A 72,089-nucleotide genomic window follows, 5' to 3' on the forward strand; every position below is an offset into this window, starting at 1 on the left:
CCCTCACCCTTTCTTACCCATACAAAAATGCACGGGTTATTATACGAAGTAATATTTAAAATATGTTAAATAATACGAATATAGTTAGACGTAGTATTTTCAAGTGATAATAATACGATGTATAATAATTTTAGCCCGCGGGGATAAGATTACAAGGGATTTAATATTTGAATAAAATAACAATATACATACTAATAAATGGACCGTTTATAATAATTTAGTTTGTTAGTTACCATTAGACAATTTATTTTTTCTTTTTAGTTTGTTACCATTAGACTTATATAAAGAGTAAAGAGAATTTTTAATATTTAAGATGAACGGAAATGAAAATAACGCAATATTATCATCGACCATATTAACAAACTGCAAAAATTCCCAACAAAAAAAGATGGACATTAAGCCCAAAGCCTCACCCGAACATAATCAGGCTAAATTGAAAGTGGACCAACATCTACCGTAAAAACTTTATAGCATGATGCATGTAAACCGTAAACTATACCCATATGTAATCCCAAATTTCCAATTCTCAACTCACTTTTTTACTAAACCTTATTATAATTAACTTATTTCACCTCACTCATTTTCACTCTTACGCCTCCCACGCTCACCTCTCATCCTCTCGTTTAATTTATAAATTCACTCACCCCCTTCCTCATTTACTATAAATTTTCCCTCATATCCAGAAATTAATTGGCATCTTATAAATTGTTGTTACATTCCCTCATCTACAATATATACTGCATGCAATATTAAAGTTATTTAAAGAGAATAAATAATTATAAGAACTTCATGTAAGTATGAATGTATGATTCAAAATTTATATTTGGGATCTTTTTATATTTTCTTGGGCTTAATTTAAAGTTGATATTTTTTCGAATTTAAATTATCTCATAGCAATTTTTTTGATACTTTTTCGATTTAAATCATCCCGTATCAATTTATTTTTTCTGAAAAATTTTAATCGATTTAACTCTCATCAAATTGATTTTTTTATAAACTATAAAAATTTAAAAACAATACTCGTTTTTTGATTTTATATCTCATATCAAATTTTTTCCGAAAATTTTCAGATCTGCTATATTTTTTATGTTAACTCTCATCAAACTGATCTACATAGTATGAAAACTGAGTTTTTGTAAGCCTTCTAATTGGCCGAGGGATTTTAGGAAAACATGCATTTGTTTTGTTAGTGATGGGCCCCATTTGAAAACACAATCTACATAGCGTAAATGCTGAGTTTTTTTTAACCTTTCTGATTGGCCGAGAGATTTTAGGAAAACATGCTTTTATTTTGTTAGTTGTGGGCCCATTGAAAAAATAAATAAATTAATTTCAATTCTTTTCTTTTGTATGATTAGTTTTACAAATTTATATGTCTATTCACTAAGTTTTACAAAGCAATATACCAAGGTTGCATTATTATATTAATAAAATTGTCATTTCAAATTTACTTTATGCGCCCCCGCACTTTAAATTTTAAGAAATTACTTTACAATACCCAACAAAAAAATCTACTTTTAATTTTGTACAAATTTAAGCCAACAAATAAAATTAACTTGCAAAAGAAAAATCAATTTTTGAAATAGAAATAACATAATGTGATTTCAGATTATGTATAATATATATTTTACAATTTTTCAAGTAATTTTATTCTTCAATCTTTCCAGAGTAATGTATTTTTTTATATCTAGCTTAGTGTATTTATGAACGTGATGTTTACTCTTTTCACGTTTCTTAATAAAATTCATTATTAAAAATTCCCGTGCATTTTTTGCACGGGATTAAAACTAGTTTCTTTGTAAAGTACAGAACTTAACGATTATACTCGTAGAAATCTGTTTTTGTATACATTGATTTTTTTTCCCGAAATGAAATGGGGTAGAAGTAGGATGATGGTTTTTTTGAAGTTTTTATTAATATTTTGTAGTTATAATTTTTATTTTGTAATTTATTAATTTGTAACTGTATAATATATAGTTTTTAATTGTATAGTGTATTGTTTGGTGTGAATATTTAAACGTTAATTAAATAAGAGTAAAATAGGAATGTGAGTGTAATTAAATCCACTAATGATAGTGAAGGACCCTACATCAGGAAAAAAAAATATGACTTTTTTCCATTCTTGAAAACTCAACAACTAATAGGAATACAGCAAATAACTGCTTTTATACTATGTAGATTGTTCAAAGTTGCAAGACCATTAAGTCTATTTTAGACAATTTCTGCACGATTTTAGGACAGTTTGTTAATTTTGACAAATCTACCTTTCAATGCACTAGAAATATCGATCGTACTCTTCGTGAATCATTTAGGGGTATTCTCCGGATGAACGAGGAAGCTCATTTAGGTAAGTACTTAGGATGTCCTATAATTGACAGCAGAGTGACTAAAAATACGTTTGAAAGCATTGTTCAATCTTCTTGCACTCAATTATCTAAATGGAAAGCGAACTCATTATCTCAAGCAGGTAGACTAGTCTTGGTTAATGCTAATCTAGCCTCGAAGGGAATTTTCAAATACAAAGCTTTCTTCTTCCCTCATCAACCCATAAGAAGTTAGATAAGATTAATAGAGACTTCCTCTTGAATAAGAATTCTAACCAGCACTCCCCTAATTTGATTGGATGGCATAATGTTTGTTTACCAAAAACAGTTGGTGGACTGGGCATAAAGCCTTCCCAAGCAGCCAATAAAGCTCTTCAAATGAAACTATTATGGAAAATTCTTATTGATAAGGAAAGTGTTTGGGTTAAAGTGATATCTAAGAAATTCTTGAGAAATTGCTCACTTTTTGACCATAAGCCAAGTTCAGCATCTTCTTGGCAATGGCGTAAAGTTATGAGTCTTCGGACTCTGTTTAGAAAAGGATTGAGATGGCAGGTAGGTGATGGTAGCAACATTAAATTTTGGTCTGATAATTGAGTCTTTTCCCACCCACTTACTAGCAGTTTGGGTGATGATGATAGTAACCGTGATCTTAATTTTTTGGTTAAAGATTTTATAATATCTAATAAACAATGGGATGTTTATAAATTATCCAATTTGGTGAATAATGAGATTGTAAATCAGATTACTAACATTCCACTGCCACAAAATGATATTCGAGATAGCCTCCTTTGGGGGCTGTCTGTGGATGGAAAGTTCTCTACCAAAACAGCAACATGGTTAGCGCAAGGTTTGTTCGATCAAACTCGTGAAAAATGTGAATTTTAGTGGATTTGGAAAATGAATATTCCTCCAAAATTAATTTTTTTCTTTGGAAAGTCTGTGTTAACGGCCTCCCAACGAAAGGTAGACTACTTAAGAGTCATATTAATGTCTCACCTGATTGTGTTTTATGCAACCATCCTATTGAAAACAAAGACCATTTCTTTTTCAAATGTCCCTTGATTGGTTCTGTTATCCAAGACATGAGAATTATTAGCTTTAACAATTTTTTGTCAAACTTTGATAATATTGCAAACCAAAGTTTTATATTGAAACTCAATTATCTCAAAGACTCAGTTTCAAAAGATTTCATTAAGATTATATTTATCTGGTGGAATGCATGGTTTCATAGAAATGATGTTATTTTTAATAATGTTCATTTTAATATCAGCAAACTTAATTTATTATATAATCATAGCATTAAGATGTAGAATGACACTGGACACAAGGATCTAAACAATCCTGATCAAGACATATCAGTTAGAAACACTATTAATAAAGAAGAAATTTCGTGGGAGAAACCTAGAGAGGGGTTTCTAAAGCTAAATTTTGACGGATCGAAGATTGATGGGAATAAAGCTGCTTTAGGATACTCCATAAGAAATCATAATGGCAAAGTCGTGTTGTTAGGAGCAAAAAAGTGTGGATCTAATAGTATTATTGTTGTGGAAGCCTCGCCTTAAAAGAAGGTATTTTAGCAGCTAAATACTTAGGAATCTCAAAAATAATGGTGGAAGGTGATAACTTATATGTTATCAACTCTATTCGCAGTACTTGACAAGTCCCTTGGGAAATTTCGAATATAATAAAGGATGTGAAATTAGATCTTCATTTTTTTGATTAAATAATAATTAAACATTGCTTCCGTGAAGCCAATAAGGTTGCTGATTTTATGGCTTCTATTGGACATGAATGTCCAACTCTTTCGAGGTGGTTTGAAAGTCGGTGGCTTCAACTTACCTCACTCATTCAAAAGGATGAGATAGATTGATCATATCCATGAGGATCAATCTAGTTTTCTTACCTTATAAAAAAGAAAAGAAAAAATGATGTAAAAGAGTAAAGTATGTGAAAAAGTAACACCGTTTATTGGGGTAGAACTAATCTTATTGTAAAATTATCATTATTTGTTATCATGGAGCATTTGTATTAGGCTAATGGGTTTGCATTTCAAATTGGATAATATGGGCCATGTCCATAGAAATGGATATTTGATTCTCCATGTACTAATTTGAACTACGGTGGCCACCGGCCGGTGGGAGTTATACCGGTTAAAACTTGATCCGATCCGGTTTTTTAGGGGCAAGGACTTGTAAATCTTGATCTATGACTTCTTATTTTAGGGCCAAAAGTCGACCCGATCCGTTGGATCAAAGATAAAACAAGAATATTATTAAAATATTAATATTTTTATATTTTAGTTGAAATAATAAATAGAACAATAATTATTTTGAAATAAAAAGTTAATATAAAAATCAATTTTATATTATTTAATAATAAATTTATTAAAATAATTTTTATTTTTATAAATCTCATAATATAAGTGCAATTACAATACATAATGAATATAATTATATTATTATATGTTTTTTTGACTGAAAAATGGTAAATAAAAGATGTTATGAACTTTATTTTAACCCATATTTAACCTGGACCCGGATCTGTATTCAGACCTAACCCGTCCAACCCTTTTGAAATGTATATCCACGATTTCGTTTTATACTATTCTGTATTGGGCTTCGACATCCATCATTCTACAGAGAAGTTGGGCTGTAAAATACCAACAATTCAATAAACGTTGCATGCATGATCTTTGTTTTTCCAAGACTAGCTGGAAGGGTGCGTGCTACGCACGCGGTTAACTCTTCTCGCTCGCAACATCTATGGTACAGAACAAAAGAAACCGACCTATATTTGTACATTACGCATGTGGATACATATGTTTCGCGTTGTTTCCTACATTGTTATAATACGAAAACCAGTGGTATGAAAATGATAATCTAATGTTAATGTGCTGATTGTATCTACAATAAGCGAGCTTTAAAAGATACACGTTTATTAAGACTCAGTAGTAAAAAATGTAATTTAAAATTTCCGTTTTCACCGTATAAAATAGATAGACAATAAAGTAAACCCGACATCACGCCCGAGATGAACACCCTAACAACACAAAAACAATAACCAGTTGTCTACAAAAAGGCATAGCTACTTTATAATTACATATTATGAACATAAATTTGAAATGAGATAAAATTAATGAATAGTAAATCAAATGCAAATACAATTTTTTTTTTTCTAAAAAATAAAACAAGACCATATTGGGGATATAAGAGTTGAGCTTTCACCTTAATAAGGTTATTCTTCAATCAAATACAATTGTTTTTCTTAATAGGAAAATAAACACTACCGGAGTATAATTTATACGGAGTACATGATCTTCAAGTAAGATAGCTGAGCTTGAATCGAAAAAGAATACCTACTATATTTCTCCTTTTTTTTCTCAAAAATATACTAATGAGATGAAATTATAAGATATTAATGAATGAAATAATTTGGTAACAATAACATTATAGGCGCCGGGTCTAACAATCTATTACAAATTTACAATAAGAGATTAAGCCAGCACTTTTATCGTACTTTATCAAATTTTACAACCCCATCTACATTCTCTACCCTTATACATATTTATCTTTCTTGAAAAAAAAAACTAAGTGATAAAATTATAATTCTATACGACATTTCTAACTAAATATCACATCGTAAAACTGCATTGTAAATATCAAAATGGACACAAAATGACAAAAGAGTTGTCTTGTAAGAAAGCAATCGATTATATAATAATGTTATTGTGAAACAACTCATAAGTAATTGACGTCCCAAATAAGCTCCGCTAACAGAAAAACAATTGTGTTTAACTACAGAGGAAGTAGCGCCTCTTTATTTAGAGTAAAATGACAAAAACTACTAACCATTTATGTGTCAAAAATTCAAAATCTCTCTTATAACTTTTGTATTTTGTAAAATTACTACCTTATATCACTTGTTTGCATCAAATTGTTACCAATTTATAATTCGGGCAAAAAAAAGATTTCTCATTGGAATAACGAAAGATTCTCCTTAAATATGACATGAAGTACCTATTAAAACCCTTCACCTAAATAACTTAAACTAATGTAGTTAGTATAACCTTATTTCTTCCATATGTTCAATCATTCATAAACCAATCTCCTTCATTAGCTCCGGTCATCTCAAATTTCTTCCACTATTTTGGGCATTTATACCACGATAAAAAGGTCATTACAATATGAGCAAATTCGAAATTAGGAAGATTAATTACCATGAACAAATATAGGCTATATAAAACCAGAAGCACGAAGTGGCAGCTATAGCAATTGGGGGAGATCAAAACCTGAAATGCGGAGGTGCAAAATCGTTGGTGTGGTTCATGTAAGCACGCGATGTCGATTCAATTTTTTTTCCTACTCGACTAATCAAATAGGTAGGCTCTACAACATATACAATACCCAACTCACTTGAGATCAAATAATATGATTCGGTGTGGATGGTTCTATTTAATCTAACATGTAGAAAAGTAGGAGGTAAAAGCTATAACAAAATCAGTAAATGTGGTATGTAAAATGACGGTGGAGAAAGAAAAAAGAAGAGAATCAAACAGCAAAAATAAACACTACAGGGACACGGTAGGATGGAAGTTACCAACCAAAACAATATGAAGGATTGAAGGCGTCAACTATGGCTATTATGGCTGAGAACAACGGCGGCCAAAAGTTAGTAAAAATAATACCCAAGGCAAACTTTCATTAGACTATTGTATGTATACAAGTGTCCGATTTTGTATGATATAGATGTCAATTAGAATAGTTAGTTCAACACGAATAGGTGGGGCAATTCATCAAACACCTGGTGACCCTATTCGTAACAATAACTTTTCTTACTAAGTATAACTATGTCTATCAAAATAGAGAACCCATCAATAATTTGTCGGATTGAAACACGAGATGTCATCAAAATATGATCATTCCCACCAGTTATGTTATCTAAGCAAGCAAACAAAACCAAATCGTAACAGCGAAAAACTCAAACCTTCTTAAAAAGAAATAGTTAAGACTTAAATTAATCAATAACCAGTGACACTCTGTATATATAGTGAGCAATTTTCAATGAACTTCAATGAATATAACAAAACAACAAAGATACCAGAAAATAGTGTACTTATAGTGGTTTGCAGCCATGAAAAGTATTAACGCGGGGACGAAACGTTCTAATAATGAAGACAAATAGTACCGCTGAGCTTCAAATATAAAGATGCTAATGACTTAGAAAGATGTTAATAGAGGAAACGGAGTACGAAGAAAATAGAAAAATGTGAAGATGACTTTTCAGCCCGAGGTATGATTGTATGAAGTGTGAACAAGAAAAAGCTAACAAGTAGAGACGTAAGAACAACGTAAGGGAGGAGAGAAAGGAAGTGGTTTGGTAATTAAGGCGGTTTACATTTGTGATTTACTACGGATTGAGTTGATAACACATAAATTATCACCTTCTACAATTAACTTCGAGATTCCTAAGTATTTAGCTGCTAAAATGCCTGGAGAATTCAAAGTTGTCTATTATATGAACCGGAGCTCAAACGAAAGTAACTTGAAGTTCATCATGCACTTCGTCAAAAAAACACTGATTTACACGGGTAAAATATTACGCCATTGAATAGATCAAGGATCAATCAACTATGCGGAACGTAATCCGCCGACATATATGATCTCCTTATTATCGGGCGTAATGCTCATAATCTGATTTCAAAACCGTAACAAAAACAAAAAAAGCAAAAAGAAACGGCAGAAAAAAAAAGACAACATACCTTAAGGCTTAAACAGATCAGTTACAAGTACAGTGTACACATCTATTCAGCTGAAATTCTATTAGCAACATCAGACGATCAAACCATAAATGAACTAGGCATCCGAAACTGTTTCTGAATTCTGTAGATTGTGGATGGTTTGATATACCAATTGTTCATGTTTATGTACATGTAGTGAGAGTTTTTCCACACCTATAACGGACGATAGTCGAAAGACTGGCAGGTCACACAGTACAGGAAAAGAAGATGGAGTGGAAATGAAAAGAAGATTAATGTTAGGTGAGTGTTAGATTTGAGTTCAGGAAATTAGGAATCATCAAACTGAACACAAACAACACATTACATAGTCGGTTGGACACTTCCATCTCGGGAGAGAGGTTAACAAACCTGCTCCTAAACAGTCACTCAAACTGTTTTCAGCACATGTCAATCTTAATGGTTCTTACAATCAATTAATTGGACCGAGAGGGCGGAAACAGATTCAAACTCCTCTTCAGCTCCTTTTGTAAAGCATCTATCCAGTCAGTCGACTAAAGATATTGTTCATGGCTAAGTGAGATTGAAATCATTGAATCACACAAGTTTCATATGCATACATACTGATGTACTCTTCCAAGAAGTGATGCTTAAATTGGCCGCCACACGTTCTCATGTCCCAACAACTATAAATCAAGCAACTCTAATGGTTTTATACATGGCACACTAACCCTTTGATGTTTAATGCCCTATAGACAATCATCTCACCCTAGCCGAAGAATTCTACACTACAAGGGGGTCAGGGGGCAAACTCTCCTTATGTTTACTAGTTAGGTAAAATCGAAATGTGCCACAGTCATGATGAAAAACATCGGTTTTGGGATCAGTGGTCACATTATAATCGTAGTTCACAGAACCTCAAATTGAGGTATCATTAACCTTCAGAACCTCTATAAAGCACTTGTGACGCAGTGTCACAGTTCATGTTTAATTCTATGGCCGTAACAGCTGTGTTCAGGCAGGGTTGTGCCCTTACCCGACATAGATTCAGTTACAAGTCGTCATTCCTACCTAGGAAAAACAGTATTGAAATGTACTAGATGACATCAACATCAACAGGTGCTCATTGTTTTCAGTCTTGACCACGACTGTCCCCAACCCACAATCGGGCCACTGGGCGAGTCTTCTCCTGAGGTACCAAGTCAAATAGTAAATGGGTAGACCCCTCCCAACTTTTGTTTCATTCCAAGAGTCAAAAAATCGAACAAATAAACCACTTGTCTAACAAATGAACGTCGTTATCAGTTATCACTCATACTCATCACGACGGTTTCATTATGAGACCAACCCACATAATCACCACTATAAGATTTTACTCATTTAACTATAATGGAAAGCACAAATGATAGAATAAGACCGTCTTACAACGTAAGACACTCTTTGATTACGTAAGACGACTCTTTGACTAGTTAAACACTCATTTATTACTATCAATAAATGACGTATTTCATCCAAGAATTTGAAAGCATCAAATTAACACCAACTTCACACAAGTCAAAGTCAGAAAACAAAGGTGAAAAGAATTTAAAAAAAAGGGGGGGGGGGGGCTGAAATAAATGTCAAAGCACAAAGATCAAGGGTACCATTGAATAGGTAGCTGCAGGCCATGCAATCAAGCAACCTTGAAAGTCTCCCCAACTAAATTTTTCAGAAAAGATTAAGGCAAAATGAGGAGCTCATCATAGACTGCTGTGCAGTACAGCACCATCTACTTAATGTGCAGCTGATCAGTAGGCTTGTCCACACCATCTGTTGCTTGCTACTTGGAACTATCATTTATATTTGAAACTATCCTCAAACACTTGTCTCATGCAAAAACATTGAGCTCTATTTTTACTTGCCTCTTCCTGAAACCAAAGGGTTAAACAGTAAAAACCTTAGAAATACAGATTTCATACACACAGCAAAACAAGTCCTCTTCCTCGAGTTACGTGTCAAGCGAGCACATATAGTTCATGCTCCTGACAGCGTAACCATGGATGAGGACTTTTTTACCCCCAGTTGATATACTGGAGCATGTAACAAATATTGTACTGTATAGTAGTTAGTTTTATCTGTAGTAAAATGCAGAGAAATACTAAGATTACTACTAACATTTTTAACTTTGTCTTTCCTCAGACATTCTATAACACTACAAACCAATAAGTAATACGACAGGAATTGAAGGACAGATAAGTTAAAGCCATGTTACAGATATACAGCGTGAAAATAGAACTAGTCGGGTTATGGCTCTGCTTAGTGCTTACAGACTTGCCTTCTACATTATATTTATAAGATGAAAACGGCGACAACAACGTAGTACTAAAAGTCGACTCAGTATAATTCCTAAAACAGAAAATTAACCCCTTTCAAACGATACATCAAGTAGTGTAGTTTATTTCTAGTTTATGCACACTTCTGCAGGTGTAGCTTGCAGAATGGACATTTGTCATCAAGAGCAGATTTTAACTAATGAATTGAAAGCCTGAACATCCAATAAATAGACATGCATAACTAAGAACACAAATCAACAGTCATGCAAGCAACAAAAAACAACCATTGATTTCTCAGTAGAGATGAAATCAAGCATATTGTTAGCTATTATAGTAACACTGCTTTTGATTACCCAAGCAATAACAGAAGATAACACTTTCGAAACGCAAAGATCATCCAACCAAGATAGAGAAAACAATAATGATGATGATAAAAGGTCACGAAACCTGCATAGAAGGGGAAGAAGAAGCAGAAGAGGAAGAGGAAAAGGAAGAGGAAAAATCAGAGGAAGGTCAAGAAGAGGTCCAAATAATTGTGACCCATTGTATAGCTTCTTGTTTGGGCTATGTGGACAGTGGCCTTTTCTGACTGCTCCTTCCCCTGACAACCCCTTTCTCCCGACACGACCACCTTCACCACCGCCTCTATCACCAGAACTACCACCCCCTTTGCCTCCTACTAACTTGCCTCCACCAACCCCAGCTTCACTTCTTCCCCCACCACCACCTACGGAGATACCTCCATTGCTGCCACCACCGTCACTTCCACCACCGCTACTGCCACCACCGTCACTTCTACCGCCGCTACTGCCACCACCACAGGTAATACCACCACTACTGCCACCACCGTCATTTCTACCGCCACTACTGCCACCACCACAGGTAATACCGCCACCATTGCTACCACCACCACTAATACTGCCGCCTCCGTCGTTACCACCACCACAGATAATACCGGCTCCACCACTTGTTCCCTCACCGCCACCTCTGGTGCTGCCACCGCCATCCCCGACGGTCCCTTCACCACCATTTGAATGGCCACCGATGATATTACCACCAATTTTATGGCCATGGCCATCTCCACCAGTCCTTCCACTTCCACCATCTGCACCTCCAGCAGTCACATTTTTACCACCACCAGTGTCGCCGCCGCTGACTTTCTTACCACCCCCATCCTCCATAGTCTCATCTCCACCACCAATTGTAGAGCTTCCACCATCAACACCAATCATCACTTCACCACCATCACCAGGGATCTCATCTTCACCTTCACCAGTGGTTTTTCAGCCACCGCCCCCAGCTCTTGGAATTCCACAACCAACAGCGCCTCCACCACCAGTTCTTGGATTACCATTACCAACACCATCCACAGTTGTGCCACCACCGCCATTATCGATAGTTCCATCTCCACCACCGCCCATTGGAATTCCATTGCCAACACCAACCATAGGTTTCTCACCACCACCATTGTCTGCTATCCCATCTTCACCACCACCACCACCAGTCTTTGGATTACCAATACCAACACCCTCCATAGTTTTGCCACCACCGCCATTATCGATAGTTCCCTCTCCACCACCACCAATAGGCCTTGAATTACCACTGCCGACGCCAACAGTTACACCACCACCCCCGTCATTGCCTACAACACCATCTTCACCAATAGGAACCTTGCCATTACCAGCTCCACCAGTCCAATCTCCACCACTCATCCCTGGAATTCCCCCAACTACTTCATCGCCACCACCTGTTTTTGAATTGCCACCTTCACCACCACCACCTATGCCATTTGTAACTCTACCACCACCACCTTCTCCGCCAATATTTCAATTGCCACCCCTGTTTCCCCCAGCAACTTCTTCACCGCTGCCAGTGTCATCTCCACCACCAGTTTTTGGAATTCCACCATCAGCACCATTATTAACTCCATCACCACCACCACCTTCACCTCCATTGTTTCAGTTTCCACCCTTACTGCCGCCAATAACTTTCCCACCACAACTGCCACCCTTAGTGGTTCCACCTGTGTTCCAACTACCACCAGTGACTCTGCCACCCTGGACTCCTCTTGTTCAAGTTTCGCCTCCACCAGAGTCTGGTGATAGTGAACAGCCACCAGAAACATGGCTGCCATGGTCACCATTACCATGGGAAGCACCAAGTGGCGGTAACAGCGGAGATGTTTTCAGTACACCACCAGTTGGAGGTATTGATCAGCCACCAACAACATGGCCATGGGAGGCACCTCCAATAGGCAGTGATGATTATCCACCGTTTTGGGAAAGTCCTCCATCAATATCAGATAACACAAAATCTTAAAGATATGAAACGAGTCTCAAATTTTAGTATTTTTGTAGATAATATCAGTCTAAGCCTTTTAGTTTTGATGGTGTTTCTTCCAAAATAAAAATGTATGTAGACAGCCATCATCACATGTTTCCGTTTTATCACTATTGTTTTTCAAAGAAATATTTTCAGGCTTTTCAATCAAATTAGAATTGTAACACATTGTTACATGCTAACAGTGCCAAGGAAATCTTCTAGATATAGTTGTATTAGCCTTAACTTCATCTTCTCAGACACATATAAAGCCAATAACAGCTTGAGAAGCATAATCAAGCACACTATGTGGAGATATGAGGTAGATTAGGGATCCAATGGTAAACCCCAAAATTTGGATAAGACTATCCTACGACTCTCAAAGGTTACCTAAGTGCGCTCTAAAAATCTTCGGAGTGGTTGATAGAGAGACTATGTTTTACACGACATCTTATGACTTCAACCTAAAACACCGCAACCTCCCAGTAAACACTATAACATGGACTTCGCAGCTTATTTACACATATAAGTACACTTTTTACTCATCCTAATCTTCCATAACAAAAGTTCTTTAAAATCCAGGAAGATCATTTTGGTACAAATTGCCTATAAATTTAGCTCTCATCCGATAATTTTGTTTCCCTCAAAAAATCTCTCTTGTGAGTTGTAACAACAACAAATAGGTCATACACCTAACTTCAATGTTTCTGGTCTTTTCTCCAGGGTTTTGTCATGCAGCCGACTTATGAAGACCATTCCCGTTGAGTCGAAAGTGCTTGCACAAGGTAGACAAGCAACAATTATAGAAATATAAATCAACTTAAAAAAAGGTATAGCTGCAAGGTGCACTTCAAATCAGATAAATAACAGGGATTAACAAATATGATACAACAACAACAACAACATCAGAGCCTTAGTCCCAAAATGATACAACAACAACAACAACAAATATGATAGCACAGACTAAAAAGCCGTATCAGACACTCGACAAGTGTTAGAGACAACACTCGTGTCGGAGAGTCGGGGTAACACCCTTACTACAGCTTATAGCATTGAATAACTTTCATATCACCAGTCACCTCTATGATAGCTCAACGTCGTAGCTTAAACTGAACATTTTAAATGTCAGACTGCCCTTCTACAACAACAACAACAACATCAGAGCCTTAGTCCCAAAATGATTTGGGGTCGGCTGACATGAATCATCCTTTCGAACCGTCCATGGGTGAACGCACGCCTCAAAATGCGGATAAAAAAAGGGAAGATGAAAAACAAAAAGGAAGAACGAAAATGTAATGGAAAGTCAAGGTAAACTTAGGGGTCAGACTGCCCTTCTCTATCCATAAAATATACTCCCTCCATTCCACTTTTTTGTCCTCTTTTCTCCAAAATTTACTGCAAATTAATTGTACCCTTAATCTTTAACTACCACCCCCTCTATCAAAATGACATTATCCCATTCTTCATAATTAAAGGGGTAAATTAGTAATTTTACTCCTATTTCTACATCCTTCCCAAAATGGAAAGCAGGCCAATAAAAATGGAATGGAGGGAGTACATTATTTTGTTTATAGGTAACCTAGGATATCAAATAAATGACACCAATGGGGTGTTGCCATGTAAAAAGAGACACCAAAGGGAATGACACACTGACACCAATATATAAAATGAGAGCAAGATGCTTCAGCTCTTAGCCCTCATAGTCTCATGACTTCATGAGTGATCTTATATACATCTACAGAGACAAGTGAATTCAAATTCCATTGAAAGTGAAGCACTTGACTTTAATAATAGTGAAAGAAACATGCCTATGAAAAATGTCTCTGGAAATTCTCAGTGTAGAACCGGTGGAACATAACAGGATGACAAAGCAGATCAGTACAGATGAATATCCAAATGAGAAAATAATTATCCTTGCTCATTAGCAGCACCATTCTGGAGCTAATGACGGAAAACCATGGTTCGAGAATAGTTCCGTTCCATTATTAGTTGGAGTATACTTGTTGGGGGAAGTTATTGTCCTAAGAGAAGATCTAGAAGACACAATGCAAGCCAGTGTTTCAGGGTTCACACTGGAACATCTGGACAGATTAAGTTCCCGTAAGTTTGGGCAGTTTTCTACTAGCTCTTTCACGCTCTTTGATGTTAGAGCCCTACAACCTGCCAAGTTAACATTTAGCAACTTAGGACATGCTTTAGCAATTACTGATACGGAGTCGTCACCAAATTTCCCCTCTTCGAGTTGTAGCAACTCTAATGCAAATCTTGTATTTTCAATACCCCTTCCAAATAACAATGATTGCTTCCAAAATGCTATTTTCAAATGCTTTAGTTCACGAGAACAGTTCACTAATTTCCTTATCCCTTCGCTAGTGAGATTCCGACAATCACTTACATCAAGATGTATTAAATTCGGGCACATGAGCCCAATTTTTTCAAGCATATCATCCGTCAAACGTGCATTTGAATCAAGTTTTAAGCACTTAATACTGTTCCCCTTGACAAATCCTTCGCCTAGTTCTCCCTCTCCAAGTAGTGTGCACTGGAATTTTATCTCTTCAAGTGCAGGACAATTCTTCACAAGCATTTGAAATGTAGAATTAGTTAATTCATAACAATAGCTTACACTAATCGCAACCAAATTGCCCAAGTAACAAACCAATCCTTTCATTGCCTCATCTGTCAAAAACACTTCCCCTTGAAGATTCAACCTCTCTAACTTCGAATAAGCACGCAAAAACGTCGAAAGCCCATCCAAAAAAACCTTATAACAGTAAGAAGCAGTAAACTTGGTCAAGGGTAAGTTAGCTTTTGCAATGGAACACAGCAATGTATCCTCTACATTCATAATATGGAATTCAAGGTTTGACAAATTCCTACAAAACCCAATAGAACTCTCAATACTGAACATAGAATTTGACATCTCCAGCCTCGATTGAAGCACTGTATTCATAGAAATCCTCTTCAACTTCGCACAATGGCGCATTACATACCCAATTCCATATTGGGTGACAACACTACAACCATAAACCTCAACATCCCGAAGATCCGAACAACAATCAGACAACGCAATCAATGATTTATCAGTGATCAACACGTTACCAGACAAATTAACCCTCCTCAAAAAAGTCAACTTTTTAGCAATACCCGAAATACCCCTATCAGTCAAATCATTACGACTAACATCAATCTCCTCAATTAACGGAAAAACATCACAAACTTGAACAAGAATCTCATCCCACAAACCCTTAATATTACACAAAGTAAGCAATTTAACACTATTCGGGTTCGAACTTAGTTGCTGGAGACCCTTAATAGGGGCTGCATCAAGGTCGCTGAGGTTGAGACAATGGAGGTGGGTGGCGGCGGAGGAGGAGGTGATAAGAGAGAGGGCGGTGTCGACAGCGGCAGCAGAGGTGGCGGTGATGGAGAGGGAGTGCAAGGAGGCGGAGAAGCGGCGAAGGAGGGAGGGGAAGAGGGGGAGAAGGGATGGGAATAAGTAGAGGGAGAAAGGGAGGAAGTTAGTAAGGGAAAGAAGGTGTTTACAGGTTAAGGAGAGGCTGTGGATGTGGGTGCGGTGGTGGTGTGTGTGGAGTTTGGAGAGGATTAGTTTCCAGCAGTCAATTGGGAGGTCTAGTATGGTGGTGGTTGATGAGGTGGTGGGTGGGGGTAAAGGGAGGAATGAGGTAATGTCAAGATTGATATGCAGCTTGCAATGTTCTTAATTTGGCCAAGATTTAGATCAAGTCTTAAACATCGTGTTGACACAAATTGAAAAGGTCAACCAAAAGTAAGACAGTAGCAGAATAAAATAGTGGTATGTCATCTTTAAACCTACAATGTGCAACCATCCATGAGACCATTTATTAATATTATGTTATCTTCAAAATCATTCACCCTAAGCAATGAGTATGTATAACCAAATCTATAACATGCAGCCACATTGATGATCCATAACCACACCACTGCCCATCCTGACTCCTACGCCTGAGTCCCGTTGCCACCACCGCTACTGCCACTATCACATATAAACCGCCACCATTGCCACCAACACAAATAATACCGCATCCACCGCTTGTTCCATCACCGTCACCTCTGGCGCTGTCTCCACAACCAGTGCTGGAACTTACTCCACTACCACATATGGTCTTTTCACCACCGTTTGAATGGCTACCAATGTTGTGGTCATGGCAGTCACCACCGGTCCTTCAACTTCCACCATCTGCACCTCCAGCAGTCACATATAAAGCCAATAACAGCCTTGAGAAGTATGATCACACACATTATGTGGAGACATTAGGTCTAGTAAGGGATCCAATGGCAAGCCCCAAAACTTAGAGAAGACTTCCTACGATTCTCAAAGGTTACCCAAGTGAAGCAGTCAGTGAGCTCTAAAAAGTTTGAGTAGGTCTCCTGAGAGACGGCCTCTTAATAATCTTTATTGAGAGACCATTATACAATTTTAAGAAACAGTGGTACTAAAGGTAATAAAATAGGTATAAATCATGATTAATAATAAAATGGGTACATTTATTATGTAATTAGGTACGAAATTACTATGTTACGATCAATAACAAAAGGGGTACGAAATACAAATAAAAGAGTACAAATATTGGTATCTCAATAACTTAGTGAGAGACCGTCTCTCTCAAGTTTTAGTGAAAAAGTTTTTGGTGTAGTTGATTAAGGGAGTATGTTTTAGTAAAAATCTTACAAGTTCAATCTGAAATATCAAAAAACCTCACTACAACTAACATTGTCAGCCAATTCAATGACAAGACGGTCTTATCAAAGTCTTGATGTTATGCTAAATACAGGAAATTGAACTTTATAAACAAGTATAAGTACACTTTTTACTCATTCTCATCTGATATTTATTTCCTCCAAAAATCTATCTTGTGATTTTCAAACACACCAAGATAATATACAGACTATACACTCAACTCCAATGTGTCTAGACTTTTCTACTGGGTTTCGTTATGGACCCGCCAACTTATGAAGACCATACTTATTGAATTTGAAATGGCTTGTATAAGGTATATACACAACAATATAGAGATAAAAATCAACTTAAAACTAGGCGTAAGAAAAAGCTGCAGACTGCACTTCAGATCAAATAAATAGCAGGGATAAACAAAAAAGACAGCACAAAAACCAAAGCACACTGACATTACATGTTATCACTTTGACATTCACAGAAACTAAAACACTAGCAAAAACAAGAACATCAAAATACACATTAAGAAATGGACTAGTAAAATTAACAGAAGTGGCAAGGATAGAGTCATAAACCTCCACGAATTTGAAGTGAAAAAGCGGATGCAGGTTCTGACTTCTAACTGCGATTCACGGTATATTAATCCATTTACTAGCCATGGACAATGGCCAGTGATAATGCATTCCAGCACAAATGCACAGACCAAGGCCTCCACCACCTCTCCTATCACCACTGTTGCCACTTATTACCCCCTTTCTCGATCTATAGTAAGTCTGCTTTTGTGACCATCTCCACCACTGGGGAATCATCACCTCCGTGGTCCCGCCATCCAAAAATATTAAGTTCAAAATTTTTTATGTTGCAAGTTAATTTCCCTTGTGAGTAAAATGGAGGGATTCATTTCCCTGTGAATCATTTTTTTGACGACAACACCAATGGTTTTCACTTACTTTTCCCTCAAAATCGTTTCATCCAAATAAAGGGTTTGTGTCTTCCCCGCCTCCATTGGTGTCACCACAACCACCAATCCCAATATCACCACCATCAATCGCTACTTGCATCCCCAAAAGTTGAACACTTTTACCACTATTGCAATAGGTGAGACAAAAACACAACACTTGGGATAAAAATCATAATAGCTGACAGCATTGAGATTATTTTGATTCGTTGACATAGTGTAAAGCATTGGCCAAGGTTGGTATGGAAACTCACTACAATACGTTATCTCCAATGTGAGATTGGGGGTTGCCATAAAGGGTCTTGTAATTGCTGATAGCTTTTATCATCAGAGAAGGTGCATATATTAACATATAGAGACTTCATATGAACTTCTGAAGGCCATTCTCTTACCAATCGTATAAGAAAACCCGCCTTTATACATTAAAGAAGCCTGCAGGTCTATGCAAACACCCTTATGTCCCTAAATAGAAGACATGCATTTCATGGACATTAAGCTCCATTACTATACTACAGCTTCTACAATTGAGCAAATTTCATCTCACCAGTCACCTCTATGATAGCTCAACATTGTAGCTTAAACTCTACACTTTAAAGTTCAGACTTCCCTTCTCGATTCTTAAAATATACATTATTTAAATATAGGTATCATAGGATATCAATTAAAGGACACCAAGGAGGTGTTGCCCATGTACAAAAAAACGAAGAGAAATGACACGCTGACACCAATATGCACTAGGAGAGCAAAATGCTTAAGTTCCTAACCTCTCAAAAAAGGCTCACGAGAGATCTTACCTACAGAGATAAGTAAATTCAAATCTCATCGAAAGTGAAGCACTTGACCTTAACAGTACAACAACTTGAAAAGGCAGAACTTGAACTCTTGACGCAAACAAGGCAATATACTCAAAACAACTGTCACACACCATTTTTTTTTCTTCTCTCTTTGAAAGACAAGTAAAGCAGTTCACATAGTTCATATAAAATTCAATATTCGACCAATTCTTACAACACCCTACAGAAGTCTCAATACTAAACAAAGAATTCGACATCTCGACCCTCTAATGAATCAACGTATTCATAGAAACCCTCCTCAACTTCGAGCTACGATGCATAACATACCCAATCCCATATTGAGTCACAACACTACAACCTAACACCTCAAGATCCAAACAACAATCAGACAGCGCCATCAACGACTTATCCGTAACCAACACATTTCCAGACAAATTAACCCTCTTCAAAAATTTCAAATTATTGGCAATACCCAAAATACCCTTGTCAGACAAATCATTAAAACTAACATCAATATCTTCAACTAATGGGAAAGCAACACAAATATCAACAACAAGGTCATCGGACAATCCTTTGATATTACAGAGAGTAAGGAGTTTTACCGCATTGGGGTTTGAACCCAGGTGGCGGATAGCGTCAATAGGGAGGACGTCGAGGTCGGTGAGTGGTGGCGGCGGAGGAGACGATGAGGGAGAGTGCGGAGGAGACGGTGGCGGAATTGGTGGCGGTGGCGGAGAGAGAATGTAGGGAGGCGGAGAAGCGGCGTAAGAGAGCGGGGAGGTGAGGGAGGAGAGGTGGGGAGAGGGTGAAAGTGAAAGGGAGAGTGTTTGTGAGGGTGAGGAGTTGTTTGCAGGTTAAGGAGAGAGTGTGCGTGTGTTGAGTGTTGAGTTTGGAGATGATTAGTTTCCACCAGTCTGCTGGGAGGTCTAGTATGGTGGTTGGCATGGTGGTGGTGACGGTGGTGGTTGGTGCCATAGGTTACGTACTCGGGTTGGGTTATTGGAATTTTTTTGGATAACAGAGGTTATTTAGGAAACTAATTGGGGAATTAGAGCACTTCCCCCCTTTCCAATACTACTAGCTTATATTTGTCACCTCATAACTTTGTGTAATTGTGAAATTAATACCAACTTTCAATTCGAGTGATTATGCCCCGTAACTTACATAATAGGTGAAATTAAACCCCTTTGTCAAAAACTCACGAGAAATTCAATTTATCATATAACAAAAGTAAAAATGGTTACGTTTTTATGAAAAATACAAAATAAAAGTTTAAAAATTTAATAAAAAAATTAAAATATATATTAGATCAATGTGTTGCCTGAAAAATACAAAATAAAAGTTCAAATTAGTGCCTGAACATAATATGAATTGGACAATTTAAAATTAGTAGTATTGCTCGCAGCTAAAAATGCATAAATTACCATTTATTTTTATAGTAGGATCAATGTGTTGCTTGGTCAGAACTGGTAAACTCTCGGCACATGAGCCATATGGTGTGTTCGGTGTACCCTGATATAATGACCCTCGCAAAACCTCTAGCCGGAGAAATATCAATTGAAGTCGTGCTAGTTACACAGAGAGTTTTAGCAGCAATAAACCTTCTGCAATTACCGTCTTCGACGTACAAGCGGGTCCCTCGGTAGATGCCTGCTGCAATTCTTGATTGCTTACATAAACTGCTGGTAAAGCTTTAAAGGAAAAGTTGTAAGACTGGTTCCGTCATTGATTATATCTGTGCACAAGTCAGAAGATGGTGCTGAGATTATTATCAAGTAGTCAAGTGCATGTTACCCTTGGATGCAAGTAATTGACTAGTGGTAAGATACATTGTATTAGAGTAAATTATTTACATTAAACTGTGGGTTCAGCTGAATCTGCAACTGTCGGAAATGTTCAAACTGCCAAAACGTTCCTAATCTGATTTAGTTTTTCCATCCTTCTTTTGTACAAGGATCATTTAGAGAGAGTCTTTCAGAGGACCCATTTAATCATACACTGTCAATGTTCTTATCAATCTATCCATAAAAAAATTCTAGATCCCCATCGTATGGGGGGGAAATAATTGTAAAGCAAAATTAAATGTATAAAGAACAGCATTGAACCCTCTGCAATTAAAGTTAACATATACAGTAGACTAAGATGAAGGATTTGTAATAATGAATTAAAGCCTACAACACCAAAACTGAGAGGCAATAAGAAATATTACCTGGAAACATGAGAATTTGGATTAAATCAGAGAGGGTTAGCAATCGTAGAGCTAAAGGTCTATCCTGATACTCAAAATGGGGATAAGGCTTATTTTCGGCCAGTCTAGACCATCTGGTTGTCTGCATCTATCAGTCAATCCTTTACAGTACCAGACTCGAAGTTCTCGGAGGGAAGGCATGTGACGAATTGCTTCTGGCAATGATTTAAGTTCTGTGCAGGACTGTAAGCACAACAAACTCAGAAAAGGAAGGGAGGAAAGCCATTCCGGCAAAGATTCCAACTTGCAATCACAAATTCGGAGAGTTCGAAGAGTAGTCAGGTGTCGGATCCCCTCTGGCAAATGTATCAACTTGGAGTGGGACGATAGAATTAAGTGACTGAGGTTTGTAAGGAGTTTTAACTCTTCTCCCTTTCCCAAGTCTAGTTCATCACAAGCACTAATTAAAAGGTATCTTAGATTGGTGAGATGCTCTATTCCTCCTCCGCACAAACTTTTTAACCCATGACAATATCTAAGCTTTAGGCTTCTAATTGAAGAAGCGTGTTTTCGGAATAAATCTGCAGCTGATGATAAACTCTCCTGGTTAAAGCCGTTTATCATGAGTGAATCTATACCTTTCAAAGACTCGCCAAATATCAAGTTAGCAAGTCTCACATTATCTATAACGAGCGTTTCCAAATAGAAGGTTGAATCACAGGAAGAATCATCATTAGAATGAGGTAACAAGTCAAGGGGAGCCAAGCTGGATGAGATGGGGTCAACTTTGTCGTTACTTGTAAACCTAAAATCCTCGTTTAATCCAACTAACTGCAAATCATTAAGACTGGGGCATCGAGGAACAGCAGTCATGCTTGGGCAGTCCTCTATTACCAATCTATGAAGGCGGGGAAATGATTGGACAGAAGTTATCCCGTTTAACTTGGGGAGCCTTTTAAGCATAAGCCTCTCAAGAGACTGGAACAATGGCAATCCATCTGGTACTGTTGACATCATATCAGAAACTGTAGTGTTATCATCACTCTCTATAAGCTCCACCACAGGCATGGATGAGAGTTCAAGAACTTTAAGGTGGAGAAGTTTACCAAGTGAAGGTAGATTACATAACCAATCAAAACCACTTAGTGCAACTCTGATAAGACAAGGGAAGAACGTTGCTAATGACTCCACCCAACTTGGTATTTTGATGCCTTTGTACCCCGAAATTTCAATCCCCATTATATTACAGTGAGGGCGGAGGTCTTCTAATAATATTTCATGGACATGCACAGCTTCTAAACTGCAATCGTTATCAGGATCATCTTCCCATCGTATTGCGATACTCCGAAGATGTACCTTGTTGCTCAGTAAACAAGCTCCTTCCCCATCATTTGCCACCAACTCATAACAAAACCCGTTTTTAAAAACAATTTCAAGCCTCCTAGTTAGATGAATGAGGCTTGTCAAATCTCTCAATTGGCCTGTGTTAACATGTTTACAAGTTTTGCTGGCCACCACGAACATACTTAAAGTCTGAAGACCGGTCATTGTATCCATCCCAACAGGCATATGAGCCAGTTGAGTACAGTAACCTAAGACCAAGTGCCTAAGATTATGAAGGTTTCTCAATCCCTTTGGCAATTCCCTCACACCAGAACGCCTCAAGTTCAATACTTGCAAATTTTGAAGTTTGGTAATTGATTCAGGGAGAATCTTTAAACTGTGATTCAAAGAAAGATCAAGATACCTTAGATGCGATAAATCACCCAAGGTATTCGGCAAGTTTTTTATCTCAAAAAAAGCCAAGTCTAACACCCTTAAACGCCTAAGATTTGAACAAATTGTGTCCACATTTGATACATTAGCCATCGGATAAAAACGCTGATCATAATTATGACACAATGAACGTAATTTCTTCATCTCACCCAGACGATCTCCAGGATTAGTCAAGAGCTTACACCCATCATTACCAATTGATAGATGACGAATTTTCTGCTCAAATTGGAATGTAGCAGTTTCCAGCGTTAATGACTCTTGACCTGCAACTTCTTGAGCAAGATCATGTATCAAATCATGCATTTTACATGAGAAAGTATCGCCATACATATCCGTTTTAACATCTTGAAAAAAAACATCTGTGACATAAAGTTGAAAAGTACTCCTCACCAACATCTTCTATGCTTCGCTCATCATTTAATAGGTCAAGACAACCATGAGCCATCCACAGCCACATCAAGGTGTATTTTTCTATTTCAAAATCTTTAGGAAAGAGTGCACAATAGCTAAAACAACTCTTTAACGAGGGACTAAGATGATAGTAGCTGTACTTTAGTATAGGCATTATACCATCCTCAGCCTCGCTACTTCCCAAATTTCTCAAGTCTATACTTTTAAATGATAACCACTTGCTCTTATGTTGTCCATAGAGCAGGCTACCCACAACCCTTATCGAGAGAGGAACATTTGTGCATTTCTTAACAATGTCCTTTCCAATGTCAACAAGTTCATGGTCTAAAGGCGGTTTCCCCGTCTCAAAAGCCATTTTCTTAAACAAGCGCCACGAATACTCATCCGAGAGACCTTGCAACTCATAAGTATGATTGTTGCCTATGGCTCTTGCAACTGCTTTCGAGCGGCTAGTTATCAGTACTCTACTCCCCTTTCCACCTAGCATCAAAAAGTCTCTTAGCTCAACCCATTTGTTATGATTTTCATCCCAAACATCATCTAGAACAAGCAAATACTTCCTTCCCTCGATCATGTTTCGGACTTCTCTTTGTAGCTCTTCCACTCCAATCCCAACATTCTTCCCAATCATCTTGGCAAAGATTTGTTCCATGCCAAATTCGTTGGACACACAAACCCAGGACCTCACTTTAAATTCATTCTTAACTTTCTCATCATTGTACACAAGTTGGGCAAGAGCGGTTTTCCCCAATCCTCCCATCCCTACGATACTGGCAAAGGTAACATTCTCTTGAATATCAGGCTGAGGATCCGACTCGCCTAGCAGCACTCCCAGAATGGCTTTCTTGTCTTCTTCTCTTCCAATAATGCTATCCTCCCTCGCATATGAACCCGTCTCCTTTCTTTGCTTAGGAGGCACAAAAACATCACTAAACCCAAACTGCTGACGATTTTTGGAAATATTATCCAACTTTTCCCTAAGCTTCTTAATTTCACGAGACATATTAAAAGCGACAAGGAACTGATTAGATCTGGAAAAGAAACGTCGTACCTTCTTTAGGATTTTGCCACCATTTTTTTTCTTCTCCTTGAGAACCATGGTGTTGAACTCATCAAGCACATCATCAACATCGTAGACAGCATCTTTAAGCCTCTCAATGAACTCTCGGCCACCATGGGTGAGCTCTTGGTGCTTCAAGTCGGCGTCAAGGAGGACAGCCTTGATGGTGGAGACAGTGAGAGCTAGCTCATCAAGTTGAGATTCATACCCAAACATGGAGCATATTTCTTTGAATTCCTGACTTCTCAGGACACTGAAAAGCTTCTCAGCGACAGTCATCACGACTCCGGTAGCCATTGTGTTAAGTTTTCAAAGAAAGTAACAGGCAAAAAAGGCAAATGACAGAAATTGATGCAAAATATTAATCAAGGTTGGTTGATTAATTAGTTCCTAATCACAGTGCCCTGCTATTGTCTTGTCTTTTAGGACACATTGAGCTGGAAATTTTGCATTAGTCATTAATTAATTAAAGCTAGTAAACTGTGGTTGGTTGTTCAGCTTCTGGGCAACTTCGTTTGGACATTTAGACATTATTCAATGACCCAAATTTTTTAGCTTACGTTGACCAGAAGGTACTTCTATTGCTTAAGACGGAATATCCTTCTCAAATCTTAAAACGGATAGTGTCCGTCTTAAATGAGAATTCGTGTATGTTGACTATATACAATCTCATCCGCACTTGCTCAATATCTGTACACCTGATTATGAAAATTCGAAATAAACGAAGGAAAACAGGTGACGAATGAATGATACAGATGTACAAGAAAAGCCGAATAAAAATCGTTGACGGTGGTAAAACTTAAATGCAAAATTTCTACTTTTTTCATCCCATTTATGTTGTCTCCTTGTTGAAGTACCATTTGGGTATGAATAAATGACGAAATGTAATAATTGAGATTGAAACAAGAATACTTCATCTTTCCTAATTATTTGTTTACTTTTCCATTCTTTGTGAGAGTATTTTAATTAGAGAAAAACAAATGATCGGAACGGAAGGAAGTGTAGACAAAAGATAGATATATAGAATTGAGACAGCTAAATAGCTAATTCAGGAAAATCTAAAGTGAAAAAGGCTTATTTAAACAAGACGTATAAAGTAATTAATTAGAACCCCAGTGGGCAGTGGGAGAGTGGGAGTAGTTAACTAATCGTCCACTGACAAACATCTTATAAAAAAACTGCAAAAGATAATAAAAAATAATGTGAGTTTGACTGACCGAATCGTCCGTGATTTGCTGAGGGAATCGGGAGACTTGAGAGCCCTACTGAGAGTATAGAGACTAGAGAGACAAAGGAGACTTGAGCGTCATCTTCATATTCTACCGCGCTGCTTCTGTCATTTTCCAAGTTGCTGCAATCAGTCCAGAAAATTCAATTGTTCTACAATCTCTATCAAGGAATAGCCCTTAGCGAAAGGCGCCTTAGAAAAGAACACAAAGATCATAACTTGCTCATATCAATCGCATTACAAATTTCATATATACTCATCTATGCCCAACCATAGACCATGTGTCAAACGATTCCACATAATTCATATTTGATAAACACTAAAAAAATACATAAAGATGGCAACTTTCCTACACTACTTATAAAAAAAAAAAAAATTGGGCAGGTAAATTGAACGAATTTATGAAAAGAGTATGCTAGAAAATCGAATGGTAAATTTCATATATACCCATCTATGCCCTCTTCTTTCTCTTATGTCTCTTGCTTTCTAGAAGGAATTATCAATCACATAGGTGAGGATCTGAGTTCAGTACCTAACTACCTATATCAGCATTCAAGAATAAAATGTACATCGAAATTGCTATATGTTCCTGAAATAAAGGCGGGTTATTACCTATGGGAATCACATTTAAAGGATCAATCAGATATAGAAAACAGAAATAGGTTGGCGAGGATCATCAATGGCGTTGTTGTGTGTTGGAGAAGAGTGAGCTTTAATGGTGAAGAGGTGGCAAGGATAGAGTCATAAACCTCCCGAATTTGAAGTGCAAAAGCAGATGCAGGTTCTAACTGTGATTCACTGTATATTTATCCATTTACTAGCCATGGACAATGGCCAGTGATAATTCATTTCAGCACAGAGCAAGGCCGCCGCCACCACCTCTCCTATCACCACTGTTGACATACCTAAAGCATTGGCCAAGGATGGTATGGAAACCCCCTACAAATACGGCATCTCCATTTTGTTTGTTGTGATATTTGGGGTTGCCATTCCACAAAGGGTCTTTTGATTGCTTATAGGCTTAAAGCTTTTATCATAAATGCAGAATAGGTGCAACATATAGAGATTTCATCTAAACTTCTGAAGGCCATTCTATTACCAATCGTATAAGAAAACCCGCCTTTATACATTAAAGAAGCCTGCAGGTCCTTAAGTCCCTGAATATAAGGCCTACATTTCATGGACATTAAGATCCATTACTACAGCTTCTACCATTGAGCAAATTTCATCTCACCAGTCACCTCTATGATAGCTCAACATTGTAGCTTAAACTGTACACTTTAAAGTTCAGACTTCCCTTCTCGATTCTTAAAATGTACATTATTTAAATATAGGTAACATAGGATATCTATTAAAGGACATCAAGGGGGTGTTGCCCATGTACAAAAAAACACCAAAAGAAATGACACGCTGACACCAATATGCATAAGGAGAGCAAAATTCTTAAGTTCCTAACCTCTCAAAAAAGGCTCACGAGAGATCTTACCTACAGAGATAAGTAAATTCAAATTTCATCGAAAGTGAAGCACTTGACCTTAACAGTACAACAACTTGAAAAGGCAGAACTTGAACTCTTGACGCAAACAAGGCAATATACTCAAAACAACTGGCACACTACATTTTTTTCTCTTCTCTCTGACAAGTAAAGCATTTCTCAAGTAGCTTAGTAACTAATCACTAGTAGAGCATTTTCCGGTGAAAGAAATGCCGAGGAAACATGTATCAGTGTTGAACCAGTGGAACATACCAGGATGACCAAGCAGATATCGGTAGAGATACATATCCAAATGATTAAATAAATCTGCTTGCTCACTAGCGGCACCTATCTGGAGCTACTGATGGAAGAAACCCAGTTTTGTTCCAGTACTAGTTGAAGTATATTTAATTGGAGAAGTTATTGTCCTTAGAGACGGTCTAGTAGACACAATGCCAGCCAGACTTTCAGAGCTCAGATTGGAACATCTCGACATATTAAGTTCCCGTAAGTTTTCGCAGTTTTCTACTAGCACTTTCACGCTCGTTGACGTTAGAGCTGTACAACCTGCCAAGTTAACATATAGCAGCTTAGGACATGCTTTAGCAATTGCTGAAATGCATTCGTCACCAAATTTTCCATCCTCCAGCTGTAACATCTCCAAATCATAACTTGTATCTTCAAAACCCGTTCCAAATAAAACTGATTTCTTCCATCCAGCTACTACCAAATACTCCAGTTTGCGACAGCAGTTCACTAATTTCCTTATCCCTTCACTAGTGAGATTCCGACAATCACTTGCATCAAGATAAACTAAATTTGGGCACATGAGCCCAATTTTTCCAAGCATATCATCCGTCAGACGATTATTTGAATCAAGTTTTAAACACCGAATATTGTCCCCCTTGACCAATGGTTCACATAGTTCTCCATCTCCAAGAAGTGTACACTCCATTTTTATCTCTTCAAGAGCGGGACAATTCTTCACAAGCATTTGGAATGTAGAACTAGTCAATTCATAACAATAGCTTAAATCAATCTCAACCAAATTGCCCAAGTAACAAACCAACCCTTTGATTGCCTCATCCGTCAAAATCACATGCCCTTCAAGGCCCAACTTCTCTAACCTCCTATACGCACACAAAAACGTGGAAAGCCCACTCAACGAAACCTTATAACAGTAAGAAGCCGTAAAGCTAGTCAAAGGCAAGTTAGCTTTGGCAATGGAACACAACAATGCATCATCTACATTCATAGTATAAAATTCAATATTCGACAAATTCTTACAAAACCCAACAGAAGTCTCAATACTAAACAAAGAATTCGACATCTCGACCCTCGAATGAATCAACGTATTCATAGAAACCCTCCTCAACTTGGAGCTACGATGCATAACATAACCAATCCCATATTGAGTCACAACACTACAACCTAACACCTCAACCTCCTCAAGATCCAAACAACAATCAGACAGCGCCATCAACGACTTATCCGTAAGCAGCACATTTCCAGACAATTTAACCCTCTTCAAAAATTTCAAATTTTTGGCAATACCCAAAATACCCTTATCAGACAAATCGTTAAAACTAACATCAATCTCTTCAACTAGTGGGAAAGCAACACAAATATCAACAAGAAGGTCATCGGACAATCCTTTGATATTACAGAGAGTAAGGAGTTTTACCGCATTGGGGTTCGAACCCAGGTGGCGGATAGCGTCAATAGGGAGGGAGTCAATGTCGGTGAGGTGGATGCAGCGGAGGTGAGTGGTGGCGGCGGAGGAGACGATGAGGGAGAGTGCGGAGGAGACGGTGGTGGCGGTGGCGGAGAGAGAATGTAGGGAGGTGGAGAAGCGGCGTAAGAGAGCGGGGAGGTGAGGGAGGAGAGGTGGGGAGAGGGTGAGGGTGAAAGGGAGAGTGTTTGTGAGGGTGAGGAGTTGTTTGCAGGTTAAGGAGAGGATGTGGGTGTAGTAATGGTGGTTATGGTGGAGTTTCGAGAGGATTAGTTTCCAGCAGTCTGGTGGGACGTCTAGTATGGTTGTTGTTGGTTCCATGGGGTGGTAGCGGTGAAGGAAGGAATTAGGGGATGTCATCATGTCAAGACTCGAGACTAAAGAATTGATATACTTGATTGGTGTTGACCGTTGAGTCTATTGACTATCATTGGTGTTGAGTAGACCTGACAAAAACAACCCGATTCGAAAAGACTGATCCAAGATTCATAGTGATCCGAAAATTCGAATTAATCCGACTCGACCCGGACATGACTCGAGCTTTCTTGACCCGTAACTGTCCCGACCCGAAAATGACCCGATCTGAAACCACCAAACCCGAAAATGACCCGACAAAATATAACTCTAATTGAAATGAAAAGACTTGAAATAGCTATTTCTCTACTCCCTCCATTCAACTCCACTTTACATGTATTCCATTTCCGTCCATTCAACTCCACTTTACAGGTTTCCTTATTTGGCTAAAAAAATGACAATTCTATCCTTATTGAAAATCTTTATTTACAAAAAATGCCACCCAAACCCCACACTAACCCACCATAAAACCCCACCTTTATGTTTTTTTTAATATTTTTAAACTCTCTTTTCTCTTTCCCCATGTACTTTTAATGCTTTTTTAATCCGCTCCTTAATATCCGTGTAAAAACCAAAGTTGCAAAGTGGAGTTGAATGGAGGGAGTATTATTCATTGATCCGAAAATAACCCGAACCAAAACAACCCTACCCGCTCGACCCGAAACAGACCCGGCCAACAAACCCGAATCCGACCCGGAACCCGAAATGACCAGTCCCGACCCGAATTAACCCGAAATCAATGAAAGACACGAACTAACCCGACCCGAATTGGCCCGACCTGAACCTTACCCGTTGACTCCTTCGGTTACTGTTGTTTCTTTGACTATTCCTGACATTTTTATAGTTAAATTCACTATTCTCGTTAATTTATCAAACTTATATATTTAAACAAATAAGGTATTGCCCTTAAAACGAATTGTTAGCTAACTTTCTCTGTTATTCATAATGTTACTTTTATAACATTTGTTGTCACTACTGTTACTTTCACTACTCCCGCCATCTTGTTTTTTCACTACTCCGGTCATCTTTTTTTTTTTTTTTTTTTTTTTCACTACTCTCGCATTTAATACTGGTAATTTCACTATTCTCATTCTTGCGACTATGACTTTCACTACTTTGACTACTATTATTGTTACATTTACCACTCAAATGGGTGATTACTATCATATTTGCTACATCAAATATTGCTACAATTATTTTCAATATTAATAGAGTTACTTTTGCTACTTACACAGTTATATCAGACTTACAGATTTAAATTAGAGGTGGTCAAATAACATGGATTTGGGCCAGACGTGGGCCGGACTAGCACGATGTTTTGGCCTATAGACATGTTAGCGGGTTTGTGGGTCGGGCCTTTGTAAATTTTGGAAAATACGTTGTCCAAATCCTCTTTGCTAGCGGATCGGAATAGGTCGCCCCGTCCATGAACAACTCTAATTTAAATAAATATATCAAATATTTGTTAAATCTTTCTCTTGCTTAGTTTTATCAAATTAAATTTTATGTTAGTTTATTATCTAAATTTATTAGCGTTATATATTTAGATAAATATGAAATATTATACTAAAATATTATTTAAGAGCGATCATTATTATTCACTAGTTAAAGTACAAATCTAAAGTATTATGAAATACTGTATCTGTTGGGAATTTTTATTTTATTTATCTCTTTATAGTTTTCATAACCCATTTCATTTACCATTAATTTAGTTTATTCAAGTATAATATTGGGTGTAATTAAACTTAATTTATTTATTATATTAGAAAAATATATACTTAGTGTACAAAAATACAATGGCACACTAAAATAGGCTCTAGATGCATGAAAACGAGTACTAGGTGCATAAAAATTGTTACATACATGAAAATGATTATTAGGTGCATGAAAATTAGTAAAATGTATTTCGCCTCAATTTTCATCTATAACTTATAATTTTTTACCATGAAATATACTCCCTCCTAGTCTGAGTGTTGGTTCCCTTTCTTTTGGGCATCAAAATTAAGGAAATGAATTTGGACTACACAAAACACCCTATCCAACAAGAAATTGAATTTGGACCACACAAAACTTACCAAAAAAGAAAAGAGGAACCAACACATGACTAGCATGGAAATAGAAAGAGGAACCAACACTCAGACTAGGAGGAAATATTATTTAGGCATTAAATTGCACGCCGAATCCAAATATGTCGTTATTTTAAAAATAAAATTTTGTACATAGATTTTTCGTTATAATAATATGACATATAATGAATGTAAATTTTATACTCATTAGTTATATAAATTATAATTACAAATAATAGTTACCATAGGTACATAAAATATTTCTCAAGTGTTTGAATAGCTACCTATCTATTGTAGTACATTTAACTAACGCAGCATGTACATTGATTTTATATTGAAGGTACATTGAATATAAGTTAGAAGTACAATGAATAGTTATTATATTTACATATTGTTTTAACTCCGGTTTTAACAAACATAAATGTCAAAAACATTGCTTTCATGAAGCCCAATAAGGTTGCTGACTTTATGGCTTATATTGGACATTCATGTCCAATTCTTTTGATGTGGTTTGGAAGCTGTTGGCTTCACCTTACTTCACTCATTCGAAAGGATGAGATATGTTGGTCATACCTTAGAGGATCAATCTAGTTTTCTTATCTTATAAAAAAAAAACCGACAACAAGATGGATGTGTCATAGTGGTAATAATAAGGGCATCCTATAATACCCGTAGTTTCATAAGTAATTTAATAAGAATAAATAATGTAATTCACAAAGTTAATTAATAACATTTATAATACTAATTGCAAGTAAGACATCTAATTAAATAATAAAGTAAGTAATTAAGCAAGTCGGGAACTGGGCCTAGCTAATGATAGGGCCATTGGACCGTGTGACCATGTGGTATGGGTAAGGAGGCCGAATTATATGTTGATGATACGGGATTTTGTATCGGGATTTTAATAATAAATAATTAAGGAATTAATATTAGTAAAGGTAATAAAATAATTATATCAATAATAATCTTAATAATAATAGTATAATAGATAATAAAATTAGTAAAGGTAGTAAGTGGAAATCCTACTTATGGTAAGACTAATATTGGTAATAATAATTATAATAGTAATCCATATAGAAAGTAGAATAAGGTAATAGTTCTTAGTTTCCTAATTGACCTCACATACTCTCTGAATCTAGACTATAAATACCTTAATACCTGAAACACAATTCATAAAAATTAGAAAGAGGAGTTTTAAGAGACGAAAAGAGCAAGTAAATCGATAAAAGGTAAGATCGTCGTAACTCATGTTTATATCGTCTTAATTAATTAAAGTTATCGTTAATACATCATATGGACCATAGTAAACCGTGCCAATGACCTTGGTAGTTGCCCTTGACCGTAGTGACCACAGTAGGACCAGTCGTGGCCTTTGTCGGCCACCGCAAGTGGCGGTTTTAGCGTCTAAAGGGGATAGTGCCGTGAGCCTTAAGACGGTTGGTGTAGTTGTCGCGTGAGCATGGGACTTGGGTGGTTGGTTAGACGGCTAGGGGTGGTTCTAATGGTGGTGTCATAGTTGTGAGTCGTGGTGGTTTGTACGGTGGCTGTCGTGGGAGTGGTTGTTGCGGGTTGTGTCTTTCATACGGGTCATGCGTCGTGTATGGTAGGCCATAGGTTGTTATGCTGAGTCGTGCCAAGTGGTGGGATCACCGGAGGTCAGAGGAGACCACATTGGTGGCCCTTGGTGGTCGTAAGGTGGCGTAAGGTGGAAAGGGAAGTGAATGGGTTAGTTGTGTCGAGTTTTCGTGAGACTGTTTAGGGTGTCAGGTTGTGTGGTGTAGGTGGTTGTTTAGTCGATGGTTAGGGAGTGTTTGGAGACGATGGGTTGTAGATTAGTGGTGACGTTGTTGGGTGGCGTTAATGGTGGTTGATGGTGTCGGGTTTGATGGTTCGAAAGGGGGTGTGTACACGGGTGGGAGCCGTGTATAAGGGAGTGTTGTTGGTTGTTGTTTGAGTCGGTTTTTTAAATTGGGTAATTCGGGTTTTGTATAATTGGGTTTAATATCGTAATTCTTTAATAATAATAAATAATTAAACAATAATAGAATAACATATTTAATAACTAATGAAAGATTATAATATGTATAGTAGGTGACGATTTGTGGAAGGAAGTATAAGTGGAATCGGTTGCTTGATTATTGGATTGCCTTAAGCTGCTTTATCGGATTTGCTTGCCAGGTAGGTTAACTACTCAACTTTACTATATTGGTAACTATAGAATTGTTGGAAGATGAATTATTGTTGCAATTGTGGAAGGAAGTATAAGTGGAATCGGTTGCTTGTTGGTTGGTTCTCTGTTGTTGATTGGTCATGAAAGAGATTGGCATTGCTATTGAGATTGTTTGGTCAGTCAGGCACGAGGATGTGTAAGTGCCGTGGTCCTGTATGTATGATGGTCGGACATGCATGGTGGCGTTAGGAGTGGGCCATGGACCTGAGCAGGACACCGTGGTTGGTGTCAGTTGTGTTGAACGGTTGGTTGAGGCGTGTGATGGTTCCCACGATTGAGCCGTGTGCATGTGTGTGATGGAATTGGTTTGAGCCTTTAACATATCGTACTGTATTTGTTGTTTGGTTTTCCTACTCAATCTCGCGGTTGACTGTGTATTCGTGAACACCTGTCATGAACCATAATGGGGAGCAGATATTGCAGGTCTTAAAGATTAGCTGACTTGGGAGTTTATGGGAATGCATGAGGATTGACCAGTCTACCTAGAAGTCTAGACCACGTAGATGATTTAATTCACTTGTTTATCTTCCGTTGCCAGTTGTATATAGTTTTATATTAAGTTTTAGTTTGGTTAAGTTGTAATAACATAGAATCACTAAAGTTTTAATAAAGTACTTTGGTTTGTTTATCTTTGTTATTCACTACCTCGGGAAACCGAGATGGTAACTCTCTCATTTATTGAGGAATGTCTGGCTAAAGGCTCCTTGATAAATGGGGGTGTTACAAAGTGGTATAAGAGCAAAATGATCCTCAGGCCTAACCAATGAATAATAAACTTAGGATGTGTCTAAATAAAATGAATCCGGGTCTGTTAGGAGCCCATTTTGGCTTAGAATGAAAAGGTACCCTCACTCCGAACCCCGGCCCTTCCAGTTTTGAACCGATTACCTTGAGAGATATTGAAGAGTGGGGTAATTTAAAACGAATATTGTTTAATTTCTTAGGAATTGATTGTTTGTCTTGGGTAAGTATTGTTTTATTACTAATTGTGGTTACGGGAATATGATATAAATTGATTTCGAATAATAATATGAGCAAGTAAGTATAGAATAGTTGTGTTGGTAAGTAGTTGGGAGGAGAAAATGTGAAGCATGATGGATATGAGTGAAATTGTGAAGAATATGATTTTTGGTTGATTTCTCGTAATTTTACCCTTGATTGCTTTGGCTTCCATTTACAATCTGCTTAATAACCTTGCACTAAATTTTTATGAGTGATAGCCCTGTTTGTTAGATTTCTTATGACGCTGGTTTCATGCTTATATGATCTACGGTTTTGTAAAAATAACTATTTTAGTGGACAGTGTGTGCAGTTCAGTTTTGACACATGATTTTATAAAAATTCTCATTTAATACGTGTTTAGTATTTTTGCATAATTACAATTCTACTGTTTAGAAGATTCGTATATGTTTCTACATTGATAAGCCACGTTGTAAGACAAAGTTTTGACAATTTATAGTGATTTTTACAATTTGACCTCAGATCTGACAAGTTGCTGTAAAATTTATGTCTTGACCAAATAATTTGTAAAATGCATTATGAATTGACCTTATGAGTTTTTGACTCAATTATTTTTCTCATGATTTCTTAACTCTCAGTATTTTCTAAAAAGTATACGATCTCAAGAAGTAATTATGTTATTATTTATTAATGATTTTTTTTTTAAAGTTGTAACATTTTTTCTTATCCTTGAAAAATGTAAGTTTTGTTTCTTATCTCTTGCACATTAATATTTTGATGTTGTAAATTATGTGAAGTAGAATAACATGTCTAGTGATATGCGGAACGTGTTTTGCTCTAAGCCTATGTATATATTTATATCAAGTGCATCCGTGAGTAAGATAGACGCCATTAATGAAAAAAAATGTAACGAACAAATAATGAATCTAAATCAAGTAAGAGGAAAAAGGGAGCGTAGTATCTTGACAGCCTAGGAAGCCTACATACCAAACCAATCCTTCACATAAGCATAGCATCTCCATGCTTACTAAGCATACCTCTAGTAATCATATATATACTCTTTAGCATATGATTTTTTATACCCTAATCTATTCTTTTATATTTCCTAGGATGTATCCTCACCCTCCAACTCGACCTAAAGAATTATTCATGACACTAGACACGGATTTGAACGAGCATTGCAATTCAAAGCCCTAGAATCTCTTATGGAAGCTTATGGGACACGCTGTGATCAAAGATACTTAACCAATACCTAACTTAGAGCTTATACTTTGGTTAACACCTTACCTACTTCTGGACCCTTAAGTAAAGTCAAAGTGGAATATATGACTGAGTACTATACACTTAAGCAGAAACTTGAGAAGAACCATAGATACAACAATGGACAAACTTATCCTCCACACCTTATTTATGAAGCTGTCTCGGAAATATTGAAACATTTAGTTTACGTATGTTGGGCGGATAGCCATAGCACTAACCTTAGGCAGAAGCAAGTCAACCATACCTCTGGGGATAGTGATACGGAAGAAGAGTCGTGTGTTTTCCTTAAGGAAGTGCAGAGGGAAGCCTGTGAGGTTATAGAGATTAGTGATGACGAAGAGGATGAAGAGGTATATATTATGTGGACATGGCCCTTGGACGATGATAATGATAAGACTTCAACCTCACCAGAAGAAAACCTTAGATTATGACTCAGATGAAGATGTAGTATATACTGGCCAAGTAAAAGTGTCAAAACCGGAACCAAGGAAGTATAGCTGGGCTCGTTTTGGGAATAGACTTCGAAGGGTTATATAAAGCAAGAAAAAGATTAACTAAGCCTTTATGCGTATCTTTTGTCATAAATTGTTATTTACCCTGGCAATGTATTCGCCAGTAGTTAAGTAAGGTAGTTAAGTTTAAATAAAGATTATATCAGATATGTTATACGGTATGAAGTATGCCATTTTAAAGTAATTCGAGAATTGTTGTTATTCATTATTCATCAATTAATGTCGTGGTTAAATATATAGTTGTACTATGCCACTAAGCGTGATATATGTTCCTGTGGAATTATCATAGTTGGTTTAATTACTGTTGTTATTTAATATCTTGAAACTTCGAGGACGAAGTTAATTTTAAGGAGGATAGAATGTGATACTAGAAAAGTTTCTAAGTTGTTATTGTGATATCTCGTGGTTAATTTAATGATGTGATAATGAGTGGATGATCATTGTCACGGATTAGAATGGTGCTCAGCTGCAAAGATATATGTGGTATAGTACTGTGGGGCGAACTTCGGGACAAAGTTCATTTTAAGAGGGGACGACTGTAATACCCGTAATTTCATAAGTAATTTAATAAGAATAAATAATGTAATTCACAAAGTTAATTAATAACATTTCTAATACTAATGGCAAGTAAGACGTCTAATTAAATAATAAAGTAAGTAAGTAAGCAAGTCGGGAACTGGACCTAGCTAATGATAGGGCCATTGGACCGTGTGGCCGTGTGGTATGGGTAAGGAGGCCGAATTATATGTTGGTGATACGGGATTTTGTATCGGGATTTAATAATAAATAATTAAGGAATTAATATTAGTAAAGGTAATAATAATAATAATAATTATATCAATAATAATCTTAATAATAATAGTATAATAGTAATAATAAAATTAGTAAAGGTAGTAAGTGAAAATCCTACTTATGGTAAGACTAATATTGGTAATAATAATTATAATAGTAATCCCTATAAAAAGTAGAATAAGGTAATAGTTCTTAGTTTCCTAATTGACCTCACATACTCTCCGAATCTAGACTATAAATACCTTAATACCTGAAACATAATTCATAAAAATTAGAAGGAGGAGTTTTAAGAGACGGAAAGAGCAAGTAAAGCGATAAAAGGTAAGATCGTCGTAACTCATGTCTATATCGTCTTAATTAATAAAAGTTATCAGTAATACTACGATTTTCTATTCTTTTGGGTACTCTATCGAGTAGGGCTTACTCTGTTGAGTAAGTATGTTGGGTTTACGAAACAGTGTTCTGCTGAAGGGTACTCGATCGAGTAAGTTGGGGACTCGATCGAGTAACGGTCACTCGATCGAGTAAGTTACTTACTCGATCGAGTAAGTTACTTTTGCGGGTTGTTTTAGCCGGGATTTGTTAATAACGCGTGATTCATATTTATAGATATCCTTCACTTTATTCATCAATTTTACTTTTTCTAAAAACCTTTCAAAGAGAAAAGAAGTTACGTTGTCTTCGTTTGTCGCGTTACTATCAAATCCCAAAGGCTAAGGTTGTCTGATCGTCGTGTTCTTTACGTCGTTGAGTTCATCGTGTCGTGGGTAAGATCCTTATATAGTTTTTATGCCTTTTCATTGATTTTGCTTAAAACTGTAATTGGGTAATTTGGGGGTTTTGGGAGTATTTTGATACTAGATGGTGATTGTGATTTTATATATGATAGGAGGTGTTTTCGTAGAGGAACTTTACTGATTCGCTATTGTGACGATCTTGGTGATTGCTTATTCCAGGTAGGATTTCCTACTCAGTTATTGGTTACATGTATGTTGGTTGGTTGATTGATGATCAGTGGTTGTTGATTAATAATATTTGTCTATATCGTATTGGAATTGGTAATTGTTGATATTGTAGTTGATTGTGATTGTTTGTCTGTGGTTCGCGAGGTTCGTCCTCGACTGAGTGAAGTCACTTGCGGGAGTGGCTTCACGCCCTTGATTCGCCCTCTGTGGAACCCGCCACAGGAGGGGATGTGCACATTAAGGAACATTGGTTATCGCTCGGATGAGATGAGCGGGGCTTAGGTGGGAATGGCTGCGGTCCCCCACTGGCGGAGAGGAATATCTGTTGCGACATGTATTCTGGCAGGACTATACACTTTAGTGTCTAGTCAGGTGTGTGGAGTTGTGACGGAGTTTGGGTAATGTGTGTGTTATATCTTATTTATGATGTTTTGTTTAATCAGTAACTGACTCCGTTTAAATGTTTTAAAAACTGTGGTGATCCATTCGGGGTTGGTGAGCAGTTGTCTAGCAGGTATGCTATGGATGCGCGCAGGATTAGCTGGGGATGGAGTCACCACAATTCTGATAGTACTCTTCCGCTGTGTTATCATAAGACTTTTGTTACTTTAGTTGTAGATTGGTTTTAGAACAGTTGTACTTTACTTTACAGTTGGTTCTGTTATGTAATCACTTAAACTTATCTATTAAAGTACGTTCTTTTATGGTCTATTTGATATTCACTGCCTCGAGTAGCCGAGATGGTAGCATTCCCGTGCATTTGGTGGTCCTGGTAAGGCATTTGGTGTATGGGGGTGTTACAAAGTGGTATCAGAGCGACGATTTTGGAACCTGTAACTAATGAACCCAATGAATCCAGGGAGTCAGGAGTCAAAATAAAATGATTCCGGGTAGGAGTTGTTAGGAGCTAATGCAAAGACTTGGGAGACGTCCTAAGTCGCGAACTCGCTCTACAACTTTAAACCGATCACTATGGGGTGTCATGAGATCGCTGTGTGTTTACTAATGTTCTATTACGTATGTTGGATGATTTGTTGTATGGAAATGGTGTAAAGTGATTGTGGTGGAATGGGGAATATGGTGAAAGAAGATGAAGTGGATATATGATAAAGTGTTGTGAATAAGCATGATGCATGATAGTTGGTTTACAATGTGACATTATGGTAATATGTGAATAGAATGTTTGTGGTTGATACACACACACACACACACACACACACACACACACACACACACACACACACACACACATATATATATATATATATATATATATATATATATATATATATATATATATATAGATTTAGGATCCGGTGAGAACGTACTATATTCATGAGAATCTACTTTTTTTTTTTTAACAAATCTCAGATACACTTTTGACTATCGTAGGTACACTTTTTATCAAAATTCTATATACAATTTTTAATGACGTAGATACTTTTTTTTTTTTTTTTTTTTTACCGAATCTCAGATACACTTTTAACTATCGTAGGTACACTTATTACCGAAATTCTATATACACTTTTTTGAGAATGTAGGTACATTTTTTTCTATCCTAGGTACACTTTTTTTACCTAGGTACATTTCTTTCCCCACATATGAATATATGATACAAAAAATTGAACCCGCCAAAATACACAAAATATTATACTAGATACACAAATATGTAATGTAGATACGCATATGCTAACCATATACTCGAATACACAAAGACAAGCTCAAATTGCAAAATCCAATAAAAATCCCCAAATTAAAAACCCTAATTTTCAAAAACAAAATCAGCACCCTAGCTACCACCGCAACACCACCACCCACCACAATCGCGCCCTACTGACGGCCAACCGCTCCACCACGACCACTATTTCTTATGATGATGATGCCTGCATCTTTAAACCAACTCCGACAACCACATAAGCAACAATAACCACATGTCCATCTATCACCACCACTATTCGTCGACAACTGATCTGATCACCGGATGACGCCGGAGAAGCGCCGACCAAGGACGACACTTCATGTTGTCGATAACACTCATTCAATCATCGATAACCATAATAGTTAACCATAACTCAGGTTGATTACTGACCTCGCCGATGGTTTAGATGATCGTTGAAGTCGTCGCTGATGTCGTCGATACATGTCTGCGTGGTGTCGGGCGGGGGAAAAGGAGGAGGACATGGATGTCTTCGCGGCAGAACTAATGGTGGTAAATCACGATATACCCCATCATTTCCTCACCAAATCGAGCCACCACGTGTCCACCAACAACCACCATCACCTACTCTAAGTAAAAGCAACAGGGAGAAAGTGAAAAGGCTATAAGAGAGATTTTGAGACGAGGTGTCAGGGACACGGACGAGATCGCCGGCGTAATTCACCGTCGTCTTTTGTGAATGTCGGAGGTGATGCGCCGGTGTTGTTAGAATTTGCCGGCGGCGACATCGAATAAGATTGCGGGGATCTGATATGATGAAGAGGAAAGTTGGGGAGAGGAATTAATCAGTCAGTTGGGTTGATGAAATAGTCAGTTAGCGCGTGGGTTATAACATATAAATGCGTTCTCACCGTTCTCACCGAGTGTTCGTTCTCACCGGATCCCACCTCTCTCTCTCTCTCTTTCTCTCTCTCTCTCTCTCTCTCTATATATATATATATATATATATATATATTGTTGCGAAAATTATAGAATAAAAGCATGTGGGTAATACATGATTGATAAGTTGAATAATATATGCGCATGATGGATGTTGTTGTTTGGCATTTGTAGATAGTAACACGTGGTTAGGGATACGGGTATTACGAGTATCGAGTTGGTTTTGTTTATTTTGTTGTTGTTTAAGTTGTTTGGAAGTAAAAATCAAGTAGTTATGTTGTCCGATTATAGAGAAGCTATCTTTAAATGGTTATAACTTGAGATGTATATATGATTTTGATATGATTCCAATTGGAGGTGATAGCTTGTTCTTTTACGATTCTAACGATAGGTCACACGCCCAAATGACCAAGAAACGAGTGAGATATGACCGTTTTACAAAAATTGGACAATGCTGAGAAATGCGTAGGGTACTCGATCGAGTAGCCCGTACTCGATCGAGTGCACCTCTTGTTACTCGAGCGAGTACCCCTTACTCGATCGAGTAGCCCTGGTAATTTGTTGTACATGCTTCTGACCTTCACCTACTCGATCGAGTAGGCTGTACTCGATCTAGTGACCCCTGTTTTGGGTCATATGCTTATCTTTTGACTTCGTCGCATATTATGTTTAATTCAAAGGTGTTCTTTTGCTTCTTTATGCATTGTTTTATGTATGTGTTGGTTCTGATACGTAAGTTACCAGATCTTATGATGTAATGGGTGACGCCTTGTGATGGGTAAGGGTTCGGTGGAGAGGACATGAGTTATATGTGGTTCTGATGGTTAGTGGAAAAAGGAAAGGGAGATTTATGAGCTTATCGAGGCAAGGAGCATGTTTGGTGAGACGTGGTGAGTGATATAGTGATGTGACCATAATTTAAGCATATTTAGTCCCCGAATTAGCCTTGTTCCCATGCTTTTTAGTGCATATTTGGGTCATTTATTGTCTTTAGTTCTTTGTTTTGCATATTCTTTGAGGTTTTATGTCCTTGGTAGGAAATGAGTGCAAACCTTGCATTTTCATGGCAAAATGAGGCTAAATTGATTGAATTTAATGACCAAGCATCAAGGAGAGACAAGATTAGAAGGCCTTTGAACATACTATAGTAGATGGGCAATGATGAGAAAAGATCCTTGCATCCCCAAGGAAATCCTCAAGGATTTTATGAAGAAAAAGAAAGAAAAGAAGAAGAAATGAAACTGTTTGACAATCCGTGCGGATTGCCCTGAAGACGCCCGTCCAAGGCCTACAATCCGAGCGTCTTCCTCAGCTGGACGCTCGGCCAAAACCTCCCAAAGACGCCCGTCTTCACCTTCTGGACGCCCGTCCAGAAGCACCCAAATCCGCCCGTCCCGTGCCAAAAACGCCCGGATTCCCAGACAGTTATTTCGTCTTCTACAAGCTTCAAGGAAGGATGCGCATCTTTTTCTAAGAACGGCGAAAAAGAGACCGGAGTCTCCCTAGAGGTCGGCGATTCCTCAAGGATTTAATCGTCATTTAAGCCCTTAGTAAACCCTAATTTATGTACCTAATCCCCACTATAAATACCCAATTAGTCTAATTAGAAGAGCATGTTCTTCTTAGCAATCTTTAGTGTAGTTAATATCAATCAAATCTCTCTTTAATCTTATAATCAACATTTAATCAAGTTTTAATACAAGTTTTATTTCCTTAATCTCTCTCTTGTTCATCCTTTATTTTAGGTAATTGAAGATTATTTGGGTTATTATTGGGAGATTGACAACCTTCCAATCAAGCATCAAGTACTTCTATTATTCTTTGCTTTATTATTGGAATCATTAGTAGGTATAATTCTCTTAATCCCTTTTTAATTATTGTTAATCACTTTCATTTATTCATCATGTTTCACTTTGTTGGTATGATTGACAACCTTGCTAGCATGTTCAACATGATAATGAGTGAGTAGTTTTCTTAGCTAGGGTTAATGGGTAATTAGGGGAAACCAACATGGGGAATGATTCATGCTTAATTTAATATGTTTTCATAATTTATTTGCTTGCTTGTTGTGATCTCAACTTATGCACATGTTATGTTTGATGAAATGTGAGCCTATGAATCCTTGCATTTTTTACCCATCACCTATCTTTTCAATGAGACTTGTAAGACATAAACCAACTCGAGTCTCATTAGACCATGCATATAGTTGAGTAGGGAAGATTAAGTCGACTTGTAGGTGTTGTACAATCTAATCGATTCGGCTCCGGGACCCAAACTTTCCTAGGATTGTAAGACATAAACCAACTCGATCCATCACAACAATAATTGCTTGCTTATAATTTGAGAATATGTTTGTATGATCAATTCCCATGAATCCCCTATGACCCCATGACACCCTAGTGCTTTTTATCAATTGTTTACATCCCTTTTTAATCATCTTGCTTGTTTACTTTCATTGCTATTTAGTTTAGTGATCTTCTACTCCAAACCCCAATTGTGACACCCTTAGACACCACTAGTTGCAATATAAAATCTCATCTCAATTCCCGTCCCTTGGGATCCGACCTTTACTTGCCTCTTTACTAATTGTAGAGTTGCTTGTGAAGTTATAAATTGTGTTTTGGTCTAGGTGCTCCTAACGACAAGTACTGAAAACTAAACCCCTCACGAGGGATCACGACCAAAAATGGCGCCATTGCCGGGGACAGTGTTAACTTGATTTAGATTTTCTTATATTGTTATTAGTTGTGTCTTTCTTTGCCTTGGGGAAGTAAAACTCCTCAAGGTTTGTTCTAACTATTTTCAAGTTGTTTGATATTTTGCAAGATGGACCTTATAGATTGTTTTGTAGAGGACCACTTAAGTATACCTTTCTTCAAAGATCCCATGCAAGCATTGGAAGCCTTGGAAGCAAGTGAGGCTGAAAATATATATTGGGAATTGGAGGTAGATCTTTTTGAGGCCGCTCTAGCTAACAAAGAACTTACTCATGCACAATCCGAATTAGTACATAACATCCTTGTGGAAGCATGTCAACCTATAAAAGATGAGCAATCCATCCTAGAAGACATCTTACAAGCTCAAGAGCAAGAGGAATCCGTCATGGAATTCGAATGTGATGAGATTGATGAGAATGAAGAACAAGTTGAATATGCTATGAGAATGGAATGTCTAATGGAGATGGAGCAAATTCTCAATGAATCTCCAAAGGAGGAAAGTGAGGTACAAACTCCTACTTTAAAACCCCTTCCCCCAAATTTGAAATATGCTTACCTTGATGAATCAAAGACCAAACCCGTGATTGTTAATGATAGACTTGATGAGAACCAATTGGGAAAATTGCTTGATGTGTTGAAACAACATGAAAAGGCTATAGGTTATAGTCTAGATGACCTTAAGGGGATAAGTCCCAACTTTTGCATGCATAGAATCCATCTAGAGGAGGACCATAGACCTACCATTCAACCTCAAAGAAGATTAAACCCCCACATGCAAGAAGTTGTCAAAGGAGAGGTTATGAAATTACTTGATGCGGGAATCATATATCCCATATCGGATTCTTTGTGGGTTAGCCCCGTTCAAGTGGTACCTAAGAAAGGAGGTACCACGGTGGTGACAAACGAAAAGAATGAGCTAATACCCACAAGGAAGATTACCGGTTGGCGTATGTGTATTGACTATCGAAAATTGAATTCCGCAACAAGAAAGGATCATTTCCCCCTACCATTCATTGACCAAATGCTTGAGAGGTTAGCCTCCAACAAATTCTTTTGTTACCTTGACGGGTATTCGGGATTCTTTCAAATCCCTATACACCCGGATGACCAACATAAGACCACCTTCACATGCCCTTATGGTACTTTTGCATATAGGAGGATGCCTTTTGGTTTATGTAATGCCCCCGCCACTTTCCAAAGATGCATGATGAGTGTCTTCTCCGACTACCTAGAGACCATAATGAAAGTTTTTATGGATGATTTTAGCGTTTATGGAAAGGACTTTGACTCATGTTTGCATAATCTTTCTCTTGTATTGCAAAAATGTGAAGATGTTAGTCTTGTTTTAAATTGGGAAAAGTGTCACTTAATCTCGAAATTGTTTTGGGTCATTTAATCTCGAAAAAGGGCATCGAGGTCGATAATGTAACACTACGGATTTTTATAAGCTAAATACTCGATCGAGTAGAGCCTACTCGGCCGAGTAGTGTCAGGAGTGTAGTTTGTTTGAGTTATGCTGAGGAATACTCGGCCGAGTATGGTGAATACTCGACCGAGTAGAGGATACTCGGCCGAGTATACACCTTACTCGACCGAGTATCCGGCCTGACGGGTATTATTTCCGCGATTTTGGTTATAATGATTAGAGGTTATATATTATCGTTCGTCAGTTTCTAAAATCATTTCTCCCCAAAAACATAAACTACGTTCATTATCCTCTAATCATCTTCATCAATTCCAAGTCAAAGGTTGTCGATTGTGGGTTCTAGCATCTCATTCCGTGTCAATCGCCGTAGTAAGTGTCTTATACTTGTTCATCTATTGTCATTCTTATAAGTTAGCAAACCCTAATTTGGTTAATTTGGGGATTTAGGGTTTTGGTCATCATATGTTGTTGATTGTTGATTATCTTTGTTGTAGGTGATGATGTGTTACTAGTTGTGCATTTGTATGATTGATTGCAGCGTAGCGGATTGCGAAAAGGTAGGGTTTCTCCTACTCAAGATCTTTAATTGATTGAGATTGCATATATTTTATAATTGTTGTTATCTCACGATCATCGGAGGTTGGGTGTTGTGGTGACGGTATTGGTGTGGTTGTCTTTGTGACGATTGTGGTGTTGTGACAAACGTGTGATGTTGTGTGTGATTGTGGTGGAGTCACTTGCGGGAGTGGCTTCACACCCTAGTTCGCCCTCCGTGGAACCCGTCACAGGAGGGGATGTGCACATTAAGGGACATGGATTGTTAGTCGCTCGCGATGAGTGGACTAGGTGGGGATGGGTGCGGTCACCCATCAAGGCGGCGAGGATTACCCGTTGCGATGGGTAATCGCGGGGCTACACACTTCGGTGTATAGTCGATTCTTCGTGTGAGATCGATGATCACCGTTTGGTTGTATTGTTGTTGTCTTATATTGATTGAGTAGTATCGACCCCGTGTTGTTGTTTTATAAAACTGCGATGATCCATTCGGGGATGGTGAGCGATTGTGACAGTAATGCGATGTTTAGCTATGAGACAGTCATGGGGAGTCATCACGTCAAGTCTAGCTTCCGTTGTTATGAGTTTAGATGTCTTGGATTTCATCTGTATTGAGACCTTGTACGTTTATTTTGAGTTGGTTTGAGATAATGTAATCTTTAACTTTTATACTTTAATAAATGTGGTTTGGAATTTGTAACTTTGATATACTAACCTCGGGAAACCGAGATGGTAACAGCCTTTCATGCTAGGGTAGTCCTTGGTAAGGTACCTTGGTATGAGGGGGTGTTACAAAGTGGTATCAGAGCCGACGATTCCGGCACCTAAAACAAATGAACCCAATGAACTTAGGGTGTCTAAATAAAATGAACCCGGGAGAGTTGTTTGGAGTCGCCGCAAAGACTTGGGAGACGTCCTGAAGTCGCATTAAGGCTCTTACGATCTCAAGCCGGTCACATGGGGGAAACTGTTGTATGTTTGAGTCATGTGAGTTTGATATTTATAGTTTGAATCTTGTGCATGGTTGGATGAAATGATGCAAGAAGTGGAATGTAATAGTTGTTGAAAGATGCATCGAGGATTGTTGATGTTAAACTTTGCGCATGAATATGTTGGCATGTTAAGTGTTGGAACATGGTAAAATATGAAAAGTGAATTGTGAAATTGTATCTGGTTGATATTGAGCATGAAGAATGTGATCATGTTACCTGTTTAATACAATGTTGAACATGAAGTATGGTAGTGGTACATGTGCTTATGAACATGATGATTTTAATGCTTGATTGTTGGTAGAAGCATGTGATTAAGGTCATGCGTCTATATATGTGAATGTCGTGTTTAATTTTCATGTGAGTATGATAAGAGTTCACTTGTGTACGGGTTTCTTGGAGTTTTGAGTCGTTATTGTTTATTTTATGCATGTTAAAGTTGTTTTGATAAGTAATTTTGATTAGTATACAAACCGATTTTGGAAGGGTTGTCTTAAAACTGTCATAAGTCGAGTTCTGGAAATGATATTGCTGTGATTCTAGGTTGAGGTGATAGCTTGTCCTCTTACGATTTTAACGATAGGTCACACGCCCAAAATGACCAAGTAACGAGTGAGATATGACTGTTTTACGAAAACTGGACGTCTTGAGAATCTGCTGATACTCGACCGAGTAGTCCCTACTCGGCCGAGTATCTTTTATACTCGACCGAGTATTCCATATTCGGCCGAGTAATCTCTCCGTGATAATACTTGTTTAGCGTGCGGAGTCGTGAACTCGGCCGAGTAGTCTCATACTCGACCGAGTAAGGTCTACTCGGCCGAGTATTCCCAATACTCGACCGAGTAATCCTTCTGCGACAATTGAGTTTGCTTCTGAGTCGAAAACTCGACCGAGTAATATAGTTACTCGACCGAGTACCTTGTACTCGACCTAGTATGTTATGTACTCGACCGAGTACCTCATTGGGCGGCCACTTTGAGTCGATGGCTATGTTCTTACTTTTGTTTTGAGTCGGTGGCTATGTTCTTACTTTTGTTTTGAACCGGTGGCTATGTTTTTTTTTTACATTGTTTTGAGTCGTAGGGTATACACACATGTATGTTTTGAGTCTTAACACATTCTTTTATATGTGAGACGGTCTTGATACGTAAGTTACCGGAAGTTATGACATGGAGAATGATGGCTTATGAGGGACAGGTGTTGGGTAAGGAAGACATGTGTTAATGTGGTTGTGAAGGATAGTGGAAAAAGAAAAGGGAAGAATGATGAGCTAATAGAGGTAAAGAGCATGTTTTGTGAGATATGACGAGTGATATAGTCGTGTGTTGAGTAGTATAAAAGTAAGTGTATATGGGCAAGGGTGATGTAAGTGTAAAGAAGCATGAGAATGAAAGATTGAGATAAGGGATACGAATAGTGGCATATTTGGATGTGTAAGGATTTATGGAGGAAGACAGCTATGATAGAGTTGCTTAAGGATATATGTAATGGAAGGTTGTTGTAAGAAGATAGGAAAGAGAGGTATATAGTGAACTTAAAGGAAGTTATGTCGCGATGTGGATTTGTAGATAGTGGCTAAGTTTGGGAAGTTGGAATATCAAGGGGTGAGCCTAGTGTGTAATTCTTTGGACAAACGGTATGAAGTGAATTTTGGTTTCTAGAGATGCGAAAGGGAGATACGACTAATTAAAGAGTAACTGTTAGTGCGTGGACTTGATGGTGACAAGGGTGAGTGTGAAGCAAGATTAGAGATGATAAATGATAAGAAGAATGATAAGATATTTATATGAATTAATGGAATTAGAGTTGTGGAGCTATGGAGAAATAAACAAATTACTAAAGAGTTAGGTAGAGAGAGGAAGGCGATGAATTATTAATTAGTATTATTGAGTAAAAAGGGGGAAATAAGGATGGAAGTAAGTTGGGAGAATGTTGACCGGAGTTAAGGAGCATGAAGGTAAGAAATTATGGAAATGTACGATATCCCCACTAGAGGGTGTGAGTTAATGGTTATATGGGAGAGCAGGACGACGTGTTAGCCGTGAGTTTCGAGGTATTAAGGGAATAAGAAGCTTGTGGAGTGTTGCAAGATCTGAGATTTTGGTGGAGAGTTAGGTAGCGATATGATAAAGGATAGAATTGGGAATAATGTTGAGGTATGTTTTGTTGATGGATTGGATGTTCGTATTTGGGATGATAACCAAAGAGAGGAAACAAATTGTTATATTAAGAAGTGATAGTAAGAGAGTAGTCACATGAAGGATGTTGGTGTCATAGTAGTGTCACTAGTGGCTGAGAATGATGTTACTTTAGAGAAGTTAGTTGTTCTAATGAGGTTGATTTTGTGGAGGTGGTTGGTATGTTTGGTTGTGAGGAAGTATAAGATGTGGATATACGAGGTGTTCGCTGGAAGTTGGGTACTGATGTTATGGCTACATTTGCCGGAGGGGTGATGATTGTGTGTAAGAGAGGATATGTTATGAAAGGCACCTGAGTTAAGTCCGGATGAGAGGTATTCATTGTCAAGTGGTAACTTACGTGATCAGGATTGACTAGTTGGATGTGATTACGGGTCTATGATATGTGTAAATGTTTGTGTGAGGTTCTGACCTCACAAGAAGTGGTATGGTGTGATAATTATAAAGTTGTTATATGAATGTTTTGTAATTTATGTTGGGTACGGTATACTAATGGAATGAGGTCCAAAAGGTAATAATTTGATTGATCTGGCATGGATAGTTAAAATCGTAGGTGTATTGATGATACATGTATATTCCGTGAAAAGGTATGGATGATATGCATGAGATTCTTGTATGTTTATTCCGTATAAAAAGTTGTGTTATGGTCGAGTAAAGCAGTTTTGAGTAAGGTCTCTTGTCCGGAGAGTTATACTGAGTCAGTGTTTGTGGGAATTATATGTGAGCGTGATGTTTATCGATGTGGTTGTTGTGCCTCGGGTGGTGATCCGGGCACGGTACTTACTCTTGTGATGCGGGTATTTTCGCATCTGCGGTCTGCGGCTTGTTGGTGGCGGTGTTGCGATGCCGTCACCGGTTGTGTGGAGTAGGTGAGATGACTATGATACGAGTTTTTGAAAGTGCATACCATTAAACATAGATTGTTATTTTGTTTGTCATTGTTCCTTGTGAGTTTTGGTTGAACATAAAGACTGTTGTTTTTGTTTGTTGATGTTTATTACCAGTTTCGGTTTGGGAATGAGGGTAGAGGATGATATGAAAGAGAGTTGTATATGTTTTCGTTGTTATCATGGTATAGTGATATTCTGTTGATGGGACACAGTTGTGATAGGTTTTACTGTAATTTTGATCTTGTTCTAGATGAGGCTTTGGTAGACATGGTAATGATCTGATATATGCAAGTGATTCGTAGAACTGTTTAGTAATGATCTGATATATGCAGATGGTTCATAATCCTTTGTTGAGACAGTGAGTGTAGGGTGTTGGGTATTTTAGTGTCGTGTTAAGTTATGTATGAGTCTTGCGGTAATGAAAGAAAGGAACTTGAGGATCTAGTGTGAGTGTACGTAACAAGTGTGGATCGTGAATTATGCTTTTGGCGATAAGAGTTTTATATAGTTATATAGAGAGGTATGTCGTGTTGCGGTAATGTGGAATAGTTAGAGTGTTTGTTATGATCAGGATTGTGTGGTATTGGTTAGATGGAGTGCAGAATGAGTTGAGGTATGAGAACTGTTTAAGTAAGAGAGCCTTGGATATAGTAAGTGTTTAGATTATAGGCGAGTATCTTTCACATGTGGTGGTGATGCAGATAATGAGAGGTATAGCTAAGGATCTAGTATTAGTGAGTTACGAGGACGTAACATGTGTCTTAAGAGGAGTAGGATGCGGCAAAGAGCGTTTGAGGGTGGTGCATGTCGTAATATTATTGGACGTAGAGTGTTGGTGTAGCATAAGGAATGGATGGGTACATATAGTGGTTGATAGTGTTAAAAGGCCATGGTTGTGCTTGTAGTAGTTCGATGAATGTGAGAATTTTTTCGATAGTGTTGATAAAAGTGGATGATGATATTTATGAGTTCGAGAGTTTTGGCAGCTGGATGATGATGTTGATGAGTGTGAGTAAACTTCGAGGACGAAGTTCCTTTTAAGAGTGGTAGAATGTAACATTCCGTTTTGATGGTTGATCTCCTTTTGTGGATTGTTTTGGTATTGAGTGCTATTGAGTGTTATGGAAGTGAGACAAGATTGGAAACATTATTTTGTGGTTATTCGATAATGTTATGGAGTTTATACCGAGAGGATATGTTATCTAGTAAGCGTGGTTAGTGGAGCTGGTGTTAGGTGTCCTTGTTTTATAGGTTGGGTTGGAACTTCGGGGACGAAGTTCTTTTTAAGGGGGGAAGATTGTAACACTACGGATTTTTATAAGCTAAATACTCGACCGAGTAGAGCCTACTCGGCCGAGTAGTGTCGAGTGTAGTTTGTTTGAGTTCTGGAGAGAATACTCGGCCGAGTATGGTGAATACTCGACCGAGTAGAGGATACTCGGCCGAGTATACACCTTACTCGACCGAGTATCCGGCCTGACGGGTATTATTTCCGCGATTTTGGTTATAATGATTAGAGGTTATATATTATCGTTAAATCGCTTTCTAAAATCATTTCTCCCTAAAAACATAAACTACGTTCATTATCCTCTAATCATCTTCATCAATTCCAAGTCAAAGGTTGTCGATTGTGGGTTCTAGCATCTCATTCCGTGTCAATCGCCGTAGTAAGTGTCTTATACTTGTTCATCTATTGTCATTCTTATAAGTTAGCAAACCCTAATTTGGTTAATTTGGGGATTTAGGGTTTTGGTCATCATATGTCACGGATTGTTGATTATCGCTGTTGTAGGTGATGATGTGTTACTAGTTGTGCATTTGTATGATTGATTGCAGCGTAGCGGATTGCGAAAAGGTAGGGTTTCTCCTACTCAGTACTGTTAATTGATTGAGATTGCATATGTTTTATAATTGTTGTTATCTGCTGATCATCGGAGGTTGGGTGTTGTGGTGACGGTATTGGTGTGGTTGTCTTTGTGACGATTGTGGTGTTGTGATAGCCGTGTGATGTTGTGTGTGTGTGATTGTGGTGGAGTCACTTGCGGGAGTGGCTTCACACCCTAGTTCGCCTCCGTGGAACCCGTCACGGGAGGGGATGTGCACATTAAGGGACGAGGATTGTTAGTCGCTCACGATGAGAGTGGACTAGGTGGGGATGGGCTGCGGTCACCCATGGCGGCGAGGATTACCTGTTGCGATGGGTAATCTGGCGGGGCTACACACTTCGGTGTGTAGTCGGTTCTTGTGTGAGATTGATGATCACCGGTTGTATTGTTGTTGTCTTATATTGATTGAGTAGTCTGACCCCGTGTTGTTGTTTTTTGTAAAACTGCGGTGATCCATTCGGGGATGGTGAGCGATTGTGACAGTAATGCGATGTTTAGCTATGAGACAGTCATGGGGAGTCATCACGTCAAGTCTAGCTTCCGTTGTTATGAGTTTAGATGTCTTGGATTTCATCTGTATTGAGACCTTGTACGTTTATTTTGAGTTGGTTTGAGATAATGTAATCTTTAACTTTTATACTTTAATAAATGTGGTTTGGAATTTGTAACTTTGATATACTAACCTCGGGAAACCGAGATGGTAACAACCTTTCATGCTAGGGTAGTCCTTGGTAAGGTACCTTGGTATGAGGGGGTGTTACAGATAAAGCTAAAGTTGAGGTGATAGATAAACTCCCACCTCCCGTGAATGTTAGAGGGGTGAGAAGTTTTCTCGGTCATGCGGGTTTTTATCACCGTTTCATAAAAGATTTTTCAAAAATAGTGAAACCCCTCACTCAACTCTTGCTTAAGGATGCCCAATTCCATTTCACTGATGAGTGTGTTGAAGCCTTTAATAGAATCAAGGAAGCACTAATCTCGGCACCGATCATTCAACCTCCAAATTGGGAACTACCGTTCGAGATTATGTGTGATGCTAGTAACTACGCCGTTGGAGCGGTTCTTGGCCAACGGGTAGGAAGAGCTCTTCATGCCATCTATTATATAAGCAAGACTCTTGATCCCTCCCAAGTGAACTATGATACCACCGAGAAAGAGCTTCTTGCCATTGTCTATGCTTTGGACAAATTCCGTTCCTACTTACTTGGATCCAAGGTGATTGTCTTTTCGGATCACCGTGCTCTCCGACATCTCTTGATAAAGAAGGAGGCAAAACCAAGGTTGTTGAGATGGATTTTGCTTCTTCAATAATTTGACTTAGAAATAAGAGACAAGAAAGGAGCCGAAAATGTAGTGGCGGATCACTTGTCAAGGATTCGGTTTCATGATGAACAAGGAGAAACACCGATCAATGACTCATTTCCCGACGACATTTTGATGGCCATTCAAACACAACTTGAAAGGCACATCACCCCATGGTTTGCCTATTATGCCAACTATATTGTTGGAAGAGTACTCCCTCTAAATTTGAACTACAACCAAAGGAAGAGGTTCTTGTTCGAAGTAAAGATGTACTTTTGGGATGACCCAAACCTCTACAAAGAGTGTAGTGATGGGATCTACCGGAGATGCATCCCTCAATGGGAAGTCCAAGGAATCTTGGAAGGGTGTCACTCATCACCCTACAATGGGCACCATGGAGCAAGGAGGACCATTGCAAAAATTCTTCAATCGACCTTCTATTGGCCTACAATGTTTCAAGACACGAGGGAATTCATCATTCATTGTGATGCTTGTCAAAGAACGGGGAATATATCTTGGAGGAACGAAATGCCACAAAGGGGCATACTAGAGGTGGAGATCTTCGATGTTTGGGGGATCGACTACCAAGGTCCGTTTGTTACATCCAATGGGAATAAGTATATCCTTGTGGCCGTAGACTACATCTCAAAGTGGGTGGAGGCAATTGCCACTCCAAACGATGATGCAAAAACGGTCACCAAGCTCTTCAAGAAAATAATCTTCCCAAGATTTGGAGTTCCTAGAGCAATCATAATTGACGGAGGAACGCATTTTTATGAAAAGAAACTCGCATCTCTTTTGACCAAATATGGTGTTCAACATAGAACCGGCTTGAGATATCATCCTCAAACAAGCGGTCAAGTTGAAGTTTCGAATAGAGAGATCAAGCAAATTCTTGAGAAAGTTGTAAACAAGACCCAAAAAGATTGGAGCACAAAGCTTGATGATGCTCTTTGGGCTTATAGGACGGCCTATAAGACTCCCATAGGAGCCTCCCCTTACAAGCTTGTTTATGGAAAAGCATGCCACTTGCCAATCGAATTGGAGTACAAAGCTTTTTGGGCAATCCGAGCCCTTAACCTTGATCTTAAATTAAATGGTCAAAAGAGGATGATTCAAATTCAAGAGTTGGAGGAATTCCGACTGCAATCTTATGAGAATGCCAAGATATACAAGGAAAGGACAAGATTGCTCCATGATAAGAGGATTAAGCAAAAAGCCTTGCACAAAGGAGGTAAAGTCCTCCTATTCAATTCCCGCTACCGACTTTTTCCGGGAAAGTTGAACTCTAGATGGATGGGTCCCTATGTGATCACCGAAGTTGAAAAATATGGGGATTTGAAATCAAGGCGGAAGATGGGAGCAAATTCAAGGTCAATGGTCAAAGATTGAAGCCATACTATGAAGGAGCATTTATTGGAGAGGTCGAGGTCACCTACCTCGGACCTCCTCATCCTTGAAAGAATCATCAAAAGGGAGAGTTTGGTGGAGTCCTCCCTAAACCACCACCTGTAAATATACTAACCCTCTAACTTGTATTTATAATTTTGTTGCACTTCCTTTAACATAAAAATAAATTCTTTTCATGAGAGTAAGTGAGGGAGGGTCACTAACGAATTTTGAATGACGGAAGGAACCAATCTTCAAGTGTGGGAAAGCATTTATCGAAATCAAGGAAATCAAAGGAAAATTCGCAGCAAGGAACCCGAGCGTCTTCCCTGGAATCCGCCCGTCCTGCTGGAATCCGAGCGTCTTTTGCGGAATCCGTCCGTCCAATTGAACTGAAAGATTGAAATTTTGGGACTGTTGAAGAATCCGAGCGTCCCAGCAAAGAAGACGCTCGTCTTAAGGAATCCGCTCGTCTTTGCAGAAAGACGCTCGTCTTTTTGCCAGTACATTTCAAGAAAGGTTCCTGTCACAGAATCCGCCCGTCTTTGGGAAAAGACGCCCGTCTCATTTCAGAAAATCCGAACGTCTTGGGCTCGAGACGCTCGTCTTGGCTGCGTCAAAATTTTGCAAAAATAAGCTGTAAGGGAATCCGAGCGTCTTCCCTTAAATCCGCTCGTCCCGAAACGCTGGAATCCGAGCGTCTTGTACTCGAATCCGCTCGTCTTCCTGCGGTAACCAATCCCGATTTTTCCTAAAATTAAAAACACCCCACCACACAATTTGTGACACATCACCCTTCCTTCCACTTGTATTATAAAAACCCACCTCCTTATGACTCTAAAGCATATCCCAATCACTCTTTTACCCCACAAAATAAAAAAGCCCTAAATTTCTAGGGTTTCAAAGGCAACATTCAATCCACAAGGAGCATCTTTATACTACAAATCAAAAATTCCAGCTCAATAATCAAAGAATGGCACCAAAGGGATCTTCCTTTAGGGATAGGAGAAGACCAAGGGTAAGAGGAAGCTCTTCTACCTCCCGTATCAACACATTAAGAAGGGAGCATGAAGAAATTGTAGATCTTACAAGACTTGATGACTTCTCAAATGTGGAATTCGTCAATAATGTGCAAAGACTCGTTTTCCACCGGCTTCTTCGTAAGAACATTCTCCCTACTAAGTTTTTATGTCATAGTACTTTAAAGAAACTTGGGATTTATCATCAAATGGAAGCTCTTTTTGAAGTGTTTGGTCTTTCTACCCTTTTCCACATGTATGAGCAGACTTACAGATCCCTTGTGCTTGAATTTTTGAGCTTCTTGAAAATTACAACCTTGAATAGAACAATATGCATAGAATTTAGGTTGGAAAGTGTTTCAAGAATGATGACTCTAGTGGAATTTGCTAATGTGCTTGGTCTCGATGTCTCGCCTACCCGGACATCAAAACCGAAGAGATATGGTGTTGCACCCCTATGGAGGGCCATGACCGACCGAGATTTCATGTACATCAAGGAGTGTCTAGCTTTCCACATTCAAAATCCTATTTTGAGACTTACTTACTGGTTCCTTTACGGCAACCTACTTGCTCGCCGAGACCCGGCAATAGTGAACGAACTTGACCTTGTGTTCATGGAGTCTTATCTCAATATCCAAGGAAGGGGTGGGTACCACTTCAATGTGCCTCTTGTGCTACTCGAAAAATGGGCAAAGTTTAGGAACGGTGATGATGATGGGATGAAACACATTGTTAACGGAGGGCTCATTACAAAGATTGCCAAACATTTCAATCCGAAATTCAATGAGAATAATGATTATGCTCCTCTCTCCGGAAATACAAGGATAAATGAAGACCTTCTTCTTATTCATCATCATTGGATAACCCTTGAAGGGGTTGATAAAAGGATCAAGTGGATAACGAAAGGAAGTGATCCAATCTACCTACCAATGACCGGACTACCAAGAATCTCACCAAGAAGGGGACCTTTATCACCAATCCCATCCTACCTCATCCCTCCAAACCCAACCCAAGCAAGGCAAGCACCACCACCTCCAAATTCCCAACAACAACAACAACAAGAGCAACAACCTCAAGATGAGAAAATCAAAGTGCCTCCCTACCCATTTACTTATCAACCGTACAACCATCCCAACCCCTTTATCCTTCCCCGTGATGACTTTGTAACAGGAATTCTACAAGATTTGCACTTCCGACAATATGAAGCTACCGTGGACAATTATTATGCACTCTATCCTCAATACCACGATATGATTCAAATGGGAAAGATTAGTGAGGAGGGAGCATTTCCCTCTTGGGCACAAATGGATTTACTCTTCCCCAATTCGGAGAGGGCAAATGAAGGGGCAAACGGGCGACAAGAAGAAGGGAGCAACAATTCTTGCGGAGGGGACACGGTGGAGCTTGGAAGTGAAGATGACGAGTTCATGGACCCGAATACAAGTAATGCATCCAAGGAAATATGGGATAGTGATCTAGAGGGGATGACGGCGATCTCTAGAGGATCTCTTCATAGCTAGATGGAGCGGGCGTGAGGCACCCATCTCAAGCTTAAGTGAAGTTTCCTCGTCTCTTCTCTTTATTTTCAATTCTCATGAAAGAAGTTTATGTTTTATTAACTTGTACAATATTTGACTTTGTCATGGTTGGAGAGTCCTAGCAACATAGAGGACTAAAACCTCGGCCCCATTGAGATGTTCTTATTTTATTGTTCCCACTTTTGAAAATCCAAAATGACAATTTAGTTTCATGCATTGCATCTTGTGTGCATGAACTACCCCCAACTTTAGGACATTAGAAATAATGTCTATCTCGGTTTGGGGAAGTACAAGCATACGCAACGGGAGGTAATCTAAATTACGCTCTCCGTCATAAAAAAAAACCCATCCATCATGTAGTGTAGAATTAGTATAGCTTGCATTTAGTATAGAATTCATGCATCATGTTTGCATAGTTTCCCATCATTTTGGCCATTGAGGACAATGCCCATATTAGTGTGGGGATGGGGAATTGTAACTTAACTTTTATTCAAAAATCCAAAAAAATCAAAAATTTCGAAAAACCATAAAAATTTGAAAAACCAAAAACAAGTTCATTTCCTTTGTAGTGTAGTCATGTATATATTGTTGTATATGTTGTGTTTGTTCTATCCTTATTCACATTGATTGACTACGCCACATCCGAGACATGAGGATCATGAAGACCGCATGGTATGATCTTTCCAATCTCCTTTTTCCTCTTTATGTTAATGACTATGTGGCTTTATTTTGATTGATGCGGTATAACAATGTGAATCTAGGACTTGTATTTAGTTTATATGTCATATTAATTGGTAGAAGCATATGCATTAAGATGTATATATGCTAGTTGCATCATGGCATGTAGTTGCATGTTAGAAAATTTTGCGAAACCGTCAACTTGGGAAGCTTGATAAGTGTATATAGGCCCTAGTAGATGTTTTTTCTTCTTAAGACTTTGCTTGTTAGAATACTTTTAAAACACCCTAGGATGTGTCATGCTAGTATCCTTTGACCCATGGATTAAAGCCTAGTCAATAGTACCTTGTGGTGTGATAACTCCTTGGCTACCGTTTATTCCAAGGTGACCCTTGAAACCATGCATCCATCATCCATGTTCTACCACATTTTTGTCATCAAAGGGAATGGGCACAAAAAGAAATTGATTTGAGTTCAATGAAATGAAAAGTGAAAGAAAGTTTGCAATTGCATCAAATGAAAAGAGGAGCAAAAATAGACTCCTAAAGCTTCAAATATAAGGCACCCTCACTAAATATGGGGTGACTTTGAAAATGTTCAAAAAGAAATGCAAAAAGTTGAAAAGTTGTCAAGTGTTGAAATGCCAAAAATTAAAATAAATGGCAAGAAAGTGTTCTCAAATGTTATATGCCACAAGAAATTGGGGGAAAAAACAACAACAAAAGCAAACTCCAAAATGAAACTCAAATATCTATCGATCCCTTTATCCATCGTATCCATTTTTGTGCATGGTAAAGAGGGGACGACCCTTCTTCTTGTCTAGGCAAGAAGGGGAATTCCGCGATCCTCCAGTGTTTCTAACGCCATAGGGAGTCTATTCTTGACAAAAGCATTTAACGATTGAGGAAAAAGGTACCCTAGCTTGACACAACTTGGAGGTGATTTATTGGTATCCTTCTAGGCTTAGTAGTTTGAAGAAATTGCATCTATGAAGGAGTGTGTACCCTTGAATTGCTTCCCTTGTAGATAATTTTTGCCACTTAGATGAGGAAAGTGGCTATTCTTTTGTAGATGCATCCATTACTTGATTTTGTGTGCTTTAATGTTTGGATGTGTCGCCATTTTGGCAAGACCCACCTTGCGTTGCAAGAAGGCATCCTAGCTCATTGTTGTCTTGTTGTGAGTTGAAGGGGCGGAGTGAGATCCGCTAATTGTCTCATATCGTCTATGTTATTAGGTTAGTTTAAATAATGGTCCTAGTCTTTGTCATCTCTTTACTTGGGACGAGCAAAGGTTCGGTTTGGGGATATTTGATGTGACCATAATTTAAGCACATTTAGTCCCCGAATTAGCCTTGTTCCCATGCTTTTTAGTGCATATTTGGGTCATTTATTGTCTTTAGTTCTTTGTTTTGCATATTCTTTGAGGTTTTGTGTCCTTGGTAGGAAAGGAGTGCAAACCTTGCATTTTCATGGCAAAATGAGGCTAAATTGATTTAATTTAATGACCAAGTATCAAGGAGAGACAACATTAGAAGGCCTTTGAACATACTATAGTAGATGGGCAATGATGAGAAAAGATCCTTGCATCCCCAAGGAAATCCTCAAGGATTTTATGAAGAAAAGGGAAGAAAAGAAGAAGAAATGAAACTGTTTGACAATCCGTGCGGATTGCCCTGAAGACGCCCGTCCAAGGCCTACAATCTGAGCGTCTTCCTCAGCTGGATGCTCGGCCAAAACTTCCCAATGACGCCCGTCTTCACCTTCTGGACGCCCGTCCAGAAGCACCCAAATCCGCCCGTCCCGTGCCAAAAACGCCCGGATTCCCAGACAGTTATTTCGTCTTCTACAAGCTTCAAGGAAGGATGCGCATCTTTTTCTAAGAATGGCGAAAAAGAGACCGGAGTCTCCCTAGAGACCGGCGATTCCTCAAGGACTTAATCGTCATTTAAGCCCTTAGTATACCCTAATTTATGTACCTAATCCCCACTATAAATACCCCATTAGTCTAATTAGAAGAGCATGTTCTTCTTAGCAATCTTTAGTGTAGTTAATATCAATCAAATCTCTCTTTAATCTTGTAATCAACATTTAATCAAGTTTTAATACAAGTTTTATTTCCTTAATCTCTCTCTTGTTCATCCTTTATTTTGGGTAATTGAAGATTATTTGGGTTATTATTGGGAGATTGACAACCTTCCAATCAAGCATCAAGTACTTCTATTATTCTTTGCTTTATTATTGGAATCATTAGTAGGTATAATTCTCTTAATCCCTTTTTAATTATTGTTAATCACTTTTATTTATTCATCATGTTTCACTTTGTTGGTATGATTGACAACCTTGCTAGCATGTTCAACATGATAATGAGTGAGTAGTTTTCTTAGCTAGGGTTAATGGGTAATTAGGGGAAACCAACATGGGGAATGATTCATGCTTAATTTAATATGTTTTCATAATTTATTTGCTTGCTTGTTGTGATCTCAACTTATGCACATGTTATGTTTGATGAAATGTGAGCCTATGAATCCTTGTATTTTTTACCCATCACCTATCTTTTCAATGAGACTTGTAAGACATAAACCAACTCGAGTCTCATTAGACCATGCATATAGTTGAGTAGGGAAGATTAAGTCGACTTGTAGGTGTTGTACAATCTAATCGATTCGGCTCCGGGACCCAAACTTTCCTAGGATTGTAAGACATAAACCAACTCGATCCATCACAACAATAATTGCTTGCTTATAATTTGAGAATATGTTTGTATGATCAATTCCCATGAATCCCCTATGACCCCATGACACCCTAGTGCTTTTTATCAATTGTTTACATCCCTTTTTAATCATCTTGCTTGTTTACTTTCATTGCTATTTAGTTTAGTGATCTTCTACTCTAAACCCCAATTGTGACACCCTTAGACACCACTAGTTGCAATAGAAAATCTCATCTCAATTCCCGTCCCTTGGGATCCGACCTTTACTTGCCTCTTTACTAATTGTAGAGTTGTTTGTGAAGTTATAAATTGTGTTTTGGTCTAGGTGCTCCTAACGACAAGTACTGAAAACTAAACCCCTCACGAGGGATCACGACCATATAGCCGCGTGTTGAGTAATGTAAAAGTAAGTAATTAGTGTAATACTACGGTTTTATGTGTCTTTTGGTACTCTATCGAGTGGGGCTTACTCTGTCGAGTAGGTAGCTTTTTACGCAAAACAGTAGTCTGCCTGTAGGGTACTCGATCGAGTAAGTTGGGGACTCGATCGAGTAAGGGGAACTCGATCGAGTACGTGTGTTTTAGGGGTTTGTTTTGACGGGTTTTGTTAATAATACATGATTGATATAAAAGCTTTCGTCACTTTTCCTTAAACACTTTTAACATTCTAAAAACCTTTCAAGAGAAGATTAACAGTTACGTACATTTCATCCATCGCATTATTAGCAAATCCCAAGGCTTGGTTGGTCGGATCATCTTGTTCTTTACACCGTTGTGATCGTCGTGTCGAGGATAAGTTCCTTATATAATTTATGTTGGGTTTCGCTGAGTTTCTTTAAAACCCTAATTGGGTATTGTTGGGGGGGTTTTGGGTGATTTGTATGGTTGTGGTAGTAATTGAATGTATATATGTTATAGGAGAAGGATTCGTTAAGGAAAGATTCTGATTAGCTGCTAGACTGTCTGTGGTATTTGCTTTCCAAGTAGGGTTTTCCTACTCAGTATTGGCTACATAATGTGTTGGTAATTGTTGTTGTGATTGTTGATTAATTATAATGTTGGATTGGTTTTGGTGATTGTTGGTTGTATATTGTTGATTGGTTGTGTACTTGTCTGTGATCTTCGGGGTGCGTCCCTGGCTGAATGGAGTCACTTGCGGGAGTGGCTTCACGTCCTTGATTCGCCTTCTGTGGAACCCGCCACAAAAGGGATGTGCACATTAATGAACATGGGTTTATCGCTCGATGAAGATGAGCGGGGCTTAGGTGGGAACGGCTGCGGTCCCCCACTGGCGGCGAAGAGTACTTGTTGCGATGGGTACTCTGGCAGGCTACACACTTTAGTGTGTAGTCAGTTGTTTGGAGTTGGAGATGGAGTTGTGGAGATTGGTTTGAGCTGATTGAGCTGTTTGTGTTACTGTTTCATTGTGGCTATTGTTTTTATGTAATAAGTACTGACCCCGTTAATTTTTTTAAAAACTGTGGTGATCCATTCGGGGATGGTGAGCAGTTGTTGAGCAGGTATGATGGCTTATGCGAGAGATAGCTGGGATGGAGTCATCGCTGGTCTTAAAGTCTTCCGCTGTGTTTGGATTAGTTGTTTTAGTTTTTGGGTTTTGAGAACAGTTGTATTCCTTTTAACAGTTTTGGAGCTTCGTTGTATGACTTAAAACTTTATTATCATTTAAATACGTTTCGTTATTGTCTATTTGAGTATCATTGCCTCGGGTAACCGAGATGGTGGCGTTCTCATACCTTAAATGGTCCTGGTAAGGCACTTGGAGTATGAGGGTATCACAAAGTGGTATCAGAGAGACGATCTTGAAACCTGTAACCAATGAACCTAATGAACATAGGGGGTCAAACTAAAATGAACCCGGTTAGGAGTTGTAGGAGCTAATGCAAAGACTTGGGAGACGTCCTAAAGTCGCGAACTCGCCTTACAACTTTGAACCGGTCAGCATAGGGTATTTGTCAGGATCGCTATGTGTTTATCTTGTGATATGTGTTTATATAGTAATGTGTTGTATGAATCGATGGATGCATGTATGTGGAGGATGGGAGTTGTGTAGTGAAGGAAGATGATGATATATATATATATATATATATATATATATATATATATATATATATATATATATATATATATTGTTATTTGAATATATGAATGGGATGGTGGTTGATTTATAACATGGCATATTAGATATATGGAAGAGAAGTTACTGTTGTTTGAGTATATAAAGAGATATGTATATATATGTTTTGTTTGTCGTTTGCATAAAAGTATAGATAGCTGGAAGTGTGAGTTTGAACATGCGGGTAGTATACGAGTCTACATGACTCGATCGAGTGAGGGGGACTCGATCGAGTAGGGGTAACCCGATCGGGTAGGTAGTTTTCCGTTTCTGGGAAGAAGTCTGTTTTTAGGCACGCAATCGAGTAGGTTAGGGAACGCGATCGTTAGGGCTAACTCGATCGAGTGGGAGGTTGGCTCGATCGAGTTTGTTTTTGGGAGCTTTCTGGTCAGGTTCTGGAGTCGAGGCACTCGATCGAGTAAGTGGGCAACTCGATCGAGTGACCTCAACTCGATCGAGTGGGTTATGTGGCTTAATCGAGTAGGTGCTGTACATGTCATTATCGTGTTTTGAGATATGGTATGTGTGTTTATGTTTACCTTTTCTCATATAGTTTCAAAGATGCCGCCAAAGGGAACAACGTTGTATGCCAGGGCAGAGAACATGAGTATTGACGAGATTGTTAAGATGTTGGAGCACCAAGATGCTCTCACTAAGGCTTTGAAGATAGTGGGTAAGGATAAAGAGGCGCGGCCAGATCACTCAAAGATAAGCATACATATAGCAAGGTTCAATCTTAAGGAGTACATTGGGACTGGGGCGCCAATTCTTCTGGATAATTGGCATAGAGAGATGGAGAATATACTCAATCTGGTTCATTGCCCAGAGGAGCTTCGAGTGGAACAAGCTGCGTTCTACTTGAGGGAAGCAGCTGGTGAATGGTGGGACAAGGTTAAGGTGAGTGCTTTGGAGTTATATGTGAAACAAGGGTTACCTGGGATACCATGGGATGAGTTTAAGAGAGCTATGGGGCGAGAGTTTGTGCCAGAGCATGTGCATAGTAAGCTGAGGGAGGAGTTTGATGGTTTCAAGATGACTTCTGACATGACCGTTGCTGAGTACTATCATAAGTTCAACGAGAAATCTAGGTATGTTGAGGGCATGGGAATGAGCCAAGAGAACCTGGCGTTGAGATTTGAGAAGGGGTTGACACCTAAGATCATGGAGAAGTTACCGGTAGGAGCCCTTACTGATGTTAAGGAGGTGTATGAGCGTGCTGGGAGGGCTGAGAGGTTAGATGAGATGACCAAGAAGAGCCGAGAGAGAGTTTCTGAGAAGAGGAAGGCTGAGAGTGAGGGTGGTGGTCAATCTAGTTACAAGAGGGGTGGCCATAACCATGCGAGAGTGTACTTTTCAGGTTCGGGGTTTAGTGCTGGAGCTTCTTACGGGCGTGGCCGTGGTGGTGGTAGTAGCAGTTGGGGTATGACTTGTTTTAACTGTGGTGGAATGGGCCACAAGAGGCATGAGTGCACCAGTGCGGTGAGTGGGGGTTTCCAGAGACCGTCACAGGGGAGTTTCTTTTAGGGTCCATCTCAGAGTTATGCTAGTAACAGGCCGGCTGGATCGTGGAACAACAAGGGTGGTCAGAGTAACAACAATGGTGGGGCTAACCGCAATGGCGGTAATTCATACCAGAAACCAGCGACGAATAACAACAACCAGGGGTTGGCTGCTAAGCCGTCTATCTCAGCTAGTACTGTCCAGTGAGGTGGGCAGAATACCAGTGGTAAGTTGTTCATGATTGAGAAGAAAGCAGCTGAGGATGATGCTCACGTTATCACCGGTACTTTTCTTGTTAATGGAATCTTTACCTTTGTTTTGTTTGATTCAGGAGCGTCACAGTCTTTTGTATCATCGAGTCATGTTAAGCTGTTGGGTTTGAGTGAGTATGAGTCTGTAAAAGAGGAAGTTTTTATATCGTCGGGTGAGTCTGTATCATGTGGGCGGTTGTATAGAGGGGTGTCTATGATAGTTGGGCAGGTTGACCTACCAGTGGACTTGTTAGAGTTTCCTTCGGATGGTTTTAAGATGATAGTTGGTATGGACTGGTTGGGTAAGTATAAGGCTAAGATAGATTGTCATCAAAAGAGGGTTTTTTTGAGAGGTCCTAAGGGGAATAGTGTGTCTTATCGTGGGTTTGTTGTCAAACCCAAAGTTAAGTTGATTGCAGCAGTGACCTTGAAGTCTTATCTGAGGAAGGGGTGCCCGTTGATCTTATGCCATGTGAGAGACCATAGTATGGAGAGTCCGACAATTGAGCAGATACCAGTGGTAGGAGAGTTTCCAGATGTCTTTCCAGATGAGATACCGAGGTTGCCACTGAAGAGAGAGATGGATTTCGGTGTTAATTTGAAACCGGGGACGGGGCCAATCTCTAAGGCACTGTACCATATGGGTCCTAAGGAGTTGGAAGAGCTGAAGAAATAGCTAGACGATCTGATTGAGAAGGGATACATTAGACCTAGTATATCATCGTGGGGAGCACCAGTCTTGTTTGTGAAGAAGAAAGATGGGAGTTTGAGGTTATGCATCGATTATAGGGAGCTGAACAGAGTTACAGTGAAGAACAAGTATCCTTTGCCGAGGATAGATGATTTGTTTGATTAGTTGAACAGTGCAACGGTCTTTTATAAGATCGATTTGAGGTCCGGTTACCATCAGGTGAAGATTCGGAAAGAGGACATATCAAAGACAGCTTTTACATTGAGATATGGTCACTATGAGTATGTTGTGATGCCGTTTGGGTTGTCTAATGCACCTGCAGTGTTTATGGATTTAATGAACCGGGTCTTCAGTCAGTTCTTGGATCGGTTTGTTGTGGTCTTTATCGATGATATCTTAGTCTTTTCTAAGACTAAGGAGGAGCATTTGAGGATAGTGTTGCAGACTTTGCGAGAAAATCAGCTGTATGCAAAGTTGTCTAAGTGTGAGTTCTGGTTAGAGGAAGTTGCTTTTCTACGGCATGTGATTTTAAAGAAGGGTGTAGCTGTGGATCCTGTAAAGATAGAGGTAGTTACTTGGTGGGAAGCACCTAAGAATGTGGCAGAGATCAGGAGTTTATTGGGTTTGGCAGGGTACTATCGACGGTTCGTGAAAGATTTTTCCAAGATAACCAGACCTATGACAACTTTGATGAGGAAAGAGAACATGTTTCGTTGGGGTGAAAGTTGTGAGACGGTATTCCAAACATTAAAGGAGCGTTTGACCACAGCTCCAATCTTAGCATTACCTGAAGAGAGTGAGAACTTTGAGGTGTATACAGATGCTTCAAAAAATGGATGCAGAACGGGAAAGTGATTGCCTATGCTTCTAGGCAATTGAAGCCTTATGAGGAAAACTATCCGACACATGATCTAGAGTTGGGTGCGGTTGTGTTTGCTCTCAAGATTTGGAGGCACTATCTTTATGGGGCGGCCTTTAAGGTGTTTTCAGATCACAAGAGTCTTAAGTACATCTTCACTCAAAAGGAGTTGAATATGAGACATAGGAGGTAGATGGAGCTGATTGGGATTATGACATGGATATTATATACCATGAAAGGAAAGCTAATGTAGTTGCAGATGCCTTGAGCAGGAAGAGTGTGCATTCTCTATGCACAGCTATGTCTTTGATGAGGTTGAGAGATGAGGTGGGGAAGATGGGGATACATATGATACAGAGAGGAGATGCTAGAGGGGATTTGACAGTGGAGTCAGACCTTTATGATGACATTCACAGGAAACAGGCTTTGGATCCTAAGATTGAGGAGTGGAGAGCTGGAGTAGAGAAAGGGACGGTGTCTAGATTCTCTATTCATAAGATGGCTGTGTGAGATTTGATGAGTGGTGGTGTGTTCCTAGTGATGAGGAGTTGAAAAAGATAATCATGACAGAGGCTCATTTCACACCATACTCGGTACATCCAGGCGGTGACAAGTTATATAAAGATTTAAAGAAAACTTTCTGGTGGCCCGGGATGAAGAAGGAAACAGCTGAGTTCGTGGCTCGTTGTTTGACATGTCAGAGAGTGAAAGGAGAGCAGCGACAACCACAAGGTAAGATTCAATCTCTTGAGGTACCTGAGTGGAAGTGGGAGTCCATTTCCATGGATTTTATAGTGGGTTTGCCGATTAGTCAACAGGGTAATAACATGATATAGGTTATAGTTGACCGTTTGACCAAGTCAGCTCACTTTGTGCCGATGAAAGATAATTGGACCAAGATACAGTTGGCTTTGGCTTATAGGAAGCATGTGGTTCGTTTGCATAGGGTGCCTAAAGATATAGTGTCTGATAGAGATGCGAGGTTCATATCACGATTTTGGAAAGAGTTGCAGGAAATGATGGGGACTACTTTGAAGATGAGTACTACATTTCATCCTGCGATAGATGGCCAGACAAAGAGGACCATCAAGATGTTAGAGGACATATTGCGAGCTTGTGTTATGGATTTTGGTGGTAGCTGGGAGCAGAGATTAGATTTGACCGAGTTTTCTTATAACAACAGCTATCACACCAGTATAAGCATGGCACCATTTGAGGCATTATATGGGCGGAAATATAGGTGTCCGATTTGCTGGGATGATAGAGCGGAGGCAGTTGTTTTGGGACCACAGATGGTACAGAAGATGGTTGAACAGGTTAAGCTGATTAGACAAAGGATGAAAGCAGCCCAGGATCGACAAAAGAGTTATGCAGATCTACATCGTCGTGACATAGAGTTTCAGGTTGGGGACAAGGTTCTTTTGAAATTGTCTCCTATCCGTGGGGTCATGAGATTTGGTAAGAAAGAGAAGCTGAGCCAGAAGTTTATCGGACCTTATGAGATTTTGGATCGTGTGGGAGAGGTTGCTTACTAGTTAGCTTTACCAGCTGCTTTGGATAGAGTGCATAATGTGTTTCATGTATCTCAACTGCGGAAGTATGTTAGTGATCCGTCACATGTGTTAGAGGTAGAGAACATCGAGCTGGATGAGTCCTTGTCTTATCTTGAGGTGCCCAAACAGATTATTGATCGCAAGGTTAGGAAAACTAGACTTGGGGAGACAGTGTTGCTTAAGGTTCTTTGGTCTAACCATGAGATCGAGGAGGCTACTTGCGAGGCGGAGGAGGCTATGAGGGAGCGGAATTCGTCTCTTTTTGATCAGGTATCTGTGGTTACGGGGACGTAACCATGTTTCTTTTAGGGGGGTAGGAGATGGTCGCATAGAGTTTTTACATGTTTTATGTTGGTTTAGTCCAGTTAGTAGTTGTCTTGAGTCGGGTTGAGTGTTGTTTTGGGAGGTGTGTTTTGAGTTTTGTGTTGAGTTTTGATTATGTTGTTGTGTCGGAGTGATGTTAGTGTGTTTTGTTTTTTGTTTGTGGGTTGAACTTCGGGGACGAAGTTCTTTTAAGGAGGGAAGACTGTAATACTACAGTTTTATGTGTCTTTGGGTACTCTATCGAATGGGGCTTACTCTGTCGAGTAGGTAGCTTTTTACGCCAAACAGTAGTCTGCCTGTAGGGTACTTGATCGAGTAAGTTGGGGACTCGATCGAGTAAGGGAAACTCGATCGAGTAAGTCACTTACTCGATCGAGTAAGTGTGTTTTACGGGTTTGTTTTGACGGGTTTTGTTAATAATACGGGATTGATATAAAAGCTTTCGTCACTTTTACTTAAACACTTTTAACATTCTAAAAACCTTTTGTGGACAGCGGGCCGCCCACGGGGGCGCTTGGTGAGGAGCGAAAACAAGCGTTTGCATTTTGTAAAGAGTCGCCACCAATTTTTATGGGAAATTGGAACCGTTCGAATACCTCGTGTCATGTCAAGACACAAAGTAGTGACATGAACACTAAGCAATCGTTACCCTTAGCATTCTATGTCTAGAATGACTCTCGTGGATGCCAATGAACACGGGTGCTCACGGAGATCTGGAGTAAGGGGTGAGGGTACGTATTAGGAAGCTCTTTTGATCGAACACCTAATCCCGCCCGCCTCGATAGCGGCCTCTACTAATGATTAGGGAAGTTATTCGTACTCGATGTATCGTCGGCTATATGCATGCAATGCAACATCCATGGATTAATCCTAACATGTGAAGATTTAACTAAGTCGGTTGACACGTAATTAGCAAACAATTGGGTCGAAGTAGGATTTAATGCTCATTTACATGTGAAAGCATACAAGCAATGAAAGAAATACAATAACTATGAATTGCAATAATGAAAATTACAATAATTACATCGGAATAGGCGATTTATGTCGAAAATACCTTTAAAACGGATAAGTTGAGAAAAAAAATAAAAGAATAAAAGGATAAAATTAATGAAATAAACGAACAGAAATTAGCGATATTACGGATATTAGTTAGTTAATACGTAAGTTAATTAAACTAAGTCAAGGCGTAAACGGAGTTCGGGATAGAAATCACCGAACAGCGCAGCAGATCGCGCCCTCTCGGAAGAGGCGGCGATTCTTTGCGCGTCTGTTCCAAGGGTGAGTTCTGGCTGTGAAGCCGGAACTGCAAATCGTTAATGTTAATTGGTAATTTTATGGATTGATTAAATTATGTACTCGGATGAAAGTGATTAATATATTAATTACATGTGAATGATGGTCATAAAAACAGTAAACATGCATGAGACGGATGCAAACGAATTAATTACATGATTAATGATTAATGAACAAATTAAACTAACTAATTAATTGATTAGATTAAACATGATGAATATGACGAATTAACAATGAATATGGATGCAAATATATCAAAGGTAAATTCCAGAAACTCAATATTGATGAAATTGAATCTCTAAAACCCAAATTGAATTTAATGACGAAAACCCGCAAATATTGATTACTTGAGATTTAAGTCGGATTTAAAACACATTAATGAATGATTATAATATACATGTGATTATTAAACTATCATGTGAACGAATTAAAGAGAAACATACGGAAACAAATAAGAAAGACGAATTATAGAGGACGAGGAAGAAGACAAGAAGCAGGAACTGCGGCAGCCTCACGAAGAGGCGCAGCGAACTCGCGCTCCTTCAAGAGGCGCGGCAGCTTGTTGCGTCTTTTCTCGACGTCTGTCTACTGGAAATCCGCAAAACAGAGTTTTAAAGCACGGTTTTAGAAATCGGTTTTAATGGTGTTTTCGACATAAATCTTACAATGGTGATACGATAAATAAAATACAATAATAAAAGAGAATTGTACACCCTCAGACTTACATGTTAACGGAACGAGATGAACTAAGATATCGATTAGTGAATGCTCGACGCGAATGCAAAGAGAGTGCCCTCGTAAGAGGAAAACGATTGATTAATTAAGTTGATTGAGTGTAGTTGGTCAAATTGGTCGGTCATGCAACGGAGAGGCTGGTACCCGGAAAGATCCGAGCTTACGTGGTCGGAAGTCCAAGCACGTAGGCGCCAATTAGTAAGAACGAAGTCTAGAATGCAAAGGGAGAAGAGAAGGGCGGACACTCGCGTGAGAAATATGAGGAGCGAAGGCTCCTATTTATACTAATCACGTGAAGGAATTATGGTAAGAGTTGGATACGGAAGGAAAGATCCGGAAATAACCGACTCAGGTTAAACGCGGAAACTTGGACAAAAAGAAAGCCCTGGGAAAAGGCGCAGCAGAGCTGCGTCCCTTGGAAGAGGCGCAACACTTGCTGCGTCCTTTCCCGGGTAGGTTTCTTTGCGCGTAGAAAACGCGTTTGACAGCCTGTCGTATTTTAGGCATAACTTTCTCTACAAGACTCGGAATAAGGTGATTTCGGTGGCATTGGAAAGATAAAAGAAAGATCTAGAACTTTCTGTGAAATAGGCCTGACCCAAAAAAGTCGTTATCACCTCGTAAAACGGGCCTAAAGGTCGGGTTATCATTTTAACTAAATGAAATGCACATTTTGTAATGTAAAACTTTAGTTTAGCCCAATGAAGTGACATGTGACACAAAATGAGATATAATCTCAACATTTTATGACATCCTAACCTTAGGTAGACAAGCTCATTGCTTTTGACTCGGGATTTGACGGTTTTAAGAAATGAAGACGGTTTTTGACCCGGACTCCAAATGTACTCTAATTACTGCCAAAACGACCGTATCAGCGCGTAGATGACAACCAAGAGGTAGACATTAGTGTTTGAGCAATCACTTGACGATAATCTTACGAACTGTCACAAATCGTTCCGCGTACCAAACATGTGGCCCAATCATCACCGGGTGGTTTGCGAGGGGTGCAGAAACGAGGTGTCTACAGAGCCCCCACTTTGACTGAGGCTTGGACAAGGCGAAATTCAAAGTATAGCCATCAGGTCAATCGAAGATTACAACCTGACGACTAATCGACTATGGCGACGCGAGGCGGCTCAAGGGGTCTGAGCCAAGGACCTATCGTCGGGAACATTTTAGAGTCTGTCGACTTCCGGGGAGGGTCGTTTAAAGTCCATTAGACTACGTAAGGAGGCTCGCCAGCCATAAGAAGAGACCATACCTGAGACTTCTTTCTCGAGATGCTTCCGGAGGTGCGCAGAAGCTAAGGGCAAGCGTAGGAGCTAAGGGTAAGACCTAAAAGATATATAAGGATTGTGCTAGGGTGTGGGGCCCTAAGGAAAGCATCGACGGGAAGGAGGCCAAATATGAGTTCAACCTAAGGGTAACTAAGGTTTGGGTGTAAGAACTCTAAAAGGTGATCCTAAAGGAATATGATCCTAAAGGGAAAAGGTGATCCTAAAGGGATGTGATCCTAAAGGGTATAAGTGTATGAACTCTAGGGAGTTTGGGAACCTAAAGAGCTAGGCGTATGAACCTGGGTGTACGAACCTAAAAGGACGGCTGGTATGGGAACTTAAAGGCTTGTGAACCTAAAGGAATTGGGATCCTAGGATTAAGTTTAGGAACTACTAGGTTACTAATTCTTGTTTCAAGTGCGTGCGTTTAAGCTTTCTAAGGTATGAGAACTCTAAAAGGATTTATGGGTTTATGAACCTAAGGATGTTGGTGTGGGAGCTTAAAGGTTTATGAACCTAAAGGAAGCCATTTTGGGATCTAAGAATCTAGGGGTAAGAATCCTAACTTCGGGTTTACGAACTTAAGGAAGGAGGCTTTGGTTTTGGAACTTTCGGAGAACGACACCTTTGTCGAACTCTATGAGGAAACAATAATATCGAGGGTAGCAGGACGTCAGTAGAAACTGCTGGGGAATCTGCTTGCGTCGGTCTCAAGCGAACTCTGGCAAAAACTTGAGGTTGAATCTGCTTGCGTCGGTCTCAAGCGAACTCTTGTTGGGGAATATATTGACGATTAGGAACATCTTGATCGTCATGGGAGAAATCTTGAGTGAGCAATCGCAAAATATCGCTTGCTACTGGGACAAATATTTTGACGACTAGGAACATCTTGATCGTCGTGGAAGAAATCTTGAATGAGCAATACTACAAAATACTGCTGCGCTGGGGAGAATGAAGACTTGGGTGAAGCCCCCAGTCGGAGCGAGCACTGCTTCTGATACTTACCTGCATGGTTAGTAGCCACACAAGAATGTAATCTAGTATATGCACGTAAGCGGTTATCACATGGACCTCGAATGAGGAAACACATAGGTTTTGCAAAAGGCGTTTCTTTATAAAAGTTGTTTAAAACTTGTTCAAAGAAGTTTGTCGTTTGTAATGCGTTATGCATATTCAATGGGCTTTAGACATAGGACTTGGCATGACGCAGACCTACTAGGACACGACACGAAATGTAGACTTAGGTTTGACGCGACACAAGGGATGACTTTGACAGACTTTGCTTAAGCATGTGCAACCCCTAGGCAAGTGTGGGTGACAATGCGTATCAGTTCCAAAGATATAAGAATTTCAAGAATGATGAAGGCATATAACGGCAAGGCATGAGCCATGGATCAACTGTCTA

The 72,089-nt window shown here is 38.8% G+C and overlaps 1 protein-coding gene and 1 pseudogene across 1 annotated transcript; both read right to left on the reverse strand.

Annotated features, from left to right (window-relative positions):
• Positions 1-5,748: 5,748 nt before the first annotated feature.
• Positions 5,749-27,396, reverse strand: LOC141611453 (putative disease resistance protein RGA1; annotated as a pseudogene).
• Positions 27,397-27,656: 260 nt separating this feature from the next.
• On the reverse strand, positions 27,657-29,351 carry LOC141613156 (F-box protein At5g51370-like). Its single transcript, XM_074431894.1, has one exon. It carries the CDS (start codon positions 29,349-29,351, stop codon positions 27,657-27,659), a length of 1,695 nt encoding a protein of 564 aa, XP_074287995.1.
• Between the last annotated feature and the right edge of the window lie 42,738 nt (positions 29,352-72,089).

The sequence above is a fragment of the Silene latifolia genome, chromosome 11 (assembly GCF_048544455.1).
Source record: "Silene latifolia isolate original U9 population chromosome 11, ASM4854445v1, whole genome shotgun sequence".
Taxonomy (NCBI): domain Eukaryota; kingdom Viridiplantae; phylum Streptophyta; class Magnoliopsida; order Caryophyllales; family Caryophyllaceae; genus Silene; species Silene latifolia.

Coding starts and splice junctions, on each gene's coding strand:
- LOC141613156 (XM_074431894.1), bottom strand. CDS start 29,351: ATGGAACCAACAACAACCATACTAGACGTCCCACCAGACTGCTGGAAA.